General features: G+C 40.4%; 4 protein-coding genes and 1 long non-coding RNA gene across 5 annotated transcripts; 3 read left to right on the top strand and 2 right to left on the bottom strand.

Moving 5' to 3' along the window:
* Positions 1-16515: 16515 nt before the first annotated feature.
* Positions 16516-20902, top strand: LOC147855325 (KH domain-containing protein SPIN1-like). The gene is made up of 7 exons (XM_087330378.1): positions 16516-16705; positions 16816-16901; positions 18496-18635; positions 18744-18872; positions 18981-19097; positions 20016-20159; positions 20240-20902. Exons 1-7 carry the CDS (start codon positions 16584-16586, stop codon positions 20375-20377), a joined length of 876 nt encoding a protein of 291 aa, XP_087186504.1. The 5' UTR covers positions 16516-16583; the 3' UTR covers positions 20378-20902.
* A 293-nt stretch (positions 20903-21195) lies between these two features.
* On the top strand, positions 21196-24560 carry LOC147855324 (uncharacterized). The gene is made up of 3 exons (XR_015530827.1): positions 21196-21612; positions 21753-21793; positions 24534-24560. It is a non-coding gene; the product is annotated as an uncharacterized LOC147855324 (long non-coding RNA).
* Positions 24561-31570: 7010 nt separating this feature from the next.
* On the top strand, positions 31571-35763 carry LOC147855323 (putative 1-acylglycerol-3-phosphate O-acyltransferase). Its single transcript, XM_087330454.1, has 9 exons — positions 31571-31900; positions 33078-33317; positions 33419-33465; positions 33742-33860; positions 33953-34113; positions 34473-34582; positions 34688-34787; positions 34978-35101; positions 35216-35763. The coding sequence occupies exons 1-9, from the start codon at positions 31695-31697 to the stop codon at positions 35333-35335; spliced, it is 1227 nt and encodes a 408-aa protein (XP_087186580.1). The 5' UTR covers positions 31571-31694; the 3' UTR covers positions 35336-35763.
* Positions 35764-38589: 2826 nt separating this feature from the next.
* On the bottom strand, positions 38590-39938 carry LOC147855322 (uncharacterized). The gene has a single exon (XM_087329959.1). It carries the CDS (start codon positions 39574-39576, stop codon positions 39049-39051), a length of 528 nt encoding a protein of 175 aa, XP_087186085.1. The 5' UTR covers positions 39577-39938; the 3' UTR covers positions 38590-39048.
* A 4695-nt stretch (positions 39939-44633) lies between these two features.
* Positions 44634-47126, bottom strand: LOC147855321 (uncharacterized). Its single transcript, XM_087329983.1, has 2 exons — positions 46279-47126; positions 44634-45979 (listed from the first exon to the last, which is right to left on the bottom strand). Exon 1 carries the CDS (start codon positions 46854-46856, stop codon positions 46317-46319), a length of 540 nt encoding a protein of 179 aa, XP_087186109.1. The 5' UTR covers positions 46857-47126; the 3' UTR covers positions 44634-45979; positions 46279-46316.
* Positions 47127-72089: the final 24963 nt, after the last annotated feature.

Here is a 72089-nt window from a genome sequence, read left to right as displayed (position 1 = left end):
AGAGAGCCCTGGATTTGAATACTGGGCGTGGCGGAATGAAGAGGCTGATGGAAGAGGCTGTCGCATGTCACGTTGACGCCGTGAATTACGCGGCGTCGGCAGGAATCTGGGTAGGGGGCAACGAAGGACAGAAAGCAAGCCACTCCGGGTTCTGGCCACTAGTGCTGGAAGGCCTCTCCGGAGTCCGGTTAAAGAAGGAAGAAGCGGACCACGTGGAGGATCGGATCCGAGAGGTCACCGAGTGGGACGACCCAGTCGAAGAAAAGTCTGGCTTCGTAGAAGCTGCATACCAGAACTACGAGGTTCTAGTAGAAGACAAGCGCGTGGGAAAAGCTGGAGGGGCCGGTCCCTTGCAACGGTGCGACACCCGGTTTGGCCCGAAAAGGAGTGACGCTGGCAATTCCGGCATACCGGACAAGGCCAAGCCCGCCGGGTACCATCTGAGCACCAAGATAGAAAGAACGACGGACCTGCGGAAGGTCCTCGAAGAGCGGATCCTCGACAACAAGGTGGAGCTATCGCTGAGGGAGGTGCTTGGAATCGCCAAGAAGGAGTTCCACGACTCCATTGTCGACTTGGTGAAGCGCAAATGGCTCTCTGCGGAACCGGAACCGGAGAAGCCTGTAGAGATGCGGACTACGCACTTAGAGGATGCGGCCCTGGAGGACGAGTTGGCGGAAAGCCATTATTCTAAGTTACACTAGGCCAGAGCCACTACCGAGACCCCCGTCCGGGTTGGGAATGTGCAAGAGCTGGTAGTGGCGCTAATAGACCATGGATCCGAGATCAATCTGATGTCCATGGACTTTTACAAAAAGGGGAAATGGCCGATCAACACCAAACACAGCTGGAAGATACATGGGGCGACGCTACGGAGGAGCTACACGGGGCGTGCCCGACCGTACGCATGAAGATCGGCGACGTTGAGATATACCAACACTTTTTTGTGCAAGAGACGTCCTCACACCCAGTGATACTCAGCGAACCGTACATCACAGCAGCATGCATGGAGACAAAGGTGCTCGACAACGGTTCAGCATACGCGCGTGTGAAAAGTCAAGACAGACGACACTCTGTCCAATTCCTAACCGTGAGACCGAATCATGAGCGTAACCACGAGACTCTCGGCGGCGATAGCCGAGGGGATTTTTAGATAGGGCTATCAAGGTGTGGGACCGCGATAGTCCAGACACGCCGAAGGAACCCCACACCTGTACCATAGGTAGAAAATACTAGCTCTCCGAGAACGAAGGATGTACATTAACCGTCATCGGCGGCAAGGAGAAGAAGAAGGTGGAAGAGTGGCTCAGGTCATGCGGGGCTCTCCACCCTGATGAGGAAATTAGTGGCGTCATGGAGGCGGTCTCGTTTGACGACACCTTGGGAGAGCTATGCGGTGTAGTCGATGAGGGCCTTAGCGAAGACTGGACGATTCCGGTTAGCTCGGTGGAGATGTACGAAGTCATCGCGAACTTCAGGGAAAAGATCAGGCCGGGTCAGACAGCCTACATAAATACGAAGTACAAGACTATGGACCGGAAGGTGAGGCCCGTTGCGGCACCCTTGCTAGAGGGCAGCGAAGAACGGATGAGAGGGGTCGCGTCGGACCCTAGCTTACGGAATCTGGCCGGCATAGGACACCGGTTCACCGACATAACGCTACGGGAGCTCAAGGTTGGTGGGGGTGGGTTTCTACTGCCGGCGGAGGAGGACCGGTTTCGGAGGATGCTCGGAAAGCACGGGAAGGCCTTCGCGTTCTCGCCGGAGGAGATCGGGTGCGTAGACCCGACGATCGTAGAACCAATGGTGATCTTCACAAGACCGCATGTACCGTGGAATCTCAAACCAATTCTGGTGCCTAGAGCTCACATTCTGGAGCTGATGGGGCTGCTGAAACAGAAGGTAGAGATGGGCATCCTCGAACCATCGAGTGCCCCATATTCAAATCGGTGGTTTATCGTGCCAAAGAAGAACGGCACACTGCGCTTCATACAGGACCTAAAATCCTGCTAACTCATGACACTTATGCTCAACTGCACATACTACATCCCATTCTCTACTTAACAAAGTTTCCCATAGTATATACTTCTTATGAGGAGAACATGCCCCTCTCACATTCCATGTTACCACTTTCATTCAATCAACAATGTTATGGGAGCACTTGCTCCTTTAGAGCAACTGATGTCATGAAACTAGTGAAAGCATGCTCCAATGCTGCATATGGATTTTCATGCACCACATCCTTAGGGTTGTCTATCGAAATCTTTTTTTTAGGTCCTCCCGCTTGACGAAAACCTCGAGAATTTGATGAATTTACAACTCGTCCCATGAATCAAATTGAACGTGAAGGGGTAATCCCTTATCCCTAGATTGTCGTTGCCAAGGAACTTTTCGAGGGCCCTCCCAAGTTCCTGAATTACCTTGCCAAGTAGGCACACGAGTAGTCGGCAAGCTACTACTGCATATTCATTGATTTCCCTTTCGACTTGCCCTTAACCTCATGTCAATCTTTGTCAACAACATCACTACTAGCTCTATCCAATGGTTTTTTCCCCTTATCTTTAATCACTAAAGTTTGTTTTTCCATATCCATAGATTCAATTCCCTTATTCTTAGGGCCCAAACCTTGAAGTGGGACCTATTTATAACCTGCTCTAGGTGATGTTCCTTCATTCACAAAATCTAACACACCAACATCTCTCCCAACTCCTTCCTTATTGTTCCCTTCAATAGGAACCTCTGTAGTTGAAGGACAATGATCGTGGCATTCCGCCATAAAGTGACCCCATTCACCACATCCAAAACAACAACCTGCAAATGTCTCCCATTTCAGTTTAAAACAAAGACTTCTCATACCAAGAGCATTCATACGCACCCATCCTGGCCTCTTGTGACTTGTATCCCATAACACACAAAATTTGCACTTATTTGTAGCATTTGCATGTGGAGATACCAACACTTTACCCATTTGACTCATCAACTCTGTAAAAGTGGCCATAAAAAAGCATGCTTACAATCCACTGTAACCCAAACAGGACATTCTTGTTTTAACAAAGCATGATAGTCCACTATGGGGGACCATTGCATAACATGCACCAATTGTTTATCAAAAAACACAGGAACTTTACCCAACAATGCACTTCGATGCTCCGGTGAACGAAATACCACATCATAAAACCCTCGTGGTTCCGCATATATATTTTCAACACAATTTGGTGACACGATTGTGTTCAACCATTGTTTAATCCAATTAACATATGGGAGTTTTCCGGTAAAAAATAATATAACAACACAATCATAGAATACATCAAATGATTGCAAAACTGCCTTAGCATCAACTTCCACGTCATGCACATCCTCTTCAATGCATTCTTTCGTTGCATTTTCATTTTCTTCCACAATATCCAACAATAAGGTATTGGCAATTCCCCATAAATTATCCCAATTATAGTGATCCTTGTCAACTTCATCTACATGTATTATTTTGGCATATGTTAATTTTTTCTCATTAATTTCTTCAATTCCCTTAAACCTCTTAGAGCTTCCAATGTCTTCCCTTTCACGATTACATTCAACCATCACACTACTCTTTTTTGGATCGATTGTTTCCATATCAATATCCCCCACAATTTGTGAGGAATTCATGTTTATGCCCATCATTATATCGATCCGGGATAAAAACAATTTTCCATGAACAAGAGAGAAAATCAGAACTCGCCCGATTGAAGCGGTCGAAGATTTTGAAAGCAATCGAAGACCCACAATGAGTTTTGAGTATGTGGATGCCGACAACACAAGATTCCTTATTGCTATCGCTGCTTCAACTTGCTATATCTCGTTGGGAAGCTCTACTCGAGGGCTTTCCAACGCTTGTCTTTGTGCTCAATTCCGTTACCGATAGAGAGCGCAGCAATAAAAACAAAATCGCTTCTTCTTCCCTTCTCCACTCTAGTGTTTTTTCCTCCCTCTCTCTCTCTCTCTCTCCCGTGTATGTACTTTGTGTGTGTGTGTGTGTTAAGTTTTTCCTTCTCATCTTCTGTTGCTATCCGGCTAAGCCGGTTTGTCGAACGCTTCCGCACGTTTACTTTCACATGGTATCAGAGCAGGAGGGTTGAGAATACCGGGGCTCTACCATTGCTACCTGTGAAGCCATCTGGCTTCGACGACTGTTGCGAGACCTCTAGATCGTGGTGCCAACCCCGATCCTGATTTATTGTGACAACGTAAGTAGCATACAACTCACCAAGAACCCTGTATTCCATGCTCGGACGAAGCACATAGAAGTGCACTATCACTTTGTGCGTGAGCAGGTTTTGAGCGATGAAGTTGAACTTCGGTATGTTCACATGGATCGGCAGGTTGCCGACATCTTCACAAAGCCACTCGGATCGGACAAGTTGCAGCATTTTTCGGAGATGCTCGACATTTAGCATCTCGATGTGCCACACTTGAGGGGGAGAACAAGAACGGGAATGGATGGCACTGGACAAGGAGACGGAGAAGAAGAAAGAACCAAGGGGGGAGATGAGCAGACAAAGAAAGCCGAGCCGACCGAAGGAGTCAACACATCCGAACAAGTCGGAGCAAGCGGCAGCAGCGGCAGAGTCAAGAAGGACAGAGCCGACCGGAAGAAGGCCAAGACCCGAACGTGGTCTGATGTGGTGAAGGGCCTAAAAACAGAAGATGAGTTGGAGACTACCAACTCGGACAAGAGTTGGAACGAATCGGAGGAAGACGATTCGGTTCAATAGTTGGATTCGGAAGAGCCGGATCAACTAAAGGCCAAGTGGACAAGAAGGTAGCGGAAGTCGACATCGACACGGAGGAACCGATGGGTCGATAAGCGCCGGAGTCATAGCGGCGAAGGAGCTAAGATAGGCCTGCTGAGTAGACAAGCCAACCAAGGAGGATGAGGTGCGCAGAACCAGATGGGTCGTGGGAAGCAGAACCGGACCGGACGAGGAGCGCAAGCAAGGCGAGAAGACATTAGAAGGAATCGGAGGAAAGGACCGGCTATTACAGACACTAACACCACAATCCGACCTCAAATTGAGCTTGAGGGGGAGTGTTGAGCGAGCAAGCTCAACCGGATCCAGATCGACTGAATAAGCCAGAGTTGGATCGGTACCTGGAAAGGAGAACTGGATCGGTGTCTGGATGAAACCGGTTGGCCGTTAGAGGCCTACGGATCCAGCCTAGTATGTTGTCGTGTTACTACGCTTTCGCGTGTGAAACGAGACGGAACCCCGGGGGCCCTGAACCAAGGAACGTGAGAGAGAGAAAAAGAGCGATTGCTGAAACACAAAGCAAGAGAGAGACAAACAGAAGATTCGATTATAATGCCAAATGATTACAACCGGCAAGCCGGCGACAGACCCAGCTCGGGGTTCCACGCACACACACAGATGGCACACGCCAAACACAGAAACGCAAAGAGAGAGCCTCTGTTGGAAGCACACCGGTTGTCCACGAAACAGAGGCGACGATCTCTAAAACCCGCAGAGAATGACAACCGAAGGAGGAGAGAGAGAGAGCTCGGTACACGGCCCGGCAGCACTTCGTCCTCGCTCACGCCTCCCCCCCTATTCTTCCTTCTTTTCTTTCTTACATAGGTCGTTGGGGAGAGACCCCTCTCCTTCAGTCATAGTCACCTTACTTTATTCTCTGTCCCTTCGGACAGAGATACGCATTGATTTCCTAATAAATATGTCACACCTAGTATATGCACATCAGCCGCCCTACACATAATTATGTACAAGTTATCAATTCACACGCCCACACATGAAAGGGCCTGTTCGTGCACGGTTTCTCTCGTTTCCTACTAGGGATGGTTTTCTCCACGACATCCACCCCCACCAAACCGCGCGTCCACCGGTATGCGCCAGATACAACACTGGTCGGAGAAAACCGGCCCGCCTTCACCCGTCGCTACCTAGATCCTCGTAAGTTTTGAGCTGGTCGTCGTCGTCGGTTGCGTGTTCCGGGTCTGGCTCGCCTTCTTGCCGTTTCTTGAATACCTTGACCCTTTTTCCTACCACTGGCACTGCCATCTGTGTCCCGTCGAGCTCCGCGAGATGATACGTGCCGTTGTCATTTGCCCTTGTTACCATGTAGGGCCCGAACCACCTCCTCGCAAACTTACGCACCGCCTTGTGCTAATTGTCGAGGTTGTTGTCGTACACCAGCACCCAATCACCTTCCTCGATCCTCCTCGGCCTTAGTCGGTGAACACGGTTGAACCGACCTTTGTTCTTTTCTCGTGATGCGCAGAACCTTTCCTTCGCCCGCTCCACGTCTTCCGGTCTTCGCTCGAGTTGCCGGATCCTTGCTGCCAACAACTCTTCCCGGCTCATCTCGTCCTTCCAGTTCAGCGAGGCCCACGAAGCGATCGTTTTCTCCGCCGGCATGATTGGCTTCTGCCCGTACATCAGCTCCGTTGGCATGAACCCCGTCACCAAACTGTGCGTAGTTCGATCCGCCCATAGTGCGTAAGGAAGGAGCCACGACCAACTCCCGACCTATCATTCGCATGCACGTACTAATGCCTTGACAATAGGCCTGTGGCCGCGTTCCACTTTCCCGTTTGCCTCCGGATTGTACGTCGTGGTGAGGGAGAGTTTGACCCCCAATCAGTCAAACAACTCCTCAACTTCCCGCACGTCTAGCTCCCCACGATCCGCTATGATCTTCCCAACGCACCCGTACCGGCATATCACATCTTCTATAAGAAACCGGCACATGGCCGCAATCGTCTTGTTCTATAGTGCGCAACCTTCCACTTGATTCGTCAGGTCCTCTCGGGCCAGCACCAGATACCGCATCTGTCGTACCCCCATTGGCATAGTCACTAAATCCACCATCCATTTGAAGTGGATGGTTGGTGGGTAGGTTGGATGAAGCTCGTCTCAATGTCAGACTGTAGAGTGCAATTGGCAACTCTCACAAGTCGTCACAAAATGATGCACGTCTCGGTATAGCCCCGGCCACCAATACTTACCCTTGAGCTTCTCGAACGTAGCCCATGTCCCACGGTGCTTTGCCCAAGGACTGTCGTGATACACCATAAGCAACGCTTTCTGCTCGTCTTCCCTCGCCACTACGTGGAGTGGGGTGCCACTACGCTTCTTTGGATGCCTCCATATGCACCCTCCTCGTAGGAAGAATCGGTACGCCTTCTTTTGCACCCGGTTGGCCTCTTCTCTAGTCCACGTCGTGTCCGGTGTCATTGCCCGCAGGAACCTTCCTATTTGGAGCCACTCCCCGTCGTATCCGCTCTCGTCGAACTCGTTAAGCGCCGGAGTGCTCCTCGCCCTAGTTGCCACGTTAGCTGACCCGAAGAAGTCCTCGCCAACATCTTCGTCATCCGAAACCATGCCGTCCTCATCGCTGAACCGCGCCCTTGAAGGCATATCGGCCATGGCATTATCCTTTCCGGAGATGTGCCGTATCTCCGGGTTCAGGGACTTGATGTACGCGATCCACCTGAGCATTGCCAGGTCCAGAGTCGCGCATCCGGAAACCATACCCAGAATCGGTAGGCAGTCCGTCTCAATGATCACTTCCGTCCCGATCAAATAGTCCTTGTCGGCCTTGACTGCCAAAACGATACCCCACAGCTTGCGCTTAATTTGGGTGTATCCTCGCTGCCGCTCGCTCAATACCTTTGCCCCGAACCGGATCGGGAACCGTACGCCGTCCTTGTCTTCCTGATTGATCACCCACCCGATCCCGGTCGGGCTCGTGTCCACCCTCATGTAAATGGGGACTTCCTTGCCGTAAACCGCTTTCCGGAGAGCCGGTGCCACGGCGAGCGCCTCCTTCAATCTCCAGACCGACTCCGTGTGTTCCGTCCTCCATTCGAACCAGCACCCTTTCTTCAATAACCCGTAAAGTGGTTCCGCGACATGCGCGTAGTGCGGAATCCAGATGTGATAGAATGCACATGCCCCCAGGAACCTTCGGACCTCCGTAACCGACCCGCAATCATCCTTCATCGTGGAGATGGCTTCTACCTTTGTCGGGGACAGCTTCCATCCGTAAGGCCCGCATAGTGGTTGGGATTTATGCCCCTAACCAAGCCACTCAACGTATTGCATTATGGGGACCACTCCTTCAAACCCTATCTATTGGACGTCCAGGATTACTTATGGGCGATTTTAACAAGTGTGTTGATGCATTTCAATCCACGTATGAACATTCAATCATGGATGATCCTGAGTAACTTGCTTGGGACTCATTGGCTATGGAGGTTCTGAAGTTGGATGTTTGGACATGGTTGCAAGGGAATGATCCAGGTTTTACCTTCCAATCTGCTCAACATAGACAAACATGGAGTCAATTAGATAAAATGTATGTGATTCATGATGATTCTTTTTTACCGACATCACTTCGTATGAACATTCTACAAGATGTTGGAACTTCAGATCACTTTCCTATTTGCTTGGAGGTGTGTAATCATGCAATTGACATGTATAAATCTTTACTTGGAAAGCCTCCACTACGCTTTAACTCTTCTCTTTTGCTTCAACCTCACTTTGATTCTCTCATGGAGCAAATTTTGGTAAATTTTTCTCAACAAGTGAATCTTAAAGGAGTTAAAGCATGGGATATCACATTACGAAACATTAACATCATTCATCGTATGTATGGAGTAACCAATGCTCAACGAAAAAGAGGTCTTATTCGACAATTCTCACAAGTTCTCTCTAGGTGTAATGCATTATTGATACATACACCATTAGATGAGGAGCTTTTGGATATTCAGAGTCAATTGCATGTTATTATTTCTCAGTTGCAACGCCAAAGTTATCGTTATGCTAAGATGCAACAACTCAGGGAAGGACTCATTGATAATCAATGTCAATCTCATTTGTTTTTCCAAGCATTACATCCTACTTATGCTCGATCTAATGTGGTACATGTGAAGCAAGGGGATGAATTGATAGTGGATCCTACAACAATAATTGACATGTCTTCATTACTTTAAGGAGTTGATTGGTCCACAATTGTTAATGACATATGAGGTGAGTAGAGCACATCATGAGTTTTATGATGTGGTTGGATGTATTGTGCATGATCTCATTAGTCATGAATTGGATGCGGATTTCACTGAGGATGAGGTGGATGTAGTTTTAAGGCATCTTCCTAGTGGTAAGAGCCCTGGTTGGGATGGCTTGACAAATGAAGTTTTTAAGAGATATTCCAACATTTTAAAGGGGCCCTTGACTTTGATGTTTCAACAGTCTTGGGATTCTAGTTGTATGCCTCAAGCTTGGAAGATTGGTCTAATTAAACTAGTTCCAAAGGTGGCATCTCCTGAGTCATTTCATCAATGGAGACCTATTTCTTTGATGGGGGGGTTGTACAAGATATTTATGAAGGTCTTGGCAAATAGATTACAAAAGTATCTGCCAAAGTTGATACACCCTGCCCAATATGGTTTTATTGCAAGTAGAAATATATTGCATAATGTGTTGAATGTTCAAATGGCCATGGATTATGCTCGGAACACTCATCAAGAATTGATTATGGTGTAATTAGATTTGGAGAAAGCTTATGATCATGTTAATTGGTCTTTTGTTTCTAGGTTAATGCATACAATGGACTTTGTACCCCGTATGTCTCGCCTCATATTTTTATTAGGACAAGATGCAGTGTCTCGAGTAATGCTTAATGGGGGAGTTACATCAGATATTGCCCTCACAAGATCCATTCGTCAAGGATGCCCTCTTAGCCCATTGTTGTTTGCTATTGTTACTCATCCTTTGTTAGTGATGTTATCAAGACTTGCAATAAATGGTGACATTGTGAGTTTACACCTTCCGTCCGGAGGGCAAATAGTAGCACAAGCTTTGGCGGATGATTCTTTCATGTTTTTACAAGCCTCACGGGAGAATCTTGAGAAGGGGATGCTTGTATGGAATCAGTTTGCATTGGCTTCCGGATTACATATTAATTGGAGGAAGTCTAGTCTCATATCATGCACTGAAAAGGATTTGGAATGTTTAGGATGGCAAGGATCCGTGGTGAAGAAAGGCTCTATTTTTCGACACTTGGGCTATCCATTAGGAATGAATGTTACAAATGGTCAATTGATTGAATGGATGTCTAGTAAGTTGAGGGATACATTCATGTATTGGAAGTCACAATCTTGGCCATTTCATGTTCGCTTGAAGGTTGTACAATGTATTATGGAACCCATTATATTATATTACTTGCCATTATTGCCATGGACAAAGAAGGCGTTGAATTCTATTTTGCAACCTCTTTGATATTTGTTGTGGAAGAAGAGGGATAAGATGGGAATCACATGGATTGCTTGGAATCATCTAGCAACCCCTAAGCGATTGGGGGGGTTGGAATATTGAACTTATCTATGCATATGATGGCTCGTAGATTTTCATTATTACAAGACATGTGTTCAAACTCACAACCATGGATATCTATTGTTCGATATTTCATTGAGAACAAGGGTTTAACACATGGGAGGACAACGATTAAGGCTTCATGGTGGCAATTACTGAATGGATGTATTTCACTTAGGATTCTGGGTTCTTCATGTGTTCAACACTTAGTTACCTCATGGCAAGAAGCACTCTTGTTATGTGTATGGAAACCATCATCTATTGTAACTCTTTGCAAAAAGAGTTACTTGTGTCTTCTCGGTTATTATGTTGGCCAGGAAAGGAGAGATTGTGTTCTCAATTTAATCGTTTGTTTCGTTTGGGGGTCAAAGAGGTGGGAGATATAGTTGAGGTTCCATCTCAAAGAATTTTGGAGTTTACTAAAGCACGACAATTATTACGCATCCCGCCTAATTATGGGTTTATTTGGCAACAACTACAGAATATTGCATTGATGCAAGGTCCCTTACCTCTACAAACAGGAGAACAACCGTGGATTGATTGGAGTTTAAGGGGTCAAACACCATTGTTACAAGTGACTACTAATCTTTTGTATCATTGTTCCGTTGAGTCTCTTGGATGGTTATCATCTAAGGCTGAAGAAGAATAGAAAATACACAAATCTGATCATGGGTGGTGGCAGATCTTACAACGTAGTTGGCATTCTAAATTGCCACTTGTTGCAAAGGTATTCATTTGGAGAGTTTTGATCAAAGGATTGCCTTTGGGATTAGCTTTAAAGCGTCGTGGACTAGCAACGGGTACCTGTTTCTTTTGCACAGTTCAGATAGAAGATAGTAGTCATTGATTTATACAATGTCCAATTGCTTGTCAAATTTGGAGTTACATTTCTCAAATTTGGCAAGTTTTATCACGGAGTTATTTGACACCTAGACAATGGGTGTTTGCACAATTTACACAGGCTGACCCAAAATCAGAGATGGAGATTGTTTTCCTATTTCTGAGATATTGGGGATTGCGTCATAATTGGAACAAGTGCAACACTTTTGTATTCGATGGTAGACATGGAGTGAAAGCATATCTACGAAAGTTGAAGGGAGTACTAATGTAGCAATTTTCTTTATTGGAACAAGTGGAAATTTTTTCCTTAGTGGAGTGTTCGTCTTGCCTATTGGCAATTCAACATGTTCCACTACCCATGTAGTGTAGTGTGGTTAGTGTGTGACCATACTCCATTGTCACACGTATTGTATGTAGTGTTTTTCACACACATTTATTAATATAATTGTGTGTTTTCACCAAGAGAGAGAGAGAGAGAGAGAGAGCAGAACATAAACTCTATTAAAAAAATAACACTTTGTAACTCTGTACATAGAATGTGCTCAGAGAGCACTTTTATACAAGTCCATAAAGGACTGACAGAAGTACTGACAGGTACTTCAATGCTCATACAAGCGAGTGTCACTAACTCCCAAAAATATGCCTACGTACTAGGCTGGATCCTACCGGTTTCATTCCTATCCGGCTCCTGGTTCCAGACACCGATCCGGTTCTCCATTCTAGGTACTGATTCGGCTCTAGCTTATTCAGCCGATCCGGATCTGGTTAAGCTTGCTCGCTCAACAATCTTGTATAATCTTCTTGAGTGGAGGGAAAGAGAGTGAGAGAGATTGATTCTCGGCTTCCATGAAAAGCACGGGCCTCAAAGTGATTGCATGAAGTAATTGCTTGAAGGCCTTGCTCAAATCAATTCCTCAAACCACATTTCCTCTAGCCAAGGGTTCCTCAAACCACGTTTCCTCAAACTTGGTTTCCTCAAACATAGTTTCCTCAAGCTAGGTTTCCTCAAGCCAGGTTTCCTCGAACTACATTTCATAGAACAAGGATTCCTCAAAAGAGATAATTCTCAAAATGGGGATTACATGAGGGTTTGCCACAATGGATTCTAAGTCTTCTTTCATGGCATCGTATCGTACATAGTCTAGGTTCCCACATTTATGCAACAACGTGAACAATTCCAATAAAATGACTAACCATTTGATGCTCATCTCTTGAAAGAGATGCGTAGGGATCAAGAGATCTTTGGCCTTTGACACCACTCATGAATTTCAAGAAAGATAAATCACCAACGTGGAGTGCATGGTGTAGTCCATGCTTCTTGCTAAAATCTAGTCAAAACAATGGCATGACCTTAATCGTGACCATCAAGAGGTCATCCTCATTAAGGATCTTGCACCCTCATGGAAGATGGCACCCACATGTCATCCAATAGATAAACATCATGTAGTTCTGCATCTTCGAACTTGCTATCTTCGAACTTGCTATCAATAGGTACCACCCAAGCACCAATGGTGGATGTGGATGCCTCCTTGTTCATGAAGGAACTTCTCATTCTACACTACACCTCTAGAACCATCCTCGAGAAAGCCAAGAAAACCTTTTGAAGCTCACATTTACCTATGAAAGGGATGTTCTACGAGAATATCTCATCACCAACAAATCATTCAAGATTTGTCACGGTCATCTCAAGAACCAACCACCAACTTGCCTTATTCATGCTTTATCCTGTAGATGCACCTTGTTAAGCATTGACTTTAACACGAGAAGGATAGAGTGGAAGACAACTTTGAGGCATTGAGATGGGGAGCCCTTCCGTTGTTGGATGCAATAACTAATGTAAAGAGAACTAACCAAACCTTTGAGTCTCAACTAGAAGCCTGGCAAGCTTGCTTGCAATCGCAACAAGTATTCTTGTTATCAATGTACTAAGAGGTGAGGTAATGACTGTGTCGTTTGCTACAAAAGAACAACTCAAGGTGTAGACAAAGGTGGCCATGGACCTCAAGGACGACATCACACAATTATGCAAGGGGATCTTCTCATTATGCCCTACACCCCTAGAGTAAACTTAGAGGAAACTAAGAAAACCTTGCAAAGCTTGTTAGCTATGAAACAAATGTTCTACAAGAATGATATCTCCTTGCCAACTAAGCATTCATTGTGGTAGTCCAGGAATGAACCAACAACTCCTTGTTTTATGCTTTATCCTAGAGATGCACTTGATGAACTACCTAAAGTAGAGGGCCTATTCATCCATTACTTTTCCTTGTCATGATGACGTACTGCACGTAGGTGTACCATGAGATAACAAAGGAATACAACACAATGTCTTTCAAAGAAGTGAATGCTTGGGCCCTTCAACTCTATATGCCACCATCTCCATGTACACACCCTTCTCCCAGTCCCAAGGGGTATGATGACAATGAAAATGACAACAATGATTCCTTCCAATCTCCATCATCATCTTAGAACTCATAACTTGCACCCCAACACACTCACCACCCTCTAGCCCCTACAACCTACAACATGCACACCTCTCCACTTTGTATTGGAACCCAATTGGTTCCAATGATGCAAGTTGGTTCCTCTCAATCAACTTTCTTCCTATAGCTACCACAATCCCACCGTAAAACTTCCCATGTGACACCTCACCTTATCTAATTGCCCTCCATGGCCCAATCATTTTTTGCTTCGTCACTAATGAGACTATATTAGTGAGACAAAGCTCTCATATCTTGGATATGTTGATTGTTTGACTTGCAAGGTATAATGTAAGGCCATGTTTAATGGTATGGGTTTGTCTCTTGTCCTTTTTTAGATAATAGTCGGCGTGGTTGAGCATCCTTATACCATTATTTATACAATATTATAATAGGGATGCACATTGGCCTAACTCTCATCTTCTCTAAACACTTTTATTTTCTCAAATCTCCTCTTGTGTGTGTGCTTTGATTCCGTGTGAGCACCACTGGATCTTCTAACCTTTTGCTTCTTTGTTTACTTTTGATTAATATACCACTCCTGATACCACTTGTTGGAGATGGTTGACACATTTTTCTATAGTTCAACTAAATGCTTTGATCCTACAACATGACCGAGAAAAGAACTATTGTCAATAGCAAGATCATGGCACTCAAAGAAAGAGAATCAAAGCAAAATGTTAGAGACCTCAATTCACTAGTAACAAGTGGACACAATTCAATGTACAAGAGTTCTTTATCTCACCTCTCCAAAATTTACCAATACACTAAGTTTATCTTATATATATTTTGACTTGGAGGGTTTATACTAGTGGAGTGGAGATAAATTAACCTTTCTCTATAGTGTTATATATATAGCATTGGTTACACCTTTTAGAGTTCAAGATATTTGGTTTGTGCATCATTAGAATATATGGAGCAAATAGTGGTTACACATTTTAGAGTTCAAGATATTTGGTTTGTGCATCGTTAGAATATATGGAGCAAATAATGTTCATAATGTTGAAAGAATGCATTGCTCAAGACTTGAACCCACGACATTAAGGTTTGTGAAAAACATGACTTACCTCTCTAACATCACATTTAGAGCAATCATAATAATCTACAAGATAATGAATTTACATTGTGAACATTTAATAAAGATGTTATATTACTTAAATGCAGAAATGAACTTTGGTGCATGGCTAATTATGGTAGTGCATTTAGAGTTGTAGCATGACTAGATGATTACACATGCATTTGATAATAATTGCTTGGACGTGTTCGAGTTATAAATGGTGGAGACAATTTTACTGTCCATTAGGTAGAGGACTTCGCCACTCATTGACTGTGGGGCACATATATGTCTACGTCTTTGTAAGTTACATTCAATATGATCTCGTATCTTTGTGATTTCTTACCTAAATATATAAAAGACCTAAAACTTGGACTCTTATATATGATATACCCACATGTCCTCATAAGGTCACGTCTCACATGATGTTGTACCCTTACGCTTTCATACCCTAAATATTCAAGACCTAAAATGACATATTTTCTTATTTTTGGGCATCAATCCCATCACACACACACACACACACACACACACACACATTCATCCATAAATATACAAGACCACATAAGCCATGCCCATTTGTTTAGGAACTTCCTTTACAATATTTCTCGACACACTTAGACAAATGTGGAATCACAAACATAAGTAGTGGCATGCATAAACACAATCATAGACGTACGTGCACACACATGCATCATAGAAGCCAGAAATCACATATCATCACAAAACCCAAACACATACACACACGAACATAAAAGCATAAAGCACCAAACATCGGCACAAAAAGCCCAGAAGCAAAGACAGACCTAGGCAGAAGCACATGAGCAGGGAGAGACCCAGGCAAAAAGAAAGTCTTGTTTTTGGACATCTCACCGAGGTTACAATGCACTAAGAACAGAAAAACGCGAGTAGGGGTAGATGACAAACCCAGATGAATATAGACACACACACACACACACACACACACACACACACACACACACACACACACACACACACATAGATAGACAGACATACATAATGTAAACACAAGCGTACAAGCAAATGTGCATGGGTGGACATATACACAGATGTACAAGTACCAGTTGGTCCGACACAAACACTGAGACATAAAGTGCGGACAGAACACATTGTATGTCTGTGAGTGTCTCTATGGTATCTATCTATCTATCTATTTGTATGTGTCTAGGAGTCTCTATATCTCTATGTCTCTCTCTCTCTCTCTCTCTCTCTCTCTCTCTCTCTCTATACATCCAAAGAAGAGATGAGCAAAGGCTCCTTTCTAGCCCATTTTAACTCCATCATGCTTGTAGCCATATTTATATTTATATATATATATATATATAGTAGGAAATGGTAGAAGAAGAAGAAGGAGAAGAGGAGGAGGAGTGGTGTGGTTACTATGTATATACTAAGGATGGATTGTCACTCCAAAATGGTGAAATTCAAATAGAAATAAGAAAGAAACAAAAGGAATAAAAAGGAGAAGATAAATAAGTGCAGACAGACAAGAGATACAGACAACACAACACAAGATAAACAGACAGACAGACAGACAGAGAGACAGAAGAAGAAGAAATAAGGAGCAAAAGCCCACTTTGAAGAAGGAGAAGGAGAAGGAGAAGGAGAAGGTGGAGGAGGAGATGGAGATGGAGATGGAGATGGAGATGGAGATGGAGTAGAAGAAGAAGAAAAGGTGCCCAAAACCCAGTTTGATTTCTCTGCACTTTCTCTCCAAATTTGGTGCCCCCCCCCCCCCTCAAATAACTCTCCTTCTCCTTCTCCTTCTCCTTTCTCTTCATTCTCAATCCAAATATTTCACCTCTCCTTTCTAAATCTTGGATCATGATTTCTTCAAGGCAATCTCCTCAACCCATGAATTCTCTCTCACCTTACACTATGCAATATTCTCCTAGCCCTAGCCCTTCTCCTCATCACCATCGCACTACTGTCTCGGACCTCGAGAAGTACTGCATCTATCCCTATCTTATTGTTTTAACTTACATTTTTTCTTTTGTATACACGTTTTTCAATCCGATTCTGAACTTGTTTTTGATCGGACATCTCTTTTCTCTAGGTACCTTTCAGAGCTTCTCATAGAGAGACAAAATCTGGGTCCTTTCCTTCAAGTGCTTCCTAACTGTGGAAGGCTCCTTAATCAAGGTTTGGCTATTCTGGAGCTGCATAATGCTACTTTAAAAAAAAATAAAGATACGAAAGACAATCTTCAATCCTTTAAATAGAGTATCATTGGAAATAGGTAGGGGTTGATCGCCTTTGGAAGTATGCAGGGATCAATTACCTTTGGGAAAAACGTAGGGATCGATCTTATATGCGAACATGTATGTAAGCTTGTTTTAGAATGGGTTGTATCTTTGGAAGTATGTACATGGAAGCCAATCATCTTTAGGAATGTATATGTAAGCTAGCTTCATAATTACTAGTATCATTGATCGTCTTTGGGAATATATATGGATCATTCATCTTTAGACATACGTAAGATGATCATCTTTGGGAATATATATATATATATATGTAAGATATTTTCGTAATCTGTATTATAAATAGGGTCATTATCTGTCTTGTGGAAACATATAAATCCGCAGCTTTGGAAATATATTAGGCACTTCCATTGGTAGTTAGTTATAGAAACATATGTGATCGTCCATTTGGAAACATGTTGAGTGACAAATGAGACATGCTAGTGGTAGCATTGGGACATGTTGGATCATCACTCTTTAATACATGTAAGCTATTTTCTCTAGCATTATCTTATCTTTGGAAATATGTAGGATCATCATTGTTCGATATATTTAAACTTCTTCCATTGGTACTATCTATGCAAATATATAGGATCATCATATTTGGAAATACTTCTCATCTGTAGAAACTATTATGTAGGATGGCTTAGTATATGAATTATCTTTTGGCAGCTTGAATTTGATACAATGGTTTAAAATGTGAGCGATGGAGTCATCATCATGCATGAGGGTTTAACACTGATGCTTTATCTTAATGCAGGTTCGCGTCCGATTTTGCTATGAGAATATGCCCTAGAGAGTTAAATCATCCCTCAATCTTAGTCCAGAATTGCTAAAATATTATATTCATTGTTAATAATTGCAAGTACATGCGGCTTTCAAATAATTTTAGCTGCGAAGCCATTGAGACCTATACTGTTGTTTCATATGGTGCATCAGAACACTGGAAGTTTCAAGAAAAGCTTGCCCTATAAATCATGGTTAATGGAAGTGGTACAGTTCTATACGAAGGCTAATCATAGAAATTAGTTTTGATTCCTTTTAGCAATGCTTTGATGCACACCAAATGCTTGATGAAGGCTTTAAAATCTGAGATAAAGCTTCCAATGTGTAGACCATGGACTTCTGATGCGGCTTAATGCTGCCTAAATCCGTGAGACTTGTAGAAAAATAAACATGTGGACCCTTTCTGTCACGATGCTGTGGGCATGAATATAATTAGTGTGCAATTTGCCAATATATACTGGATTTTTTTGAGCAATTATGATGATAGTTTCTTTAAATTAAAAACGAGCTATTCAATGATGCCCATATATTCAGTATTCATGTGAAGCACTAGTAAACCAAATTTTCTGTTGAGAATTTTGATCATTATGATGCTGAAGGATAGTTGAGTGAACAAACGATTGCATTCAAAACAACCAAATCAGTGTTTGTTGAGATGGTGTGTCATGGAATGTCTTAATAGTTTTAAACTATCAATGGTTTTGGTACAGAGATTTTGAGATTATCCAAGCTGGTTGGAACTTATGGTGATCATGATAGTATTGAGCATGGAAGCCCACTTTCATCTGGAAGTGTCATGTCAAACGGACGTGGACTAGATTCGAGTGGCTGGTCTGCTTTTCAATCAGAGGTAAAATTTAATACTATAAAAGCCAATGATTTTTGCTAACAATGTGCATTATTGAGCCACCTCAATACGCTTTACTGAGTTTGTATTACATCATCTATTTGAAAAAAGCTGATTCAGCAAGCATCTTCCATTGGATGGCGAAGCCTACCTGGAGGTGGTGGCATTTCTGTAAATTCTCCGAGTCATGTTGTTAAAAAGGTTTTGCGGATCGAAGTTCCTGTAGATACTTATCCAAATGTAGGTTTACAACATGTGATGCAATAGCTTGTATCCTCTATGATGTTGATGGAACTTTTCTTGTTTGTACATCACTATTAAATTTACTGTTCTTGTTGATTGTCCCAGTTCAATTTTGTTGGCCGATTGCTAGGTCCAAGAGGTAATTCATTGAAGCGTCTGGAAAGCAATACAGGTTGTCGCATCTTCATCAGAGGAAGGGGTTCAATTCGAGATGCTGTTAAGGTAGAATAGCCTTGTCCTGGCTTACATAATTTTCTTTGGAAACATTTCATGAGACTGTTTGGATATGGCATGCGCATAATTGATTGCTCAATATGTGCCGGGTATGAATATAAGAAATTCTTGCCTACATTTTTCTAAGGTTAAGATTTGGAATCTATCATCGAATAATGTCGTGGCTATACCATTTTTACAAGTGTATGGTATTTGGGCTGAGAGTGATTATCCCAAATTTATAGCTGAGATGGAGTTCAGAATCAGTAACTTATAATTTCTGAAATGATTTTGAAAAAAAGAATATGCAAAAATAACTTTAGTTATTTGCATGATTAACATAGTTAATTCGTGATAGCGAATCGAGATTATTAAATTTCATATGAACACTAAGGATACTGGCAATTGAAAAATAGGAGAGCTTGGTTGCAAGAGGGTTCTTCCTCCATGCGCATTGGGTTACCTTGTTTCTGAGGAGGGTTCTCTTGAGCATTGACAGGTCTTGAACCCGCCAAACTACAAACACATTATGTAAACATTAATGCCTGAAACCATGGTGTATCCATCTTAGACCCACAGCATAGGTTATGTATGAAGCCCAAGCTTTCTCTAAATTCATAGACATTAAATTGTGTTAGTCGGAAAAATTACAGTTGAAATCATTGAGGTCACTCCAATATAGTTTAAGACGTAAAAACCAGCTAAAGTTGAAGTAGCTAATGTAAACTTAGTGCTCAAGTTTCGCTTGTAGAGTGGATATTTTATATACAATTTGTTTGTATCCCCATGAGCATATGTACATGGTGTTTCTAGACAATTAATGCATGTTAAAAGAGCACGCTCATGTTATTTGCTTCTTCTTTTTATCTAAAGGAAATATAGTGCATTTAGACAATCGTTGACTGTTATTCTGGAAATCCTCTCCAGGAGGAGAATCTAAGAGATAAGCCTGGCTATGAGCATCTTAGTGAACCTCTCCACGTTCTTATTGAAGCAGAGCAACCTGCTAATATTATTGATATGCAATTGAACTATGCTCGAGAGATGATTGAAGACCTTTTGAAACCTGTGGTACGTTATTGATAATAAGATTGAAGTGTGATAAGAAAACTTTTAGTTCATATTAATACAGTTCTTCTTGATTTGTCTAGGATGAGACACATGATTTCTTCAAAAAACAGCAACTTCGTGAGCTTGCAATGCTGAATGGTACGTTGAGGGAGGACTGGAATGGGAGTGTCTCTCCTTTTAGCAACTCAGGGTTGAAACGTGCTAAAACAAGGGGATAGTTCGAGCAGTTGGCATTATTTATTATCATAACCTTGCAATAAAGCAAAATGGTGGTTCTGGTCTTGATTCTGGGGGTATAATTGGGTGTTGCCAATTTGTCCCCCTTCACCCAGCCTGTAAGAAGCAGGTGCATTATTTTACACTCAGAAAGATTCGGTTTTCCATCCTAAGTGAGGCATGAATTTAGAGTTGAGATATGTAGACTGACAGTGTGTATTCTCAGATACTGAGCTAAATAAGATGCTAAATATGGTGTGAATTTACCGTACATATTAATTGAGTTAAAAAATTTCTATCATGTACACATGAAATCCTCAACATCTTACCTGATGTATTTGGCATATATATCAATCAAGCTAAAATATTCTGTCATGCATACGTGAGCATCTTATTTGATGCAGCGTTATCAATTTCCATCTTGATAGCATGGATTACTATTATGGAATTTGACAATTTTGTTAATATTCCAGTGTTTATTAATGTATAAACAATTAATTATTATATTCAACGCTTTAAGGTGACCATTTTGTAGTCTTTATTCAGTGTATATATCATTACCTATTGTTTTAAGTTAATGGGGCATATTATTATATGCCATGCTTTGAAAGGGATAAATGTTCTTCACATGTAGCAATCATATTTTATATTTGCTGATGTGGGGTTATAACTAATGCTACGGTAAAAGTGAAATTCCGAATAGAACCTGTTGTGATTGACCGTTGAGATGATGGTGACTGCCCCTCTCAGAGTGCATGGGACAAAATGCAAGTGTTGGTTGAATGAGTTGACATGGTAAAGTACTACCTGTATATGAAACAAAAAACTTGTGGTGATTTGCACAGTATATTTATGTCAACAGTTGTATGCTTCATATGATATGCAATTGAAAGTTTCAGGAGTTTGTAATAGCAAATTACTGCAAACTTCTGATAGTAGAACTTGTACGCTCTCGAAATTATGCAAATATGCTTCAAGAGGTCAGTTTTGCTTTTATGCTGGACTATTGTAGATTGCATGTGAAGTTTATTGTGCCGATACAATGATTATCTCCCATAAATCAAGTAGACGTCTGGTTCCTGTGCTGCTGACAGCTTTCTTACTCTTACCTAAACTATAGTATGAAGCAGCTGCTGACATCAATTGTGACACTGATGCTGACAATTTCGCCGAGGAAAAGTAATGTAACATAATCGAAGAATATGCTGCCCATTTTCTAAATATAAGAACTATGATGGTAATTATGGTTCTTCTGAATTTACATATATGTTTTCGTTTATGTAATCCTGGTTACTGTTGAAGTTGGTTATTTTCTTTCTCCAACATCCCAAAGAAGATTTGAAGTGTAGACTTGAGTGACTTCCTTTATTGTTACAGGTGAGCCAGACAGTCTGGGCATATAACAGCTTTATGTTCAGGTACCCTTTTTTCATTAAAGTGTTTGTAAACATGCTGTTGAATATCAGTACAGTGATTATAATCTATTGCAATGATTGTTAGGTTTTGAATTATTCATTAATTATATCAACAACCATTGTATATTTACTGGTCTGTATGTACAAGGTTTTGAAATGACGTCCAATTTGTTCAAAGATTCATTCACTCGTGTGCGTGTCTGCACACACATGCACCCCTTCTTGTTAAGAGGGTGTGGACACACGCACACACACATACTACAGTAGGTTTTATAAAGGTATTATTGATATCACTCTAATTGTGCCTGGGTCCTAAGACTGTCTAAATGTTTTCTACTTGTGGAATATTTATACTTTGTTTACTTTGCTGAGGTTATATTGTGAGCAGAGCTATCCCATTTTCTTATACCTGAATACTAAGATTTGTTATTTGTATATAAGATTGACTAGCATTTAATTTCTAAACAAAGAGCTGGTAGTAAGCCAGTGGTTTAGTAATGCGTGTCAATCTGATATATTCCGTGAAACATTTCATCAAAACAAATTTTTCTGTTGGATAGGTATCCTAAAATAGAGAGAGGGTCACAACAATAAAAAAAGGAATGTGCATTCCTGTTCGAGGAACATTGCCTCAATCATAGTCACATGTGTTGAAATAGGATTGTTGTCTGGGAACAACAAAATTCAAAGAAGATAGAGTCGGGACTTACAGCTGGGATGACTTTAGACTGTGCAACTTTAATTGAAACCATCTCAGCGTTTTATGCTTTTAAGCTTTTGTGTTTTGATTTCCAATTAAATCCAAGAGCTGTAAACAAAATAAAAAAGTTCAAAGTCATTAGACCAGTGACTTGGGCCTTGAGAGTTAGAGACCTGAAGACTTGTCACTTGTCACTTCAGTATGTTCCTAGGTTATGAGAGAGGAAGAATGAAAGATATATTATGTGTATTAGAGGCCAAGATCAGCCCATGAGGCAAATCATGATTACAAATATGGTGCATTCATGTCATCAATACTAAAAACAAAAATAAAAGCTATAGGCTTCCTTATCCTCCGTGATCATTACCTGAATGCATGTGGTGGGATGATTTTCGAGATAGTTTACGAGCATGAACTTCATATCGAGTATGTATGACAGTAGTGGAGATTGGACTCGGTGTCCAAGGTTGGTCGGTGTGTTAAAATGATGCTATGACTAAATTTAACAAGTCTATCTGTGTGTCCTCATGCAGATCAAACATGGTGAACAGTTATCTGTGGTGATGGTATCGTCCATGTGCATTATATTCTGGTACTTTTTGTATCCTTTGTTGTCAGTCCACTGCATGCTCTATGGTGACAGCTTGGCACATTGTTAGTGGATTTAAAGAGCTATAGAAGAAATCAGTGACGTGTGATTGTCATTGCATCACACATGCTATTGTAATGTTTGATTCCCAATGCTTTTGAAACTCGAGCAACATTTGGGCAAGTTGTCGCTGGTCAGCTGTCTCATCATTTTTTTAATGAAATCCAGGTTTCATACTTCTTTCTGATGTGGTTGAAAGCCACCTATGCACAAAATGTTCCTTGATCTCTCCTTCACATAATTTGCGAATTTTTCAGTGCTAGGTTTGCAAAATGCTCATCTTGCCTCAGTCTCTAGTTGGTGGGAGGAAACTCTGAGTTGGTTTATTCCTTTACGAACACAATGGGGCATGTAGATGTCTATGCACCTCTTTCTTTGTATGAATCCATCCTCTGAAAAGTTTGTGAAAAGATCTTTATAGTAGGTCATCTTTGGGGCAAGTGGCTCCCTCGGCGTGAGCCAAATCTTTTGGATATAGGGTTGCCATAGATCTTTATGCGATACCTTGTTCCTTCTGTTATTTGAATAGGTGTACAATATCGAAACGATGGCAAGTTCTCAATGTTGAGGCCATTGTTGTTGAACCACTTCATCGCTTGTGCGTACCATGATTCTTCTATGTTTTATTGACATCATTGGCATTGATGTTTCAAACAGCTTACATATAATTCTTTCAGGGGCCATAGTTTGAATCTGGTCGATGAGAATTACTGTTTAGAATAATGCTTCTACCATCGTGGAGGTTGCTGCCAATTTAGCAGGGATGACCTTGTGTAGGGTGGATGCTTTGCTATGTATCATCTGTGCTGACAACATCATCACTAGTAGACGCTCTATTTGTGTCCACATGTACATGGGGAGGCCTAGAGCCCAGCACCGTGCATGAGGACAGGGATAATCGTGGTGTCAAATAACCATACGTTGGTATGGGGCTCTTGGTGGGGTGCCTGGTAGCACTACTGTTCTAGCATATGGCTAGAGCCATGTATCTGTAAGTGAGTCGATCTTTGGCAGTTTGGGTCAGAGAGAAGTGCTAGAGAATTTGACATGGGTTGCTCCTACGAGTTAAATGCTCAGAGAGAGGTCAATTAAATACCCAGAATTTGACATGCTACATTTTGTCTATTTGGATTTGGAATGCTCTCTCTTGCTTTTGAGAGGGGATGCTTGGTATCCATCTTGATAGGGTTTTCTGAAATGGTGGTTATCAATTGTAATACCCTAAAATAGAGGATCCCTAAAATAATGTCAATATGTTTATCATGTAGTGTCTTAGAATTTTTTCTTTCATTAGATCTATAACAATGTCAAAAGATTAGGCAAACAGAGGATGTCTTTTGTAAGGGTGCTAATTTTTATACTATTATATGCAGATGATATTATGTTGATGTCAGGCACTCAAAAAGGATTGCAGATGCATTTACATGCTTCACATACATTTTGTTGTACTGAGAGAGACATGTTAGTCAACCTTGGGAAAAATCAATGTCTTGTTCCTTAACCAGTCAAGCTTGCAACTAGATTAGACTATGAATCCTAAATACTAAGGGAACATGTAGAATACACACAAGCATCGCTGGTGTATCTAGGCTTATGAGAAGTTGTCTTTGCATTATTCTCCTGAGGGAGGTACAAGATTTGAAGATGCAATCTCTCGTTCAGTCTCATAGGCCACATTGGTCTCTTAAAAGATGCTAATATATTTTTCATTCATTCTTCTTTCTTTATTTATTCCATGCTTGAAAGATTTGATGGTTTAGGAACATGCTTGGTAAGGATAATTACATCAATATATCTGCATGCTTATGGTATTATGTTGATATTTAGCTCTCTAACAGAAATTGCAAAGACATCATACGGCATTACAGTGATGGCATATAACACCATTCAAGCAAGATCACAACCAGAAAATTTACGGGAACTTAGTTTTCTTAGAGCAAAGCTCTGTATGCACAACTTTCTCAAGAATATATAGCTCTTGGTGCTTGTGGAGGACAACAGTTCCATGAACCATCAACTAAATTGTGGTGGTTTAATACACTTGTAAGGACTCTTTTCTAAGAAACTTGGGGTTCAAGTTTTCATGGAGCAAATAATTGGATAGGTTTAGAGTAGAGATGGGAGCAAGTCCAATAGTGATCAAGGCATTATTCAAAGATTGGTATTCAATTGATTTTGAGAACTCTCAAAGAGAAAATATTCAAGATTGGCACTAGTTTCATTAAAGCGGCTACATGAACATGGAGATAATCATTATTTGTATTTTGAAATGCAAGAGTTGCATTGTATAAATATAAATGCACTACTCCAATTTCAATATATCTTGCATTTACCTCTCACCTAAACATGACAAATGTGGAAGAGAATAAGTTATCCAAATTGATGCAATTAAATTGAGTTATGAAAGAACATGAGTGGGAAAGTGAAGGCCCTCTATCTAAATCATCTCACAATAAATTCATCATCATCATGCCTCCTTTAATGGATATGTACCTTTCTCATGTGCTTGATAGTATGATGGGGCAAATCAAAACCTCTTTATACCAATTAGAGATTTGAACATGCACATAAATCTAAGGAAGAATGAATGTACCAATCAAGGTTGTTAGGTATGGTATGGATACCATACGTATATGACGTATTAATACGCGTATAGTACCTCCCAATTTAAAAATATGTTAAATATTTATAAAATACGTAATTTACATATAGTACGTTAAATACTTCTAGAATTTGAAATTATTTACCTTGCTAAAAATATCTATAATATTGTAAAAAACATCTATGTTTACACAATTTTGTGATATACATACAATATAGTTCTACATCCTATGATGCATATAAGACATTTGAACATTTCATATCCTAAAATACTTGTAGTAATATGGATGTCGACATTCCCTTATTCTATAAATCAATGTCAATATGTATCATGATGTTCTACTTCAAATTGTAATTATTTACAATTATGCCTTCATAGATTGAGGAATCGTCTACGATCATCACACTCATGATAGGTTTCTCGTTTCTTCGTTTTCTTCTTCTTCTTCTTCTTCTATCTTCTATGATTATCACACTTAGAGTCAGGACATGTTTATATCTTCTTTTCTCTCTCTCTTCTTCTTCTTCTTCTTCTATCTTCTATGATTATCACACTTAGAGTCAGGACATGTTTATATCTTCTTTTCTCTCTCTCTTCTTCTTCTTCTTCTTCTTCTTCTTTATCGTTGTCCTTCCTTCCTTCCTTTGGCTTCTTTTTCACTAAAATCTTTTTTTTCTTTTAGTTTTTGTTGGGGTTTTACTTACATTTTCTTTATAAATACGTATTGTACCTGTTTTTTTATAAATACATTAAATACTGTATTGGAAAAATGTACATGATATTTGACTGAACAACATTGAGGTATAGTACGTACTATACAAATGATGAGGTACTATACGTATTTAAATGTTAAATACGGGTACGTAAACAACCATGGTACCAATTGTACCATCATAAGATGGAGTTCTTTGGTGGTGAAGGTCATTATAATTCGCAAACTCGCTTGTTAGATGATATTAGTCTTAGTGCTTGAGTTCTACATCTTTAACAGTCTTGGTAAACAATACATGATTGTTGATTACATGTCACCATAGCTATCATTGACGAGTTTTTTGATAGCCCCTTCACTCTCATTGTAGCCCAAACAGGAAATCACTAGGTTCTTGTAGAGATGGGTTGAACCAAGTGGGCAAAGGCTAAGGCATTCCTTGAGAACATGATGACATGGTTCCTTTATGAATAAATCTAGTGCCAATTTGATTTAGTAATCGATCTTGTTAGTGAGCAAGATAGACACTACATCAACCAGGTTACCATGAATCTCATTAACCATTATGTTTGTGCAAAAATAAAACACAACATACTACTTGCAAGCAAAAGGAATGGTTGACTCAATAAACAAAACACTTCAATACATCCATGATTTTAGCTTTCCAAACAAGCCATTTAGGTAACCCCATTTCAAGTCATATTTGGCTTCGAAGCGATGATGTTGCGCAAATATTAGATTGTTCAATTTTCGTCTCTATGAGGATTATCTTGACATGAGTGTGAAGATCAATTGCTTGAACTTGCCAAAGATTGCATCGATAGTATGCTTCACCTCAACATTTTGCAAAAGTAATCCAATGCATATATTGAGCATCACTCTCACCGTAGTGAAATTTATTTTAAAACCAACAAATCAACTATTGTCTTTTAGACACGATCTGATCTCATGCTTGACAAAATCTTCACATAGTGGACTTGTCCATTTTGGATGATGATACGTTTTACTTCAGCGCGCTTAACAATTGCCATTTTCACCCATGTTGGCTAGCACTCTCATAACCTTGATGATGGTTCAAAATTGGATTGACGAGTCAACTCATCACCACTACATCAAGTGATTTTGATCAATTTGACATTCCAATTGGTTTTGTTAAAGCATTTCATCTTGAGAGGATTTGGGAGAATTAATGGGTAAATATCATTAGGTATTAGTGACCCCATAAATCTGATTAACAAAATTAATATATTTTTGTTGAGAGAGCAAGCTCAACTTAGTTTAGTTAGTTAGTCAACCATGTAACTTCGTAGTTACCTAGATAGAATCTAGTTAGAAGTATTGACACTAATGCCTTAAATAGGACCTTGTACTTAAGTGGGATATTCTAGATCCTCCACTCCCAATTACATTTAATATAGGACTTACACCCTTGTACCTATATTCTCCTCACATATGTGCATCGTTGCACATGAGATCTATATATACCTCATTGTGGGTTTTTTTGTATTTGATGATAATAATGCTAATTTAATATAGAGTTAATCATCCCTCATCTTGTGTTGTTCATAAGTGTTAACTTCCTCTCTCTTTCTCTCTCTCTCTCTCTCTCTCTCTCTCGCACACATATCACTTAATCTTTTGCTTATGAACTTATCACATAAATAGGTACTAATTAACCCTTGCTTAATTACCTAATTCTAAACACTTTTTAACGCTAAACCCATTCCTCAAACACCATTTCTACCCACATTTTGGGGAAAAGGCCACAAAGTTTTGTTCCATGAAAGAGTCTAATTGGGCGTATGGGCCATTTAAAGCATTAATCCATGCATGTCTTTCGATTACTCATAAACTTAAAGCAAAAGAGGTAAGTGGTGAAAACATGTCTTTCAATTGCTCATAAAACTTAGAGCAAAAGAGGTAGGTGGTGAAAAGACTCCACATCTCGTGCAACTATCATAAGAAGTAATTCATCATTGTGCATTAGACATTCTATCCAACTGCCCATAAACAATCTTGCAACACCCATGCATTAATTTTGATGTATGGAAGACCATAACTCAATATGTTGAGTAACATTATTAGGGACATAAATCCCCACCGACTTGAACACCAAAAAATTGACCAGGAGGATTATTACACACAAGTCGTGGACAATGCTTGTCATCCACCATCATTACTACACCTAAATAATTATGAGGAACTTGTCTTGCATAAAATGAAGAATATTTGCACAAATGAAGTACAGATCTTGCAATGGCATGAGACTTGCGCTCAAGAACACACAATATATTTCTACACAAGAAGATTGACATAGTATATAATTCTTATGGGGGGAACATGCCCCAATTACATTCCATGACACAACTTTCATGCAATTACCCGTATTTAAGCCCTTGTTCTTTCGAAGTAACTACTTGCATAAAATTACTCAATGCATTTTCAAATACTACATAAAGATTTGCATGCACGACCTCCAAAGCCATTTATAGAGACCATTTGTCTAGGCCCTCGAGGATGAGACACCCTTGAGCATTGGGTGGACATACAACCCAACCCAAAGAATCAAATTGCAATTCAAAGGTAAACCCTATACCTTGATATTTGTTTTCCCCGAGGATCCTTCCTAAGACATTCTCTTAGGCTTCAACCAAGAGGAGTATATGATTCCTTAGTATGCTTTCCCTTTCATCTCTCCTTTTGCATGATGTCATTATTTTCTCCACAATTGGTTGTTTCTCTTCATTATTAGGACCATGACTTTGAACTTAATTATCCTCATCATACATCTAATTCAATGTTCCTTCATCCATAACCATATCAAGAACTAACAATCAATCTCTCTCTTTTTTCTTCCCTCCTAGCCTCTCGAGAGGATTCTTCATGATGGTGATACATAATGTAGGCATTCCCCAATTCACAACCGGAAAATGTCTCCCACGTCAATTTAAGACAAAGTCACTCCAACCTAGGTGTGTTCATACAAGACCATAATGACAACGTTTGACTTTGTTCCATAACATGCAAGTCCATAACCATATCAAGAACTAACAATCAACCTCTCTCTTTTTTCTTCCCTCCTAGCCTCTCGAGAGGATTCTTCATGATGGTGGTACATAATGTAGGCATTCCCCAATTCACAACCGGAAAATGTCTCCCACGTCAATTTAACACAAAGTCACTCCAACCTAGGTGTGTTCATACAAGACCATAATGACAACGTTTGACTTTGTTCCATAACATGCAAGTCTACATTTATTTGTAGAATTAGCATGAAGTGAATAAAGATTTTACTTGTTTGAACCATAAGATCCAGTAAAAGTAGCCACAAAAATGAGTCCTTCATATATAATTGATTGTCACTCAAACAAGGGGTTCTTATTTAACCATTGGCGACCATTGCATCACATTAGCAATGCTTTATCAAAGAAAATTGGAATTTTTTCTAGCACCACACTTTGATGTTCAAAAGAATAAAATACAACATTGTCAAAGCCTCGTTGGCCCACATACAGTAGCTCCACACAATTAGGCATTATGATCGTATTGAACCATCACTTAATCCAAGGTATTAAAAGGCAGAAGTTGAATATCCCTTTGTCCTCGGTGGAAGAAATCCAAATACAAGGTGGCGAGCTATGTGTGAGATGATGCAAAGCGATTGAGTAAGCTCTGAACATAAAATCAAACTTAGTATTGTGCAATAATTGAAGTTGCATTGTTATTGCAAAGAAATGGGATGTTGGAAAATTCATATCAAGATCCACATGGCTACATTTGAGGGCTCATTTCGGATGAAAAATGTGAAGTTGGAGCATTATCCATTGGTGGAGAACAAATGTGTATGCCCTTAAGAAGGCCTTGATACTTGAGCTAGTAAAGAAGCTAGTGTAAAGCATCCCGGGCAGTAGCAAACATGCATTAAAAGAAGAAGAAATGAATGATCATGTAGGAGCACATGCCGGAGCATTGACTATTGTGATCAATGGAGTGGGAAACCACGGAGCTAAATGTGCATGTTGAGCCAGTTGCAAAAGCTAATAACCTTTTGTATTAAAGCGATGCGAATTGAGAGAACTAAGGTTGTTGAACTTGTTCAAGGTATCGTGTCACATCTCTTTATCAACTTGTGTGTGAGATTACGCTTATGTTGTTATACCAATCTTAGTTGTAAATTGTAATTGTCGCATGTGGTGCCCTCTTTCTAGTGTAATTTTCTGGTTGCCTCAGACGTTGTCATTGTGTTGATTAGTCTCATTGTGCATGTCCAATTCTTTGGAAAAGTGGATGGAACCGATTATCACGTTCCCGTAGATGATTGTATTGACCGATGCATGATTGGTGGTAGGTAGGTCATGGCGGACACTTTCAAAGAAGCACCGGGGTTTTGAGAGAAAAATTGAACGATCAACCAACATCCATCTAAATAGAATGTATGCGAGCAAGATACATGGTCTTAGGAAGCAAGCATGCATATGGACAAGAACGGGACAGGATTGTGAATCGCAAACACACAATAATAAAAGATCAGGTTGGCAATGTCGGTTGTCGAGTGGTGGCCCCCCGTTGCCCGTTCACCCATCCACCCAACCCCATGCCATGCCATGAATGCTCTGCTCTTAAGTAACAATCGGTAACGGTTCGGTTCGAGAGTGTCAAACTCGAGCTGTTCAAAAAAATTGAAACTTAAACCAAACCAAACCATGAAACCGTTTAAACCGAATAGTTACAAAAAATTCAAGCTCAAGCCAAACGGTTTTAAAGACTTTCAAACCTTTAAACCGTAAAAACTGTTGTTTCACGGTTCAGTTCTGGTTCTCAAGTTTGGTCAAATTTCAAAAATTTCACATTTAAAATTTGAAAACTGTTTGAACCGTTCAAACCGAAAACTGTTACACTGATAAAGAACCAAAGTGAACCGAACAAGTAAATCCCAAACCGCAACGGGACCGTTAACAACGGGACCGCCTCGGTTTCTCGGTTCGGTTCGGTTCGGTTCGGCTGCAGATTGCTACTAAGAGTCCTGAGAGTCAGAGATTCATGCTTCTTCCTTGGAGAAGAAGAAAACATCTGACGCACGCACGCACGCACGCACGCACGCGCAGACAGACAGACAGAGAGCTTGGTCTTCACAGATGAGAGGAAGACTGACAGAAGGAAAGAGAAGAAGTGGAAATCAAAGGAAGAAGATTTAAAGGAAGGAAGGGCATTCGCTTCTCTTTCTTCTCTTTCTTTCTTCTTCGTATGCGCTCCATCAGAGGCGTTGCAGCCGGTCGAAAGTCTTCAAAGAAGCTCTGGGATCGCATGGCTTCTTCTTCGTCTTCTTCTTCTTCTTCAGCACCTTCTTCTTTTTCATCGTGGCACAAGACATTGCAGCAACGCATCCGATGGGTTCCCACCTCCAAAGAAGAAATCATCGCATCAGAGCAAAGATTACTCTCTCGAATCAAGTAATTCTCTCTCTCTCTCTCTCTCTCTCTCTCTCTCTCTCTCTCTCTCAGATCTTGTTCCCAAAGGGATATGTTTACTCACATATTTGTCTCTCCCTCGGAATCCTAGCTTAAATCCTATTCTTGTTGCCATTCCTGTGAATCCATGCGCCTGGTTTGTTTAACATCATCCTCACTTATTGCTTTGAAATTGTAAAATTTTGCCTTTTTTTCTGTAAATCCTGACATTTCATATACACTTGTCATTGCTTTTTATGTCTGCACTTCGTTAGGGATTTGTATTGTAGATTATTTCTTCGCAGTTTGAGATCGAAATTCATGGCATAAGCGTGGAAATGCACTGCATTCTCGGTAGTTGTGCTCATAAGAATGAATGTCTGAACTTTGATATAAGGACTTGGATTACATTATATATTCTCAGTTTAAGGTCAAAAGTCCTGTACTTTGTAACAGGGCTTGAAATAGATATTCCTTTCGTGTTTAGATGTGTATATATGTCTGCAAATGGATACTCTTCATTCAAGATCGGATTCTGGCACTGCATGTAATTGTACTGTTTTTCATATTCACAGATGATTGTGCAATTAGCGACACATCTTTTATTTGTTCTTGTCTGTGCTTTGATGATGATTTTCAATTTGACTGTAACTTCTTGCATATTAAGATCCAAATCCCTAGCATAAGGTTTGAAATACAGATTACAAATTTCTAGTGTAAGCTTTGCAGTTTCACTGTATCTCCAATGCTTACTGTTTTGTAGCTCTTCATAAATTTTGAGATTGCAACTTTATCGTCCAATGTTTGGCTGTTTTTTGTGGCACATCCTAGGGTTTGCTATTGCAACGACACCTTCCAATATTTGACAGTTCTTTATGACAGTTTATAGGGTTTGCAATTGCAACTATATCTATTGATGTTTGGCTGTTTTCTTTGGCACTTCATAGGGTTTGAAATGACACCGTATATTGTAACCTTTAATGTTTTTCGGTATGGTACCAACTTGTGTGACACACTGTGTCTTTGATGTGCACTCTTCTTTTGTGGCAGCTCTGAGGGTTCTGGATTGGATTTTATCATTCAATATTCATTGTTCTTTTGTGGCACTTTCATAGGTTTAAAATTGCACGATATGTTACTTATTTCATGTGACACTTCCTCATCATGTTTGAACTTACAGGACTCCATACCTTCAAGAACAGGTGGATATTGGTTCAGGACCTCCTGGAACAGGACTAAACTGGTTCAGATCGGTTAGTTCTGAGACGAGATACATCAACACGGTCACTTTTGAAAAGAAGTCAGAGAAATCCCCTACACTTGTTATGGTGCATGGCTATGGAGCATCACAAGGATTTTTCTTTCGAAACTTTGATGCTCTTGCCAATCATTTCAATGTGATCGCGATAGATCAGCTTGGGTGAGCACTTTATATGTTTAATCTGGAAAAATCCAATTGTTTGGACATGGTTCTACGATCACACATGCGTCTTGTTGATTAAAATACTCTTAGGTTTGTAGGTGGGGTGCCTCAAGTCGACCAGATTTTACTTGCAAGACGACTGAAGGTTAGCTAGTGTCTCGATGAATTGTGCTGTGAATATGGATTGGATTTTATCATAGAATCTAATATTTGATGTGATATGGTTATTCTGAATTGACTTCTGGGAGAGTATCCATTATACATATACATATGTATGTGTACATGAAGTTTCTGCCTGCCCTTCAGACCCTGAGGACATTAATATATCATCATTATCATCATCATCTGTATAATATGGAGAGTTTCCTTCCTCTAAGAAGGTGTAGATATACTATTCTGAGCATTGATTTTCTGTTTACAGAAACAGAAGCATGGTTCATTGATTCATTTGAAGCATGGCGGGAAGCCAAAAAATTAGAAAATTTCATTCTATTGGGTCACTCTTTTGGAGGCTATGTTGCTGCGAAATATGCGCTGAAGGTGAGAATAATATGGAAGAATTTATACATTTTTTGGATGTTTTAACTATTGATATAAGCATTGGGGTATTTCTATCATATTCCTTTTCCCAGCATCCAGAGCGTGTACAACATTTAATATTGGTTGGTCCAGCTGGGTTCTCTGCAGAGACAGATGAAAAGTCAGAGTGGATTCTCAGGTTCAAAGCCACATGGAAAGGAGCTATACTAAGCCATCTATGGGAATCAAACTTCACTCCACAGAAGGTTGTTAGGTATGGTTATGTACTCATTATTAGGTATGGTTAATGTATTTCTGAAGTACCCATGAGTTTGTCTTTCTTTCCCCCACTTATTGTGATCAATCCACTGTCATACATGTATTCGTGGTATTTGACAAATGATATGGTATTTGTCCCCTTCTCAATTAGATGTGCTGTTAGAGCAATTATATTCTCAATTCATGCTCTTTTATTTCTACTGGGGAAGAAATGAAAATTTCCAAGTGTTTTGAGGAATGAACAAAAACTCGGGGGTATTTTGAAGTTCTTTCCCCACATTCTTTCTTTGTGAATAAGAGATGTGTACTCCTTTATATTATGAGTTAACGTTGTTGGCTTTTCATTTCTCACAGAACTGCAGGTCGTTGGGGTCCTGATTTAGTACGAAATTACACAAGTAGACGATTTGGTTCGACATCCGTTGGTACTATGTTGAGCGAAGAGGAGTCTGATTTGCTATCAGGTTGGTTATGGCTAATGTAGCAGGAAAAACACGATAATCTTCAAAGGTAAAAAACTTTGGATTTATGAGATTAAAGTTGATTCATTATCCAAATACATTTCGCAGATTATGTATATCACACGTTAGCTGGCAAGGCTAGTGGAGAGTTGTGCCTCAAATACATCTTTGCTTTCGGAGCTTTTGCAAAGAAGCCACTCTTAGAAAGGTTGGTTGGTACCTTGATGGCTCTCCTTTCTATTTGAAGCATATTTCAGTGTTTTTTTCATGATTCTAATTATCATATTGTCTGCTTTGCATTTTGATGTTAAGCTTCTTTCACCTCATAATTCTGCTCTTTAACTGCAATAATTAGATGTTAGTATTCTTTAAATAAATACATTCTACACATATACTAGGGCGGCTGAGTGGAAGGTTCCAACATCTTTCATCTACGGTAAAGAAGATTGGATGGATTATAGAGGAGCTCAGGATGCTTGCAGTAAAATGACAGTTCCTAGAGACATAGTGAGGATCGAGAAGGTACTTTCAGTTTTTTTAATTTTTAGTAGTCGCTCATAATATCTCTTTTGATTGAAGTTATTATGAACGCATTGTTTTTCTTAAGAATCATGATTGAGTATTTCTTTTGTGCAGGGTGGGCATTTTGTTTTCCTAGATAATGCAAGTGCTTTTCATGTGGCTGTCCTGAATAGCTGTCGTAAATTTCTGGATGGAATAGAGAGATTTCATGAGGACATAAAGAAGGTTTTATGAGAGAGATTGACATGCTTCTTGTATTAGTATATATGGCTTCTTTTCGTGGTGTTAAGGTCATCGCAGAAAGCTACTTGGGCATTTTCAGCATCAATGATTCTCATCATGAAGAACATAAAAGATCAAAGTTCAAACTGTACAAAAACTTTCTTCCATTCGTCTAGCTATCTGGTCATATAAATTATGAGCCCAGACCATCTTGGTCTCATAAAGGCATCATTCCATGATTTCTTGGTCCATATCTATGTATCTGCTGGGATCGTCATTGTGATATTTTCCACAAGGCGCTGCCGCACACAGATTTAGAGCCTCTTATGGCATGGCATGGTACTCGCTAGATTTCTGCCATCCTGTTGTATTTTTCAATCTTTGAAGATTATATGAACTGAACTCTTAAAGAATAATGGCAAGTCTGCCTTTTCTTGTCACGTGATTTATGTTCTCATGTTTTATTTGTAGTGCTTCAATGGTTACATGCTTGTAACACTAAAGAATGCAATAGATCCCTCTTTCCTTGCCTTGTGCATCTTCAGCTTACCTGCTTAAGAGGACTGCCTCATATTCTCATCAAAGATAAGTCAAAAAGTCTGTTTTAGGACAAGATAATAGGGGTCGTCATACATACTGCCAGGTTAGAATCACCAAGAAAAGAAGTTTGGGTTAGTAGCACCAAGAAGGGAAGTTTAGGTTACAAGCTCCAAGAAAGGAAGTTTAGGTTAAGAAAGACGGAAGAAGCGTGGGTAAATGAAGAAGTATTCTCCATAGAGAGCCATGTTGTTGCTTCTTCCTCCTAATGCATGCACTATCGTCTCAAGGAAAAGTTGCTTAAGACCTTCGAAAACATAAATGTCTAGAAACTCAACATTGACATCAACTAACATTCAAAAGTAGGTTAAGCTTTACAAGAGCATCGTGGTAGGCATAGAAGGAGTTCCTTTGGCATCTCATAATTGATTGCTTGGTGAGCCCAATGATGGGAAAAGCAAAAAATAACGCATCAATCAACTTTGTTCAGAAGGAGAATGTTACAAGAACATGCACATGTGCCTAAGATTGTAGCTCACAACTTACTGTACACTTCACAATAGGATGATATGAGATTTGATTCTTGTGCTCTTGATGAGGATGAAGCTCCTACAAGGTAGCTCCTTGATGACATGCCCTTCTTTAGCAAAGGTGTTGTCTTGAGGCACTATCCAATAGGTCATTCTCTCCCATGAGATAGTCTCTGTTACTCATTTTTGTCATGAGTTCTTATTGATCACTCCTTGAGGAATGTTGAGAATTTGTTTTGTTGAGGCACATACTGCATCTATAATGATATAATGTAGACGGCAACCTAGAGCCTTTTGAAAAAGCTCCTCCGAATGCATACAATGGTGGAGGAATAGCTTGAAACAAACTTACAACCGTAGTATGAACCATATGTACCATACATGCAATCACATTTGAGAATGTTTCAATCATTCGAGTATGGTAAACACCCTTGAAGTATGGTAAATACCATACTTTTGTATTCATTATTTATTATAAGGTAAAAAAAAATTCAAGGTAAAAAGTGTTTAAAAAAAACGTAAGAATCTTTTGGTAACATACGCATATGTTTTGCATTTGTATGGAAAAGAATGTTTGCCAATGCATTCGAGTATATTACGTACTATGCTTACAACAATATGCCGATTTTCTCATTCACGTTGTGCTTTCCGTTTACGATTACAAATGTTTTATGGATAGAGTAAAATCAGATTCTTCATTATCAATTGATGTTTGGGCTAAAGTCACTCTCTTCTATTCATAGTATATGCATTATTCGAAGGATTTCAACGTGGAAAAAATATACGTTTATATGTTTATTTAAATGTGCTTGCTTATTATATATTTTTTCACAAATTTGGAAGCATGTGTGCTAATTTGCATGAAAGGTTTACATGATAAAACATATTGATTATACCGCAAGTAACGGAATTGGAATTAACTATGATGTCTTCGAGCTTGTCCAAAACTAAACTTGTGGGGGTCTTTGTCAAAGAAGACTCCGTCCAAGAAGACAAAAAAGAGGAAGTGTTCAATACAAATGACTTTCGGGGTTGGGAAGTGAAAAGGAAGGAAAGTTCTGGATGCTCGCATCCGACGGCTTGCTTGTTTAGAGCCGACAAAAGAAAGGAACCAAAGCGAGTTGTTTGACTTTCAGAGTCTTAAGGAAAGATCGGACACGTTCACACCACGACACCATCTCCCAAGAAGAACCTCTATATAAAAAAAAATTGTTCGTGTCGGGTCCCATCCTTACCAAACCATTTCATGGTCTCGATCGAAGAGCATTTCTTCGTACTTCCAAGAGGCAAGAGAGGTATCAATCAAAACATTGTGTCGAACATTTCTCTCATGGAAGAAAGAATGTATTGTCAATGTTTCCAATCCACTAAAAGTGCAAAAACCCCTCCTTATTTGTATATGTTGATCTCAAACTATAAACAAAATCTATGGCTTTTCACTTTATGATGACTTTTGTTCATATTGTAACATGCACACAAGATTCAAATTCCTTCTTGGGGTCCAATGTCTTGTCCAACAAACAATTCACAATACTGGGTTTCGCCCTTTTTAAATATCATAATTATTAGTTACCCATTGTAACTCCTTTTTATTTGTAGACTGACTTAGATATATAGTGGACATCTCTAAATTCATCGGTGGTGGGATCATCATTCGTACATGAAATGGTGAAAAACATTCTTATCGGATCATCATTCTTACATGAAATGGTGAAAAACAGACTTTACTTTTCCACATCCATGAATGATTCAATCTCTAAGCATGTGCCCAAAGTATGGGGAGGTATAGCATTAGCTTCCACATAACAAGGATTTGTCTTGATGAAATGTTTTTAAGGATCATTAGCCTTTCCATCCAACATTGAGATCTCATTAGCTTCTCATGGAAGGAACAATCACTTCAAAGTGAAAAGGATGCCCAAATTTTGAGAAATTGGGGGTGTCATTAGTTAATTCAGGGTGTCATTAGCTAATTCGGGGTGTCATTAGCTCCCCATAGGAAGATGATTTCTTTCGAAAGTTGAAAACAATGCTAGAAAACTAGGAAGGATTTCTCTCATTGCAATACAATTATATATGTGTATATACACAGTCCCGATCACGATTATTCGATGAATTACATAGGCCGATCAGATCATATCCTATCCGCAAACATGGAATTGCATGTATTTAGTTCATTTTGTATCATAATATTCAAGGGGGCAAAAAACTCTGATTAATTTCATTTGATTTTCATTTGTGTTATGAAAATGTATTGTCCATATGCTTCAAAACTATAATAATTTAACATTAGCAACCAGAAAACCTCAGATTTCCCTTTCAAAAAAAAGGATCCTAATGCTCCTAAGTTTCCTATTGATCTCCTCCTCCTCCTGATCTAGGGCAATAATGTGAGCTACTTGTGGAAATAATCGTGAGCTTGATTTGTTCATCATCCCCATTTTCTCTCGATTGTAAATGTGTGATTCAGTCATTCCGGTTGATTTTTGATTCAATTCGATTCATCCTCTAGGAAGGGGACCTTCATCGGGCTTGAGAGCAATTGTATGTGTTCTTTGTAAGCAGATTATACAGTCGATTTCCCGATTCAGAACAACTAGGGTAAGGGTAAGGGTTAGGGTTAGGGTTAGGGTTAGGGTTAGGATCAGAGTTGGGTTCTCAGAAGCCTATTTGCCGTCTGCTTCTTAGCTGACCTCTGTACAGATCCATCCTGTTGGAGGGAATAGACCTTCTTCTCTTCTCAAGCTTAGGGTTTGCAGCAACGCCATCTTCATCTTCATCACCATCCTCATCTCTGACAGTTTCCATGGATGATGATGTGGAGCTATGGAGCTCTTCGTTGAGCTTCATGGCAGCGATTTGCGCGCATCTGTTCCTGTATTCTTGGCCATCAGAAGAAGGGTCCACCACATCGGGCGCGAATCTGACCTTCTTCTTCTTCTGCTTCGGCTTCGGCTTCGGCTTCTGCGGAGGGTTCATATCTGCGTGGCTCGGTGAGGCGAGGTCGTCATGGAAGACATAGCTCCATAGCCTGTCTTTGGTGAGAGAGAGGATGGCGACGCTGCCAGAGACGGCCAGGACGGAGACGAGGGCAAGGAGATGGTGGCTAGGTTTGATGGCGGAGGATGCAGAGGCGCGACCGATCATGGAAGAAGAAGCAGCAGCAGCGTGGAGGATGTCCATCATAGGAGGATAGACAGAGACAGAAGGGGCTATGGCGGGAAGTGCTGGTAATGCAGAGAATGGTAATGCAGAGAAAAGAGGTGAAGAGGAAGAAAGGATCGATGGAGATGGAGAGGGAGAGGGAGAGGGAGAGGGGGTAGAAATATGGAAGTGTTTGTGGGTCTGCAAACAAGGAGGAGAAGAAGAAGAAGAAGAAAAAGAAGAAGAAGAAGAAGAAGAAGATGGAGAAGGAAGGAGGTAAGGTAGAGCTTTAATGGAGAGCTTGGAGGGGAAGACAGAGGAGAAGGAGAAGGAGAAGGAGGTAATGTAGAGCTTTAATGGAGAGCTTGGATGGAAAGACAGACAGATTAGATAGATGAAATGGGGATGGGGCTAGATGTATATATATATACATAATACTACACATACATACATATATGAAAGTAACTAGTAGTAGTAGTAGTAGTAGTAGATGTTTTGCTTTCTAGGGTTGCTTTTTGGAGAGAGAGAGAGAGAGAGAGAGATGTGTGTTTTGATTTTTAGGCTTTTTTGGAGAGAGACATAGATGTGTTTTGCTTTTTAGGGTTGCTTTTTTGGAGGAGAGGCATAGATGTGTTTTTGCTTTTTAGGGTTGCTTTGTTTGGAGACTTGGGCCCAAAGGAACCAAGACATAGAGTGTTTAATGAATGGGGTGGTGTTTTGTTGGGTAACAAGTCTTCTCATTCCTATTTTCGTATTCCTTGGCGAATGAGAAACAGAACGGAAAGACTCGTTCCGTTGCGTCATGTTACGAGGGCCAAGTGGCCAGATGTCTTTCCCAACTGGAAAAAAAACGTTTTCCCTCCATTTCCTCGTAATGCCACCATTTGACAATTGGGGGGGGCGGAGAAAGAGTTATAGTTATTGTACGTCTCGCCAACAACCCCCCTTGGCTAGTTGCTTGGTTCTATCGAGGTACAGAAGAAAAGAAAAAGAAAAAGAAAAAGCAGAAGCCCCTCGTTTTCGCCCATGACAACAAACCCAACCAACCCAAAAGAAGAAGAAGGAGAAAAAGAAAAGAAAAAAACCTTGTGAGTCACCAAGAGGCGAATGGGTTAGCTAGGAAAAAAAGAAAAGAAAAGGTTATGTACTCCTCCTTCGTGATGTTTCGTGGTATTTGCTTTTCCTTTTGTCTCGGAGTGTGCTTCGCGTCGTCATGGTGATGCTTATATTTGTGATGTCCATGTCTATGGTTTTTGTCCTTGTCTATGGTTTCCGTCCTGCATCTCTCGAGACCGAGTAAAAGAGGAGAAAGTGTGTATAGAATGCCTTTTAGGAGGAGTATCCCAAGACAACGAGCGTGCTTGTATAAGGTGAGTGAGGCGTAAGGTAGTCCCAACATGGCACGTGTATGTTATGTGACACCAAAGAGAGGTTTATTATATCACCGCCCCCCATGTGGGAAATTTAGTAAGGAGTAAGGTAGTCCAAAAACATGACATCTGTATGTTATGTGAAAGCAAGCAAGGAGAAGTCAATATGTATATGGCCAGCCTCCCATTTGTGAAACTTGGGGAAGAAGCTAAATTGGCCCTACAATAGAATGATTGACCATATACTGACCCGATGGTTTAGGTGATGTTGCTATTTTTTTTCCGTCATTTGTCTAATAATACCCTTGGTATTCAAAGAGCACCCTCATATTGTCGTCCTTCATATGTGGTCAAAGCAAAGAGTAAGAGTTTCTTTTTGCAAAGAATTTAAAGGATTGCTTTATTTTTAATGTGGCAAATTGCCCTCGTTTAAAAGTTTTTATTGATTGCTCATTGATTTTGAACCGAACTGAACGCGAAACCACGGTTCATGTTCACATTTTTGTAAAACGGTTCAGCTTCGGTTTAAACGGTTTGAAACCGTGGTTTAAACTATATCAAACGGTTTGATGGTTTAGGGTTGGCATTTGATAATTTCTTAAATATTTTTTTGAACATTTTAAGCCTGATATTTTAAGAAAAATCTTAAAAATATTGAAATATTGAAAAAAATTTAAAATTTAAAATAAAAATGTGAAAATTTGAATTTTGACCTAATTTGAAACTAAAACTGAACCATGAAACCGTGGTTTTAATAGTTTAAAGGTTTGAAAGTATCTAAAACCATTTGGTTTGGGCTTGAGTTTTTGTAATGGTTTGGTTTAAATGATTTCGTGGTTTAGTTCAATTCGGTCCAAGTTTTAGTTTTTTCAAATGGTCCAGTTTTAAACGATTTGAGTTTGACACTCTCCAAGTAAACCGAACCGTTGCCGATTGCGATATACATGCATCTTGAGGTTTTTAGTTGGGGTGATGATGGAGAAATAGAAAAGAATTATCGTAGTTAATGGAAGAAAAATCACGCGATGGATTGACAGGAACTCAAGATTAATTCCCAAGAAATTAATAAAAAGATAATCTTTTATTATAGTGCCGATAACTTGTTTACAATGAATAGAGTCTACCAATAAGAGAGGTTTACAATAATAACGTCGCATAGAAGCTTTGAAAAGCTTGATTACACTTGACCCCCAAATCCCCTTCCTCCTTGAACCCCCTCCATTTTTTATGCATGATTTTAATTAGGTTCATGAAAGTGGTTATTGCTTCGCACTCCCTTTAGCAAGCTTTTAGCCCATACTACCCGTTGCACATGCACTTCCACAATATATGTACATTTGGTTTGATTTAGCCACAATGCACACTATGTGTTGAAAGCATCATAACATCTTTGTCTTATGCTAACGGTTGGTTTCTTCTCGTCACTGTCTCTATGGTGATTCAATGCTAGAACTGGTCATGAGCTTTCTTAGATGTCATTTGTTAATGTACCCATAACTTTTAATTATTGAGAATCATGAACGTGGCATTGGCACTTCTATGGAAAGCCTCAATGTATCTACTCTTAAGTGTTTCCTTAAGTTTCATTTTAGAACAATAAAATTGATAACAAATCTAGTATTACTCGATTGCGATAGAGCCCAAAGAAGCCGAAACACGATTGGTAGGAGCAAATGCACAATTTTGGTATCATGAAAATTTATTATATGATTTATATATGTCGCAATTATCTGAGTTAGTTATGTTCCCATTAAGCAACAAATAGTTTGTGTCTCACGTACAAAGTATTTGGTCAACTCCAATGCGCACCACGCCTTTGCGAAATCAGCCTCCATTTTGGATATCATCGTTCGGCCTCGCTAATTCTCTAGCTATTTTAATCATGAAATTGGTGAATATTGTGTGCAAACCACACATAGAGAAGGTTGTGGTTGTGGTTATCTTCATGGTCAATGTCCTAGGGTATAATTCAATGGCTGAGTTCCATCAAGAGTACTTCAAAAAGCTTTTGTTTTGCTCAAACCATGCGTGGCGTACACAAAAATTCTAATCTAAAAATTCTCCAAAAAGAAAACCCTTAGCCAATATTGTATCATCGTGAATGCTATCCACTTGAATGTAGTAGAGTGTCAATCTTCGTGTAATTAGGAAGAGTGGGACATGTTTAGGGGATTGGAAGATATTACCAAAAGTTTGCTCTTAATTAAGCTAAGATAAATGTCCAAATGGATAACCTTTATATTCCAATAGGATATGGTGTTATCATATATTATGGAAAATATATCTCCAACATATTGATGAAGCCTTAGATACTATCTATCCAATGAGACATATCCAATCATAGCATAAAAGATATTGGATCTTTTTTTTTCACAAGAGTATGTTCTCACATCAACATGAATCTTGGATGAGCCTAAAGACATGCGTTTGTCAAGACACCAATTATTATATTATGACGTATCAATGAAGAAGCATAATGGGGATTCGATGTTTGTGGTTATCATTCCAAGAATTTCCTAGATTAGATATCGGCAAAGGGTATCTCAAAAGGTTGTCGAAACTATCAATAATTGTTTAATGGGAATCTTCCCTTGGAATTTTAATATTTGGTGTTAATAATCATACTCACTGTTTGTCCAAAAATAACTGGATGCCAGAAGTCGTTATTGAATCTTTAGTATGATTATTGTGATGAGTCAAGCTAGGCTCCAAAATCAATGGTGATATCTATTGAGAACAAAGTTCCTATACAATGTAAGCAAATAAACTATCTCATAACAATCATTAAAACTTAACTTGAGAAAAGTATAGATAATGTTATCATGTTGGAAGTATGTACTTATAAATAAATGGCAAGGACGGTTGGATACCCTATATAACCAAATGTAGAAGCACTACAAGAAGCCATTGGTTCTAGTACAAAATAAAAACTTGATCCAAAACTTGTGTTGATGATCACAAATCCATCTCTTGAAGAGAGACGGTTGGATACCCTATATAACCAAATGTAGAAACATTACAACAAGCCATTGGTTATAGTAGAGAATAAAAACTTGATCCAAAACTTGTGTTGATGATCACAAATCCATCTCTTGAAGAGAGACGGTTGGATACCCTATATAACCAAATGTAGAAACACTACAACAAGCCATTGGTTATAGTAGAGAATAAAAACTTGATCCAAAACTTGTGTTGATGATCACAAATCCATCTCTTGAAGAGAGACGGTTGGATACCCTATATAACCAAATGTAGAAACACTACAACAAGCCATTGGTTATAGTAGAGAATAAAAACTTGATCCAAAACTTGTGTTGATGATCACAAATCCATCTCTTGAAGAGAGATATGCAACTATAATCTTTCCCTACACACTCAAGAGGGTGTATGGTGTTCTAACATTACCAACTTTGTAATAACCAATTGCTTATTCCACAAATACAAGAACGTGTGCAAACCTTTAACATCAAGGTTTAGAAAATGATTCCATAAACCTCACAATAACACTTAAGTAGAAAGCAAATCACTGAATGGAGAAAGCCGATTTGAGTAAAGGCAATAACGTGTGCCAATAAGAATGACATGTTGAAAATGGTGCATGTTGTTCTAACATTACCAACTTTGTAATAACCAATTGCTTATTCCACAAATAATGATTCCATAAACCTCACAATAACAGTTAAGTAGAAAGCAAATCACTGAATGGAGAAAGCCGATTTGAGTAACGGCAATAACGTGTGGCAATAAGAATGACATGTTGAAAATGGTGCAAGTGTAATGTATTTGCACCTACATATGGAGAACAATGAATAAGCAAAACGAGTAAACATGCATTGGAGAGCAATTTCAAGCTCAATACTTGCAAAGGAGACATATCCAAGAATGAAGCTACGCAACATTGACAATTTAAGTCGTGTATACGATCAAGTTTTACTAGAATGAGGCCGGAAAAATGTCCTCTATAGTGTGAGAAACAAACAACAAAAATACGCCAACATTACAAAATGAAATCACCTTTGATGTAATTCACTATCGATCTCAAAAGCACATCTCCAACGATTTGTTTCATGCTTGCCAATGACTCCTAAATGCATGATTGTACAACCCCCTCGTGCCTCTGGGTTCACGCAAATGAGAGCTTAGGATTGCGAGTAGTTTTCCGTGGCATCTTTCATGTTACATACATAAGAGATAGACATGGATTTATTGCTTCATTTTGGAGGTGATGGAACCATGTGAAATTGCTATAGAAAGAAAACCCAATGACCTTTCACTATATACCTCCCCAGCATATGAAAAAGCAAACAACTAACAGAATGAAATGTACAATCTATGTTGCAAAGTGGATGTGATAATATCATTGTCTATTAAGTCATCACAATGGTCATATTATATGCAAAATATGCATTTTGTGGTCACATGAGCCTTCCGAGAGTTTTATTAGAGGCCATGCCATCGTAGGAATTGGCAATGGTTCGGTTTCGGCTTAACCAGTTTGGGAGTTTTCAAACTTGAACTGGACAGACTCCTAAACCGGTAAGGCTTAACCTCGGTTTCAGCTTAACCAGTTTGGAGGTTTTTGAACTTGAACCGGACAGACTCCTAAACCGGTAAGGCTTAACTGCTTTGGGAACATGTCTAGCCCAAAACGGTTGGGTTCAGCTTGAGCCATCAAAAACCAATCTCAAGCCTGAACCCAACCTAACCGCTAAACCATTTAAAAACGGTTTATCTGGCTCGGTTCAGGCTTGCGCAGAGCTGATGCTAACTCCTAGTAGAGTGGTGGTGTACACGCCTCAAATCTATGTGGAGGCTAAAATTCGAATGCAATAGATTCTTGAATTCTATTGGAATGCAGGAGATTCTTTGAATTGTATGCGACGATTCTTGCTTGAATTGTATTCGAAATGCAGTTGATCCTTTGAATTATATGTGATTCTTTGAACTGTATGTCCATGCTTTGACCGATTTCTTGGACAATCCTAGGAGGAGATTCGATATGGAATGTGGAACCAAACCACCACACATCCGATCCGATCAGAAATACAGAAAAAAATCAAATGGCCTCTGATTGTCTGGGCTTGAGAGAATTCCTATGAATTTCATATGGTTGGTTCCGATTCGATTCCTTTTTTCCCCGGAAAGAGAATCGATGAAGAGGCATCCAAGGAGAGATCGGTGGAAAAGAACCAAAGATCTCAATACCTGTGGGCAATCACTCGAATTAAGCAATCGAATGGCTCCTCGGATGGATTCTGAGAGGGATTGTATCTAATTTTTAAAGCAATTTCAAGGGTTGATTTCCTATGCATCAGCTCCCTCAGGCCCCAAGAAACTCGGGGAAACCAGAGGGGTGTTTTTACACCAATTCAACTAGGGTTAGGGTTAGAGTTAGGGTTAGGGTTAGGGATCTCAGAAGCCCATTTGCCGTCTGCTTCTTAGCTGACCTCTGTACAGATCCATCCTGTTGGAGGGAATAGACCTTCTTCTCTTCTCAAGCTTAGGGTTTGGAACAACGCCATCTTCATCTTCATCACCATCATCATCATCATCATCATCATCATCTCTGACAGTTTCCATGGATGATGATGATGATGATGTGGTGCTATGGAGCTCTTCGTTGAGCCTCATGGCAGCGATTTGCGCGCATCTGATCCTGTATTCTTGGCCATCTGAAGAAGGGTCCACCACATCGGGCGCGAATCTGACCTTCTTCTTCTGCTTCGGCTTCTGCGGAGGGTTCATATCTGCGTGGCTCGGTGAGGCGAGGTCGTCATGGAAGACATAGCTCCATAGCCTGTCTTTGGTGAGAGAGAGGATGGCGACGCTGCCAGAGACGGCCAGAACTGAGACGAGGGCAAGGATATGGTGGCTAGGTTTGATGGCGGAGGATGCAGAGGCGCGACCGATCATGGAAGAAGAAGAAGCAGCAGCGTGGAGGATGTCCATCATGGGAGGATAGACAGAGAAACAGAGACAGAAGGGGCTATGGCGGAAAGTGCTGGTAATGCAGAGAAAACAGGTGAAGAGGAAGAAAGGATCGATGGAGTTGGAGATGATGTATTATTGAGAGGGGGTTAGAGATATGGAAGGAAGTACTGTGTGGGTGGGTCTCTCTGTAAACAAGAAGGAGAAGGAGAAGGAGAAGGAGAAGGAGAAGGAGAAGGAGAAGAAGGTGAAGATGAAGAAGGAGAAGGAGGTAATGTAGAGCTTTAATGGAGAGCTTGGATGGAAAGACAGACAGATTAGATGTATATATATACATATACATACTACACATACATATATATATACTACATATTTTTGTGGTTCAATGGAGAGAGACAGAGTCAAAGAAAGAGAGAGGCTGATACATAAATACACTCATACATACATACATACATACACATACATACACATACACATACACATACACATACACATACACATACACATACACATACACATACACATACACATACACATACATACACACATACATCATACAGTTTATTTTTGCTTTTTGAAGACCAGCAATAAAAATGTGGTGGTGGTGGTGGTGGTGGTGGTGTTTTGTTTTGGGGAAGGAGGGTTGGTCTCCACAAATACTAACCACATTTTCTCACATGTATCACATGTTTTGTTTTCTCGGACTTACTCTCTTCTCGTACTCAAATGCGATATACTCGATATAACGTGAATTAGGAGTAAGGTAGTCCCAACATTATATTCATGATATTTTTATGTTGTTTTGAAAGCAGGCAGGGTCAGTATACCACTTGCCATGTGTGAAACTTGCAAGACGAAGCTACTACATACTAGGCAACGGGGCAAGATGACCATATGATTTAGGTGATGTTAGTATTGTTGTCATCAATTGTCTTATACTACTCTACGTAATCGAAGTGCACACGCATAAATTGTTTTGATTGTCTTAGATACCTAGTCAACGAAAAGAGCAGGAGTTTCATTTTAGGAGAAATAATGCAGTTCAGGATTTCATTATTTTTTTGTGTGGCATTCTTACTTGTCCTTTTTGCTATGGTTTTCTACTATTATAAATTTCAAATGGTCTTATGTCAATCTCATTGTTGCTTCTAATTTATGATTTTGCTTTTACCCATTCTTGCTTAAATTTGTGCATACATGCATGGCGTGATGGATCGGATTTGTTGGGGTTTTGGGTCGGGAAAGATAATAGAAAAAATAAAAAAGAATGATCCTAGTAAACGGAAAAAAAATTATGCAACTGTTAGATAGGACTTAAAGATTAATTTGAGAGAAATTAATGAGAGGGAGAATTCTTCATCATAGTGTGTGTAACTTGATTACAATGAAAGGGGCCACTAACCATAGCAATTTACAATAACGACGATGAATTAAAACTTGGAAAAACTTTATTAACTTCGACCATAAATTCCCCTCCCTTTTCATTCATGATTTTCTTAGATGCATGCGGTGCTGAAGCTCTCTTCACAATCCCTTTAGCTAACAAACATGTTATCCCACTTTTAGCCTTAGCACACACACCCTTGCAAGCCTTTCATTTATTTGCACATTATGTGTTGAAAGAATTACGGCATATATCCTTTCAAATTGGCATGTATGTATCACAATTAATATATTGTCTTGTCACACATGGGGAAGCGAAGATTGAAAGATCAAGAAGAAGAATTAGAAAGACATAAAAATGGCGTTTACAATTATTTTACTAAGTGTTGGTCCCTTTCACAATGGGCAACAATTATAGTTCTTTGTAGGGTCATGTGAAGAAGAAGATGGAAGGAGGGAGGAAAATGTGGGAGAGAGTGGAAGATGTTGAAGGCATTGTCAATAGGTGGTGGGTAGGGTGGGGAATGATAGTTGTGAAGTGGAGTTCGTAGGTCCACATGTAGGCGCACTCTATGCACGAGGGAAAATTTGATGTAGGTTGACTTTATGTATGTGTAGGTTTATGAATGTATAGTTTATGAATGTGTGTGTATTGGATGCTTCATAAATGACACATTGTTGGTTGTCATGGGTGTCTCACCTAATGGGTGCATTACTTATTTTGAGGTTCTTGACAACAATAGATTGTAGCCTTATGCCTTTGATTGCAAATATCTACAACACGTACGGAGCGCACCAGTCAGGGTGGTTGCTAAAACTGGAAAAAAGTGGTTGCTTGATCCTTATCCTTCCATCGCTCACATGTGTGATATGATGTGGTTGTATGCAAAAGAACTTGTTGCAAGATTACTATTGGATCCGAGGGGTTGGTTCTAGTCATAGTCCTCAGGAGAATAGGTTAATGATAAGGCATGTCACCCAAAGTAAACACCTCTTGTAACACTTTGGTTACATTGTTTTCAATGTGATTCCAATAGCACAAGAAAAATTCAGGAGGGAAACCATCCATGCCAGAACATACATTCTTGCCTAAGGCCTCAATTGCAACATACACTTCATGAACATTAAAAGGTTTAACTAATTCTTTAGCCATAGAAGGGTTAACTTTCATCTTCATCACACACCTTAGTGTAGACCTTAAAGCTAATTGCTCATGCGTGAATGATTGCCTAGTTAGTAGAGATTTATAAAAGTCCGAGGCAATTTCTTCATCTTAGCATCATCCGATGTTAATTATCTATCCTCCCTCTGTAATTGCGTCATCACATTCGTAGTGCGGCCAATCTGATTTAAACGAAAAAAATCAGCATTAACCTTGTCTACAAGATGTGCCCTTTTTGCTGAGGATGCACGAAATTTGTGTTGAGCTATAACATCCTCAAATTGTTGCATTGCAACATGTGTTCCATGCAATTCAGCTCAAACCCACATTGCCCGTGGTTCTTCTCGTATAACTTTTGAAGAGAAACAATCGTCCGCCTAGAAGTCAACATCTTTTGTTTGGCCCCTTATAATTGCAACAACGCTTTACCCTTAAAAAATTCCGAAATTAAATGCAAAACCTTTTGCACCTTAGAAATGGTAGATAGTTGAGCCCCCATCTCATAGTTCCATATACCCAAAACTTGACTTCTAAAAATATCATCCGAAAAGAAGGATAATGGAATTTTAGTCAAAAACCTTCTATGTTTTTTAATCCCGACCAACTTAAAAACCACAGGAGCATAGTTGGAGAATAGAGAACCCCCAATAATACCAACTTCTCCTCCAGTATCATTAAAATAATCATTTATATATACCGTATCTAGCCGAGATAGGTTAACTCCTAATTTTGCATCTATCCGACCTAGAAAACTATAATGAACCATTAAGTCTGTGAAATGAGGGGAGGTGTCAAGAATCTTGTATCCTCAACTAGAAGCATAACCTCTTCAAAGACGCCAATTCAGAGCCTACAAGAACAACATTAGAACCACCCACTCTATCCCTTGAGGCTTCAATCATATTAAAATCACCGCCCATGCACCAATGATCAACATGTGGCAATTGTTGGACAATTTGAGTCTAGAAACCCTTACGAGCACCCCTATCATTTGGGGCATAAATATTCAAAAAACCATATACAACATCACCAAATTTAAGGAGTAAATAATGAGCCCTTCTTGACATCACTTGATGGGAATGAATAAGAAGTGGCATCCATTTATCACTAAGAATCATTCATACACCACATTTATTTTCTGATTGACCACATGCCATAATCCAATATTACCTATGGACAATCACCACTAAACATATTACCATAAGACTGTTACAATATTTTACTTGCATCTAAATGGTGTTCCTGTAACATAATTAAATCACAATTTCCAACTTGAAATTTATGATGTTTCTTACGTATTCTAGCCTTGATTCTTCTACATAGCGCACCTCCTAATCCTTAATAACACGTTCGCGTTCACAAGTGGAAGGATCGCGCACAAGTGGAAAGATAAGGAATATTCTGTCTGATTTTGGGGCTTTTTTGGCCATTTCACAAAACACCTTGACACTAGTATCCTATGTTCTCGAAAACTTGATAAAAAAGGTGAAAAATTTCACCATTTGGTAAACTTGAAAAATGCCAAAATTTGGCCAAATACAAAAAGTAACTTTGTGTAATTTTAAGGAAAAATGACAACTAATAAGTTGGTAGATCTTAAAGCAATTAGAAGCGAAAGATTTCAAAACAATCAACTTTTTGTCAAAATCTACTACATATCGTGGTGCAAAATATATATTGAGGAGTTATTTACATCCCGTGATCACTCCTTTCATGAGAATAACTACTATATAGCTAATATATGAATGTGATTCTTCCTCCTCATTTTCAAAGGTACCAATCAAAGCATTATTTTTATCTAAAACCAAATGGTGTCTCCAAATTATGTGCATTAAATCTTGTTTGCCTTTGTTAATAATTACGTAATCAAGCAAAGGTGGGTTAATTAGTACCTAATTATGTGATTAGTTGATAAGCAGAAGATTAAGTGATATATGTGTGTGAGAGGAAAAGATAGATAGATAGATAGATAGATAGATAGATAGATTATATTATCGTCTTCGGAGGTCAAATATGACCTATGAGACCAAAAATATTACATTTCACGTGATACGTGTGAAAGTGAGTAGTGACTCTCGATGTTCAAGAACTTTACCAATGAATGTTGCAATCGAGAGTGCACATTGTGGTTGTGAGAGGGATTCATGCAAAGATTGGGCTCGATCGAAGAGATGTGGAAAGCATGGTCGAATATGATCAAAGGCAGAGCATTGTATCAAAGTGTGATACTCAGACTCACGAACTTGTTTAGGGCAAAGTGTGCATAGCCGACCACTCTCATCACTTGTACCCCAACGCCCTGTTTCACATCGCAATGCATGTGAGCTAAGTCACATGGAAGCAATGGTTCGAATGGAAGATAACGGTATGGGCTCTAACATGTATGGATGTGTACAATTTCCCCGTTCCGCAAAGAATATGGTTTTGTAGTTAGGTGCAACATGTGTAGTATAATGTGTGAAGCGTGAGCCTCCACATTTGTCCCATGTCATGATACATTGGCGTTGCAAAAATGCCTCATTTACAGAGGAATCTAATGATGCATCATGAAGCAAGTGTCTCACATCCCATCTACCAAACCATTTTTCTATATCTTGCATCCAACCGGAACACAAAATTTTGCTTTTATGCGTCTTTTGGATCTTTTTGCTTGCTTCCCACACAATTCTTGGAAGTCGATGTGAGGGACTTTTTTGAACCTTAAGCATGTATTCAACAACCCTTTCCATGGCCATGATCTCAATGGGAAGCGATCCCGTCTCAAGGAGGAGGAGGGTGTAGGGCGTTTATTTCTTAACTTGTAGAAACTTGGTAAGAAAATGTTTTTGGACATTTTCAAACTCTTTCCATATAGATTTAGGGATGCTACCACCCCATACTTCCACCCCATAGAGAAGAACCGGTGTCACCAAAGTGTCGAAAAGATATTTCTTGAGGACCCAACACTTAATATCTCCAAGATTGCATGTGTTCTCAAATGCATAGTATGCTCGCTTGCCCGCCTCTAAGCGGCGTGTAGCACATTCATTCCATCTATGATTTGAAGGAACTTCAAGGCCAAGATATTTGAAGCTTTCCACACATTCAAGTGGCTCATTGTTGTACATAATTCATGGTTTATCTCTTTTTTGGCTCTTCACAAGCATACTCTTTGTTTTAGAGCTATTGAAACTTAATTTAGTATACATGCAAATTTTTTCCAATGCCTTCATAAGCTTTTGTGCATCTCCTAAAGTATTTGCAAAAAGCACTACATCATATGCATATAGCAAAAGCATAATCACAACATTCCCAATGGCAACTTCTTCAACACATTCTTCCTTTGCAAACTTGGTAACCATTTCTTCCAATTCATCAATGCATAGACCAAATAGTGTTGGTGAGAGTGGGCATCCTTGCTTAACACCAATAGTGCTTTTGAAAAAATCTAAAAGTTTATCTCTCATGTGCACACAACATATAACCTTCTCATAAATTCGGGAAATTGCAAGCATATATTCACTTGGCACCTCAAGTTCTTCCATTCGACTCCAAAGATGCTCACGAGGTACCATATCAAAAGCTTTCTTGAAGTCTACAAAGCAACAATATAAACCTTTACCTCTAAGGCGACTTTCCTCCATTAATACTCGAAGGGTGATAAGGGGATCAATGGTGCTATGGTGTTTCCAAAAGCCAGCTTGTCCATAAGCTCTCTTACCACTTTTTTCAGCCCATACAGTTATCTTTGATTCCATTATACATCCAAATAGTTTTGCCATTAATGAGCCAACCATGATGGTTCGATAGTTGTTTACATTATTTATATCTCCACCTTTATGTAAAGGTTTGATCCAATTTGTAGTCCAATCGTATGACATACCATGTTGCAATGCATCATTAAACATATCGCTTATCCATATATGTGCTTCCTTTCCCGTCCATTTGAGCATTTCAGCCTTTATACATTGAAGATCGCTTGCCTTTCGAGAGGCCAATTTCTTAAGTCCTATGCATATATCTTCAATTGTAAAGAAGGGAGGCATATGTGAAAGAGAACCATAACACATCATCTTTCCGGCAAGAGATAACTCATATAAATTCTTACAATACATAGACAAGTCGTGAAGAGTTAAGTCACCATAACTCTCAACACGTTTTCCCTTTAGATTTCCCCAAAATTTAGCACATGCATGTGCTTTCTCTTGCATTTGGATAAATTGTTGAGTAACTTCCCATATTCTTCTCTTTCTTTGAATAAGACTTTTATACTCATGCAAATGCTTTTGGTAATTCTCTTTATCCTTAACTACATCCAAAACCATAAGGCACTTTTGAGCTTCACGACATTCTTTATCAAACCATTTTTTCCTAAGTTTCTTGGTGCATTTCCAAGATGTGCGGTTGGTCGAAAAACATTTGTTTGTACATGAGAGAATGACTTTCTTGAAAGCTTCCCATTTGCATTCTAGTGTGGCACCATGTTGTATCTTTGTCATTTGTAACATATCCTCAACCATCTTGGAATACATGGGTGCTCGCTTAAGGTTCATGCTCAAGTGCGGTTGTTTATTATCTTAAATAGCCTTCTCACAATCAAACCTACGCATACATTTGAGATCAATATATAAAGTCCTATGATCGGATTTCGGTGTCCATTCACCAAGTGAGAATTTATGTAGACGATCCAAAATACCTTCGGAAAGTAGCACATAGTCAATCACACTATTTCCGTTGTGTTTTCTACATGTAAAACCATTAGTGTTGGGCCATAAGGAAATACCATTTGCAATAAGCAATCCAGTACTATTGCACATTTGTAGGAGTAACTTCCCAAATTGGTCTGGATCTTTTTCATCAATAGAAGAGCGGTTATACATTTGCATATCCTCTTGCATCCTTGAGATATGTGGCATGAAAGATTCTTGTGAATCAAGTTGGAAACTTCTTATACGAGCATTCATGTCACCAAAGACAATAGCTTCCCCTTTGGATTTGAAATAAGCAATATCATCTTCTAGATTGGCAAATGGTTGATCTTTATCCAAACAAGCATAAAAGTTAGAATCTTGATGAGGAATGTAACATCCAACTACAAAAGAGGGCAAATCATTAGGTGTTTCTATTTTGAGCCATATGTAGCATTTATTTTCATCATTTTTTATGATTGACACATATTTCTCTATTTCCTTCTTAATCAAACATGCCACCCCTCCTTGTCCTCTTCTTTGTCTTGGATTTTTCTTCCATATCAAAGAGTGTACATTATAGTTTCCTAAACCTTGAATCCTTTGAGTATCATGCTCCCATGTTTCAACAAGAAGTGTGATATCCGAGTCATTGGTGAACTCCTCTATGCCAAATCCCGCATTCCATGGGTATCCATTGCAATTCCAAAAGCATAGTCGTAAAAGGCGTGGGTTAGTCTCATAGATCACGTGTCCCTATTTGCCTACATTTCCATCTTTAGGCACATCCTTAACCTTGTTTTTCAATCTTTCTTCATATGCTTTACAATGAGCATTTTGTTGTGAGATAGTACGATCTTCACTCACAAAGCATTGTGTACCTTTGAGGTATACCCAACTATTTTCGAGTATGATCCGTCGCTTTGTATCATCTGTCATTGTGCATACAATAGGCCTTTCTCCGGAGCGAGTAACACCATGTTTCCCAACTCGGTGTGCCCCATATACATTCACATTTGACATCCCATAGTGCATGCTAAAAAATTCACCAATGGCCTTTCCAAGGGATGCGGGTGTTTCAATACTCTCTTCTTTAATCCCACGGACGACAATGTTCTTTGATCGTCGTTCACGTTCTTTCAATTCTCGGACATCTATGCTTTCTATATTCTTCTCTTGATGCATCACATGCATATTAGATGAGTTTGATAGCACATCCCCACCACATATATCGGCCCATGACTTCATTGTACATACATTTTTCATCTCACTTACATCCCGCCTCATCGTTGTCGTGCCTTTCGGCTCCGGATCGTTGCGTGAGTCGGGTGGGAACCGCCGAGGTTTTGGACTAGGAGAAAGAAGAATATGAGATGAGGCTAGTAATGAATAGATTATTAGAAAGAGAAATTTCGTGAATCCCACGAGTGTATTTTATTCGATTATTCAATATTTAGATAAGAATATGTATTTAGATTGAAAGAAAGACTTGTGAATCCCACAAGTATAGATTATATTATTTTCGTGAATCCCACGATTATATTAATCGGTTGGTGTTTTCGGAAATATATCCAATTTCCAAATATTTCACACACCTATTACATTGTGCTCCCCATCCTTATGTAGTGATGGGAGAGACTAAGCATAACTACATGCTTTTTCTAATATGTTCATGCACACTAAATGTGCATGTGATGCTTTTCTAATCCTTGCTTTTATTTGCTAAATATAGTGCTCATGCACGCTAGATGTGCATGAGTCACTTTTTAGTTGCTTGCGTTTTTCTATAAAATATTCACGCACTCTAAAAATGCACGATTTACCTTTTAATAAAGGTAGGCGCAAATAAAGCAGTTATAGTTATTAAATCTATTTATAGAACACTAAAGATAAGGTAGCATAATGGTAAAGTTGAGGTTTGGCTATGTGGAGGTACAGGGTTCGAATCCTGCCCTATGCACGTGATAAATATCTTGATATTCATATTTTATTTATTGGTGAATATATCTTGATATTCTTATTTTATTTATTTATATGTAATTAAATCGGTTATATTATTTTTACTTTTTCACGTAGTGTACGAGATACACTACGACACTCGCCCCCTCCGAACCCGCACATCCTCCGGTATGTGCCGAAGTTGTCGATGCTCGTTGTCTCCCCTTCATCCTCCGTTTGTCCCGCTATGTCAACTTTGTCTCTCCATTTTGAGTAGACCCATTCTTTCCACCCGAACCATTGTCGCCATCCGATCCACCATATTCTTTGTTCTCTCTCGTCATATTCTTGGCCCTTGTCATTCGTGGTAGTGTCTTTTACTGGCCTCTTTCTTGTCTTCATCAACCTTGACTTTTTTCCGGATCGCTCTCGTCCGATCAACTTTCGGTTTGATCGGCTTCCGATCGGATTCGTATTCGGCCGAATCGGAATCGGTTGTTCGGTTTTGATTGAGTCGGTCTCCTTCCGCCCCGGTTTCGATCTATCGGTTTCGGTTTCGGTTGGCTTTCTTTTCCTCGTTTTCACCAGCCTCGACCGGTCCAACCTTCGGTTGAGTCGGATTAGCTTCTTTCCGGATCGGTCTCGTCCGATCGGCTTTCGGCTAGGTCGGCTTCCATCCATATTCGCGTTCGGCCAAGTCAGACTCAGTCGATCGGTTTTGACCAAGTCGACCCCTTTTCGGGTCGGCTTTCTTTCGGGTCGTCTTTCGGTCGAATCCTCTTTTACCCGGTTTGGCTTTCTTTCGGTTCTTCTTTCGGCCGAATTCTCTTTTACCCGGTTCGACTTTCTTTCGGATCGGAATCCCGTCCGGATCACCTTCCATCCGAACCGGCTTCCGACTTTACCTTTCTTGCCGCCACCTCCCGTCTCTCCGGTCTCACGTTGCTTCTCAGACACAACCGCCGAAGTCTCTAGGATTAGTGGGTAGGAATCCTCGGTATTATCATCCTCCATTGTTCCACCCATAGCCATATTCTCGGCTATCTCTCCGTCGTATGCATCGACTTCGACCTTTGTTTTCTCTCCGCCACCTTCCGTCTCTTCGGTCTCACGTTGCCTTTCGATCGCAACCGCCGGAGTCTCTGGAATCAGTGGTGGAGAAATCTCGATATGGCCATCCGCCATTGATTCGTCCATAGCCACCTTCGATTCGATGTCATCTTTCTTGGTGACCTCCTCAATCAAGTCCTCCTTGCTCTCTTTCACTGCATCAATTATGGAAACATCAATTATGCTTACCCCTTTTTCACCTGATGTTTCGGACACTTGTATTCCGAAATCTTCTTCTACACTTGGGTTATCGGCCTTATCCTTCGTCGTCGTTCTTTCGCAAGACAAGAGGGTAGCTTATTTTACACCCTCTTCCGTCGGACCATCATGTTGTATTTCGGCCTTCATATCGGCTCCATCGTTTGTCTTCAATCGACCATCCTTCATCGGCCATGTCGTTGACAAGATTCTCATCTTCCTCTCATCATGTCTCCGGCATACCCTTTGGACTTCGGCCCAATTTTCGGTAAGACCATTCGTACCGTTATCGTCTTCGAGTTCAATCCCGATGTCCTTCCTTTCTTTCCGATCAATCGATCTTACGAACATTAGGACTTTGTCCTCCCCCACCAATCTTTGTTCTTGCTCCGAGAGTCGCGCAAAACGATGCTCGAACTCTAGGAATGCTTGTGTTGCACTTTGGTGGGTCTTCTCCGATGCCACCCATTCGTCGAATTTTCGCCGATCTTTTCCCTTCGATCTCTTGTAATCATATGCCTCTCGTAAAGCTTCTTCGAATGACCCCCATGTCGAGTTTTGTTGCCGTATCTTGTGGATTCTCTCTTGTAGCTCATCCGTGGCCACCCGATTGAAGGATGTCACTTGCAATCCTTCCGGTATCCCACATCGTATCATCTCCGCCTTGTAGTCACGTAGATAGCGTGACACATCATTTCCGTTGAATTCCCCATTTCGTCGCACAAGCCGCTCTACTGCCGCCGTGATCTCCGACATCACTCATTGTTCTTGTAGCATCTGCTCGAACATCATCATCATCGTTATACTCATTGCCTCTTGTTGATTCTCCATCTCCTTGCCACCCGCCTTCACGTCGGGTTCACCAACTGTGTCGTGCCTTTCGGCTCCGGATCGTTGCGTGAGTCGGGTGGGAACCGCCGAGGTTTTGGACTAGGAGAAAGAAGAATATGAGATGAGGCTAGTAATGAATAGATTATTAGAAAGAGAAATTTCGTGAATCCCACGAGTGTATTTTATTCGATTATTCAATATTTAGATAAGAATATGTATTTAGATTGAAAGAAAGACTTGTGAATCCCACAAGTATAGATTATATTATTTTCGTGAATCCCACGATTATATTAATCGGTTGGTGTTTTCGGAAATATATCCAATTTCCAAATATTTCACACACCTATTACATTGTGCTCCCCATCCTTATGTAGTGATGGGAGAGACTAAGCATAACTACATGCTTTTTCTAATATGTTCATGCACACTAAATGTGCATGTGATGCTTTTCTAATCCTTGCTTTTATTTGCTAAATATAGTGCTCATGCACGCTAGATGTGCATGAGTCACTTTTTAGTTGCTTGCGTTTTTCTATAAAATATTCACGCACTCTAAAAATGCACGATTTACCTTTTAATAAAGGTAGGCGCAAATAAAGCAGTTATAGTTATTAAATCTATTTATAGAACACTAAAGATAAGGTAGCATAATGGTAAAGTTGAGGTTTGGCTATGTGGAGGTACAGGGTTCGAATCCTGCCCTATGCACGTGATAAATATCTTGATATTCATATTTTATTTATTGGTGAATATATCTTGATATTCTTATTTTATTTATTTATATGTAATTAAATCGGTTATATTATTTTTACTTTTTCACGTAGTGTACGAGATACACTACGACATCGTGTCCAATTTTTCTTCTTTTAATGCTTCCTTTAACTCAATCTTGTTAAGGCGCTCATTTGTTTCAAAAGAAGCTCTTTTACATTCTTGAATCTCTTCTTGAAGTTTTGCAACCACTTGTTTAAGACTTTCATTCTCAATGACAACACTTTGGAGCTTAGTATTCTCTTTCATTAACGTCCTAATTTCTTCACCTTGCTTGTTTATGGTTTCTTGAAGAGAAATCAAGTGACTCATAAGAATTTTGTCCATTGCATTAGAATCGAGATTTGTTGGTGATCTCGGCTCATTATCAATCATACTGTGAAAGTGTTTTTAGAATTCAAGGTATTGAAGTCTACAAAAATATAAGGTATGGAGCATTCAAACCCGAAGGCCAAGAACACGAGCTAAGGTTTCAAGTATAAGTCAAACTAAAAGCAAGAGAGATGGAGAAAAGTAAAAGAAGGAAAAAGCAGACCACCAAAAAGCAGTAAAAAACAAACGCTCATAACTCTCTCGTTTGACACCCAAATATCACGTGTAAATATGGGTTAGAAAGCTTATGACGAGAGCTATCCGTAGCTTTTTAAAACTCTAAATTTGGAACCTGGATGAGGGAGATATAACGATTAGAAGATCGTTGTGTCATAGCTAAGAATAGGAGATGGAAAAGCTCTAAAAAAAGCGTGGAAAAGAAAGCAAGCGAAACTTATCTACTAGAGGAGAACTTCATATAAAGCAAGAAGAGTGAGGTGGTGAGGGGAGTTTTTTTTTTATGGTGTTTTTCTTGCCTATTCATGTAGTGCGTTTTTCTAGTGATCAATTCATCCTTGTAGGCTTGAGTTTATGTATCTTCTTTCTCTTGTTTTCTATGATCATCACTCCTTATTAATATATCTTTGTAGATTGGGGTTTCTATATCTTCCTGCTCTCTCTTTTCTATCATCATCTCTCTTTTCACGTAGTAATCAGTGTCAACGACAACGCGACGTATCATCTTGTGAAGCTCGACAGGACTCGAATGACAACCTTGGTGGCCGGGAAGCGGATAAAGGCCTTCAAGAGGGGGAACGAGGTGTAACGAGACCTAGCAGTGGGAGCCGAAAGCAGGGGTTCAGAAGACGAGGACGAGTAGTAGATGGCCTTGGAATCCCTCACTAAATTCGCTATATGGCACATTCCGGAGGATGTGCGGTTTGGTGGGGGTGGATGTCGTGAAGATTCCGAGCCATAGGCAGAAACAATATGAAATATGCGGGAACATGGGTGTGCACGAGTGCACATCCCTACAGAATTAAACTATGTAAATACTAGGTATTGGTAGGATGAGGGGTGCTAGGTAGTTAGAGCATTAATAGGAGTTCCGCCGACGCGTAGGGGGAGAGTTACGAGGAGAGCGAATCAAGGAGAGAATCTGGGGAGGATAGTGATGGGTCTTGAAGACATTTGTAATGGTCTCTCCTTGCGCTATAAAAGGGGTGGCCTCAGACTGTTTTAAGGGGGCATCTAGACAGGAAGAAGAGAAGCAGACGAGCTTTACACTCCATCACCGGCTCTGATCCGGTTGTAATTGTTTACCGCACCGTGCGCGCGTTTTGATTAATATAACCCTATCTACTTAATACAAGTTGTTCACCGCGTCTCTGTCTGTTTGTCTGCGTGGGGTCTGTGGCTACGCACATCTCTCTCTCTCTCTCTCTCTCTCTCTTTCACTACAGTTCTCTGTCTACTTGCGGTCTCGGTGCCTACGCAGAGTGCAGACTCTGTCCCCCCCCTTCACTTCCTTGATTCCTTGGTTCGAAACCCCCGTGGTCCTACCCCATTTCTATGCATCCGCGTGGATTTCAACGACAACGTGTGAACACACCTTTTGAGAATCTATGATTAGTCAAAGGTCAAGAGTCACACCACTACTCTCTACACATTAACTAATGACACATAACTAATGAGTTACATATTCCCCATGACTATTAGTCTTCACATTCCCCAAGAGAGAGAGTAGTTGTTGTAGTTAGTTAATGAACAGAGAGGGTGACTATATATAAAGCACCCTCCTCACACTTCATACTAAGTCCAAAGTATGCTTGCACATGCTAAGTTACCAAAGATGTTCTGGGTTGAGGCGGTGATGACGGTAGTGTAAGTGATAAACCGATCAACCTCAGTACCCTTGGACGGTGATATTCTACAGAGGCTGTGGAGCGGCAAAGACATTCGTATTGACATCTGAGGGTGTTCGGCTGTCTTGCCTATGTGCACGTGGCAAAAGACCAAAGGGGAAAATTGGACCTGAAATCTCGGTCATGCATATTTCTCGGCTACGGCAATAATGACTTTGGCCATCGGCTATGGAACTTAGCCGAGAAGAAAGTGATTAGGAGCCGCGACATTGGCTTCATGGAGGAAAAGACAATAGTTGACTAGGAGATTGAGAATAAGTCTCCAACTATCGAATCTAATGGAGTCAATGCTCGGCCGAATTGAGTAGAAGCCGAATCGATCAAAATCGAATCCGAGCCATTCAGCCGAGTTAATACTTGGAAAAATCGAGAACCGACCGAAGAACGAGGGGAATTGGTCGAACAAAGAACCGAATTTGACTCGGCCGAAGAAGTCGAAGAAGAACTGACCGTGCCAAACGGAGGCCAAAGATATCCCCTAAGAGAAAGGAGGCGCCCTTGAAGATTTCCGGATGAAGAGCATGTACCGCTAACCGATGAGGGGGACCCAGAAAGCTTTGAAGAAGCCAAGGAAGGTACCCATAGCCAAAAGTGGTTGAGCGCCATGCAAGAGGAAATGGATTCCTTGCACGAGAACCACACATATGAATTGACTGAACTGCGGAGAGGAAAAAGGCACTTCAGAATAAATGGGTATACAAGTTGAAATCGGGAGATGGCGAGAATCCACCCAGGTACAAAGCACGAATCGTCATGAAAGGTCTCCAATAGAAGAAGGGTGTCGATTTTGACGAAATATTTACCCCGGTTGTAAAGATGACGTCAATCCGAACCGTGCTGAGCATGGATCTCGAAGTCGAGCAATTGGATGTCAAGACGACGTTTCTGCATGGTGATCTTGAAGAGGAGATCTATATGCACCAGCTGAAAGGATTTGTAGAGAAAGGCAAAGAGAACCTTGTATGCCGATTAAGGAAGAGCTTGTACGGGTTAAAGCAAGCACCTCGGCAAGCGGCCAACATGGATCTCGAAGTCGAGCAATTGGATGTCAAGACGATGTTTCTGCACGGTGATCTCGAAGAGGAGATCTATATGCACCGGCTAGAAGGATTTGTAGAGAAAGGCAAAGACAACCTCGTATGTCGATTAAGGAAGAACTTGTATGGGTTGAAGCAAGCGCCTCGACAATGGTACCAAAAATTCGAATCCTTCATGACCGACAACGGGTACCACAAAACGCAGGCCGATCACTGTGAAGAAAGTCGACGGAGGAGATTTCCTCATCCTCCCGCTATACGTGGATGAGATGTTGATTGTCGGACGGAACCATATGAAGATCCGAGCGTTGAAGAAGGCCTTCAGTGGGTCGTTCTCGATCAAGGATATGGGTCCGACAAAGCAAATCCTGGGTATGCATATTGCTCGGTACTGAACAAAGAAATTGATATGGCTGTCACAGGAGAAGTACGTGACAAGGTGCTCTAGAGATTCAACATGGAAGGTGCGAAATCGGTCGGCTCAACACTACCAACGAATTGCAAGCTAAGAAAAGATAGTTGTCCTAAATCGAAAACCAAAAAAACAGATATGTCGAAAGTCCCTATGCCTCAATGGTTGGACGAATGATGTCCGCGATGGTTTGTACCAGGCCAGACATTGGATACGTTGTTGAAGTAGTCAGCCGATATATGAGCAATCCAGGGAGAGAGCATTGGGCTGTCATGAAGTGGATACTACTGTACCTGAGAGGCACCGTGAGCGTATGTCTTTGATTTGGCTCAAGAAACCCCACATTAGAAGATTACATGGATTCAAACATGTCGGCTAATGCAGATACTAGTCGATCCATGTCCGGATACATAATGACTTATGCATGGGCAGCTGTCTCATGGCAATCAAGCTTGCAGAAGGCCATGGTGTTGTCAACCACGGAAGCCGAGTACATGGCCGCTGCAGAAGCTGGTATGTAAATCTTCTAGATGAAGGAGTTTATCGGTGAGTTGGGAATTCGGCAAGAAGAATTCCAACTGGACTGCAACAACCAGAGTGCCATCCACCTTGCGAAAAATGCCTCCTAGCACTCGAGGACAAAGCACATCCAACGAAGGTACCATTGGCTCTGAGAACGAGTAGAAGAAAAGGAGTTTGTCTTGGGAATTTGGTCCCTCCGGATGGGATCTGGATGAAAACTAGAGGAGCCTGATTGGATGAGCCAGATGAAGGAACCAGATCCAGAAGGGTTCCAGATAAGACCCGGAAACCGGATCGAGTGAATCCGGATGGATCCGGTACAAACCAGATCCAAGGACATATTTGTAAATATGTTAGAGTAAGCCCATTGAGGCTATATTTGTAAATAGCCCTAAAGCCATATGAGTATAAATATAACTTAGGGCAATCACATAGATATGGATGTCAATTGTTATTATTATTGTTGTACACAAAGAGAGAGAGCGAGAGAGTAGCTACGAGCACTTTCTGTTGTAACCGCCGACTGGTGAAGGTCGCGAGCACGAGGTTGTTGCCTCTGTGTTTCCACTTTGTATTTCCTCTCATACGAGCACGTGGGTTCCCGTGCTTTTTCCCGATTAGGGATTTCCACGTAAACATCCTGTGTTCTCTATCGTTGTTTTTTTTGTGTACGTGCATTCATCATACCTATTTCCCATTTCTGTGTTTGGTCCTTCATAGAGTGATTTGAGACTCGGTTGTGGCCGAGCAATACTTCTGCACTAGTTTCTCACAGTTTATTCTAGTGAAGATCCACACGGCCAAAAATGGATAAGATATGCTAATGAAGGTGTTGTCAGCTGAAAAGCTAAACGTGTGCCAACAGAGAGTTGGTTTGGTGAAGTACCCCATGCCGGAGTGAAAGGGGAGTTTGTTGGGAAACATGTCCCTCCAGATGGGAAGTGAAGTACCGTGTTGGCGAGTATCTCGGCCGAGGCCAAAACCGAAATTGAAATCGTAATCAGAAATCGAAATCGAAATCGGTTCGCAAGACTATAATTGTAAATACTCTAAGATGCCCTTGTGGGTTATACTTGTAAATAGCTAGAAATTTTCTTTTGTTTATAATCAATTAGGGAAAACTTTAGTAAGTAAGTAGTTGATCAATATTGAAAAAGTTAGAACAAGGTAGTTGCCTCTGTAACAGTGAGTGTGAGAGAGTGAGAGTGTAGCTCTATAGCTGTCTGTCAGACGAAGGAGAACTCGAGGTTGTTGCCTCCCAGTTCCGCACTTGTACTTCCTCTCTAATATAGTGATTTGTTTTTCTCGGGGTTTGTGGACCCTCGTGGTTTTCTCCCATTTTGGGTTTTCCACGTAAAACATTGGTGTCTCTGTGTCTGCACGTTTTTCTTGTCTGTGTACTAGTTCTTGATTTCTGCACACGAACACGAACGTGTAATCGGTTGTGTCCGGTCGATTCTAACACTTTATGCTTTCTTCCCATGCAATTCTAGGAAGTTGATGTGAGAGACTTTTTTAAACCTTAAGCATGTATTCAATAACCCTTTCTATGGCCATGATCTCAATGGGAAGTGATCCCGTCTCAAGGAGGAGGAAGATGTATGGTGTTTGTTTTTTAACTTGTAGAAACTTTGTAAGAAAATGGTTTTAGACATTTTCAAACTCTTTCCAAGTAGATTTTGGGATGCTATCACCCCATAGTTCCAGTCTATAGAGAAGCATTGGTGTCACCAAAGTGTCAAAAATTTATTGCTTGAGGACCCAACACTTAACATCTCCACTATTGCATGTGTTCTCAAATGCATAATATGCTTGCTTTCCTGCCTCTAAGCGGCGTGTTGTCATAGACATATGCCATGAAAGAAGGTAGGGATTAAATCCAAGACCTCATGGACTCTATTGAGCAACCCTACCACTTGAGCTACGTATGCATCCTTGTATTTAATTCAACTTCATATAGTGTAGATTGAACATTGGAAGTTCCTAGCTTGCATGTATTCTCATTTTCTAGGCTGCATGCATCCTCATGCATTCTCTATGGCATGCATCCTCATGCGTACTCTATTGCATGCATCCTCATGCATACTCTATTTCTAGTTGGCTTACATAGCTCTACCTTCTTGTATAAATACTCATGTGCACCTTGATTCTAATCAAGGTGAACAACACAAGTTACAGGTTCTATAAGTTGAGTTCTTGTTCTTTTACTCTCTCTTGTTCTCTAGTCTTATCTTTGTTCTACTCTATTATACTTGTCCGTGACAGTTTGTTCACCTTGCTTTTCTTGCTACCATGTCCGACTCCATCGACAACCTAAACCAAATCATGGCAGCCTTGCAACAACTTCAGCTAGAGAGTGAAATCCTTCGGGAATCATTACGAGAGTTGCAATCCGGCACTTCAAGAATCCGGCACTTCAAGAAATCCACTAGTTGCCAAGTCACAACCACTGTCGAGACCTACCCCGACCACGTCCTCTTCTCATCCATATGTCCTCGAACCAACCATCAGCCTACCCGACAAATTCAACGACACGAGGGCGTATCTTTGAGGCTTCATCAACCAAATTCGGCTTATCATCCGATTACAGCCCCAACAGTATGCTAACGACTTTTCTCAGGTTGGGCTTGTCAGCACGCTTCTCTCTGGGCCAGCACAAGCGTGGTTTGCACTCTTGATCGAGACCTCACCCCTCTCTTGGAGGACTTCACCACTTTCATTGAGGAGCTCGAAGCGACATTTGACGAGACAGATCAGCGACGAACACTCACAAAGCTTTATTCTGTCCAACAAGGCTCACGTCATGCCTCGCTCTATGCCTCAGAGTTTCGCCAAATTGCCTATGATATTAGTTGGGATGACCAAGCCCTATGCGACCATTTCCGTCGCGGTCTCCGAAATGATGTCAAGACTCTTCTCTTAAACTTCCCAGAACCCACATCGTTGTCTCAAGTAATCTCCCAAACTGTCCAGTGTGACAATCATCTTTTTGAATTTCGTCAAGAAGAACGGGGGACTCACAGATCTCAGGCTTCTTCGCGGAATGCAACAATCACCAGGCCCTACTTGTCGCCCATGCCAACGTTACCATCAGTTAGTGAAACCCATACCACAATGGAGGTCGATTCCCATACCCCGATGGAGATCGATCATGCTTGGTTCCAACCACTAACTGAAGCCCAACGCCAACATCGTCAGGACAATGGACTTTGTCTCTATTGTGGCAACCCCGACCATGTCATCCACCACTGTCCTGTGCGAGGCCCTCGACACCAATTCCATCGTGCACGTCTTGCGGAGGTTCCTCGACAACAGGAAAATGACCAAGTCCGGCTGCAGTAGGAGCCATGCCGTTGGACGCTTTCCGTTACTCACCTTCTCCATGCTCCTACAAGTCCGTACCGCCATTAGGAGGGTTTTCTTTGCAAGTAAGTCTTTGTTTTGGTTCGACTTTGCGGAGCATCTACTTGCTTTATCGATAAATCGTTTGTATGTGCACATAATATCCCCACCGTCCGCACATCACAACCCATATCCATTGAAGCGATTGACGGGCGGGTTCTCTCGACGTGGGTGGTTACCGAAGCCATTATCCCGTTGGTACTTCAAATCGGGGCACACCAGGAGAAACTGACTTTCTACCTCATCGCGACTCCCTGACATTCGATTGTGTTGGGGCTATCTTGGTTGGAGACACACAATCCGATGGTGGATTGGTGTAGCCGCTCCATCACTTTTCCAAGAACGCCAATTCCTACTCAGTTACGACACTCTCTTGATTCTGTTACGGTCAAGTCCAGTTTGGTCGCTACACTAGCTGTTGTGTCGGGAAACGTCACCGTTCCTATCACCAATTTACCCATTCGATATATCAACTTTTCCGACATCTTCGAAAAGCGGAATGCCGATCGGTTAACAGCTCATCGTCCCTACGATTGCCCAATTGAACTCCAACCTGGCAAGCATCCCCCATTCGGTCCTATCTATGGGTTATCCAAACCCGAACTTGAGGCTCTCCGCACATATTTGGCTGAGAATCTCGTGAAGGGCTTCATTCAACCCTCCAAATCACCGGCCGGGGCACCAATCTTAATTGTCAGAAAAAAGGATGGCTACTTATGCTTATGTTTGGATTATCGGGGTCTCAACAAAGTTACGGTACGTAATCGTTACCCCCTACCCTTAATTCCAGCGCTCCTTGATCGACTCCGAACGGGGCATATCTTTTCCAAAGTCAACCTTCGGGGCGCCTACAATTTAGTGCGCATTAAGCCTGGGGATGAGTGGAAAACAACTTTTCGGACGCGATATGGACATTTCGAGTACAAAGTGATGCCTTTCGGCCTTACCAATGCTCCGGCCGTTTTCCAGCACATGATGAATGATATTTTTCGAGAGTATCTCGATCATTTCGTGGTCATCTACCTTGATGACATCCTAGTTTTTTCTTCCAACATGGAGGAGCACACTCACCACGTTCACCTAGTTCTCACCAAACTCTGAGAATATGGGCTCTTCGCCAAAAGTGAGAAATGTGAATTTGATTGGACCTCTGTCGAATTACTAGGTTACATGATCTTACCTACCGGGATCACGATGGATGAATGCAAGGTCGCGGCAATCACTGATTGGCCTCTTCCGACTCGGCTAAAAGAGGTACAATCGTTTCTTGGTTTTGCAAATTTTTATAGACGGGTTCTCTTCCCTAGTCCAACCTCTCATCCAACTTATACGGAAAGATACTCCATGCTACCTGAACAAGTATGGATGCGTCGGAATCGGAAAGATGTTTGGAGTCGGAGTCGGAGTCAGAGTCAGATGGACAGTTCGGATCGATGACTCAGTAGATAGCCGAATAGGACATAGTTAGTTACGAAGTTTTGTAATTCTTGATAATTATAGGCAATAGGATTTCTTGATGAGAAGAAACCTTCGGGTTACCTATAAAAGGAACTGAAGGCATTGTAAAAGTCTATCGTTGTATTTAGTAATATAAAGTTTGGTTAGGAAATCTCTGTGTACGGATTGCTTCTTGCCATCTAGTTCTTTCTGTCTAAACTCTATTCCATAAGTCATGATCTCAGTGTCTGTTATCACTGATTAGTTTATAGATCATTCGTGTCTATTCGTTTAACCACAACTTCTTGATAGAATGTTCGGTATGAACGTTCTTCTTATACTGTGTCGGAAAAATAGCAATTGTCGATTGAACAACACAGTATAATTTTGGCACTCCCGGTTACATCTGCATATAGCAAAGAACAAGACGAATGGATGTCGTCTGGTCCGAATATATCAGTCGATTTTAAACGTCCTCGTACGCGTTCTGTTACGAAGACGCTAGAGACAGAATTGGCCAAGGGATTACAACCGAAAACAAGTAGAAGGTGGTCAGTACTTCCTGATTTAACTGATAGCTAGTCTTCCGATGAAAATCAGCCAGAAGAGGTATCATTTTACGTTATCTAGAGTGACGACAATATGCCTTATCCGTACTCGAAGTTCCGTGAGGGAGCTGATGCAGAAGCACATGTGAGGGATTTTCTGACAACATGGGAGATTAACCATGGAGCTTAGAGACTGTCAGCGGCAGCTGAAGATAAGTCGAAGATTGCTGAGTTTGTTTTGTCATTAGAGGGTTATTCCGCTAATTGGTTTGCGCAAAATGGTCTCTGTGGGTTCGAAACATTCAAACAATTGAACAATAAATTTCTGCAGTTATTTCATCGCCAAATACCTCAAAAAGATTTGATAGCGCAATCATATGCGTTGTATCTGGAGCAGCAAGAAACAGTGTCTCAATTTGTGATTCGTTTTCAGAATTTGCAACTGCAAATTTCTAGGCCTATTCTGGACGATGAATTGAAGGATGTATTCCTTGAAGCAATTCGTGAACCATTACGAACAACACTGAAGGTGTTCGATTTCTTGAATCAGAATATCGAGCAAGTGATTGATAAGGCAATCGCTATGGGCTGACAACCGATAAATGTACGAAGTATGGATATGTCACCACTAAACGTACACTACCAACAATAGAGGAGTTACATTTTCGACAAGCAGTTCAGTGTACTACTTGTTTAAATACCGGTCATTTGATGATCGAATGTAGTCTACATACACATTGCACAATATGTCATTCTAAACTTCATTCGGTCGAGCAATGTGAGTATAATTTGTTCAATAAGACGACGGCTCCGGTAAGACAAATTTTTCCGGAAAATGGGTACCACAATAACCAGAATTCATTCAATAATGGATACCAACATAACAGTTTTCCACAGAGTCAACAAAATAAATTGCAAACAAATCAAGCTTTTCAGCAAAATAAATTCCAACAGAATCCAACTTTTCAACAAAATAATCAGTCCTTTCAACAAAGTAATTTTCAGCATAATCAAGATTTTCAACAAAATAATTTTCAACAAAATCAAGAATTCTCGGTAACACCGAATATGAATCAGCAAAATGGAGGATAGTTTAAGCAGAACCGGTATAAAAATAAAAAATTCTACAAATTGAAAGCCTCACGACAGTTTCAGCAATCGCCGGATGATGGTCAACAGTTTATGCAAAATGATGGGACTAGTGAGTTTGAGCAAGGCGAGGGAAGTGGAACATTTGTTCCTACTTGTTATATTTGCTGTCAAACTGGTCATTATGCTAATCAGTGTCCTGCTAAAGGAAAAAGGACGAGCGGTTAATATGGTTATACCGGAAATATAGCAAGTAACCACTAGAAGCAAAAGTAAACAATCGGAGTGGGAAATTCAGGAAGCAGTTTGGAAAGCAGCCGAATGGGTAGAGGAAGCAAACAAAAATAATGTAAACTGGATGCTCCAAGACAATATAATTAACCAAGCTACCGAATTACCAGGAGTTATTGTTGTACTGGAACAAGAGGAAACTTGGAAGCTCTTGGCACATTTCCAAGTATCATTACCACTGACCAGATTACTGAAGTTGGTCCCTAGATTTACCAAAAAAGTGGTGACATTGATTGCCCAAAAGGGGCCAGAACAAGTATCGGTACACTATAGTCAGCCAAGCACCAACCCTTCAATCATGGATGAGCAAAATCCATCAATTAAAGTAATAATTCAGGGTCAGGAAATCGAAAATACGATTATCGATGGGGGCTGAGGAGTGAATGTCATTAATAAAACCACCTATGATAGGTTGGGAATTACTAAATGGGAAGCTTGTCCACTTTGGCTAAGAATGGCGGATACCACTACAGTACGACCAATTGGTTTACTCTGCCAATTAGAGGTGGTATTGGGTGGTCATAGTTTTCTGATATCAACAGTAATTCTTCATTTGGAAGCTCATGGTGCATATCCTTTGTTATTAGGGCGATCGTGGTTAAAGATTGCTAACATCAAGCAGAATTGGAATTAGAATCAACTAACATTTAGAAAAGGCAAAACGAAAATCCGGGTTTCGACACAAAACAAGGTTGCGATAAGCAAATAGTGTTTGCATGTGTATGTTGAGTCCGTCAATATGATGGAAGGATTAGACGAGGTCGAAGAAAATCAATATTTTGATGATAATCCGAAAATCATTCTGTTGTTCGAAGTAGATATTTTATGTCAAGCCTTGACGCTATATGTGGATTCCCAGGAGCAATTGCCAATAGATGAGCAAGCAATGAAGGAGATACGACTCCAACAAGAAGCTACCAATAGAGAGATGAAGGTGGCCCAACGAGTTCAAGATTCAGCAATGCAGGAAATAAATTTGGCAGAAGAAGATGGGGACAATGAGTTGAAAACAGTACTCATTGTTAAGGATATGATAGAAGTGGACAAACAAAGATTAACAGCATTATTAAAGCAATATAAGGATGTCTTTGCCTGGTCTTTTGAAGATATGAAGGGACTAGATCCAACTTTTTGTCAACATCAAATCAACCTACATAAGGATGCAAAGCCAGTTCAACAACGTAGGTACCGATTAAATCCTAATTATGCTATTAAAGTTAAAGAAGAAATAGATAAACTTTTGAAAGTAGGGTTTATTCGTCCGGTGAAAAAATCGACATGCTTAAGTCCAATTGTCGTTGTTCCGAAAAAGAATGGCAAAATTCGGGTATGTGTCGACTACCAGAAACTAAATGCGGCTACCGTTACGGATGTGTTTCCATTACCATTTACGGATGGTATATTGGATGCAGTAGCTAGCCATGAAGTATATAGTTTCCTAGATGGTTTTAGTGGTTATAATCAGGTTCGGATGAATCCGGAAGATCAAGAAAAGACAACTTTTGTCATAGAATGGGGAGTGTTTGTAGCAATAGTAATGATGTTTGGCTTGAAGACCACTTGGGCGACATTTCAAAGAGTGATACAGGAAATATTTGGGAATTACATTCCTGCCTTTATGCAAGTATTTTTGGATGATTTTGTTGTTTATAGTCGGAAAACCGAACATTTTGAGCATTTATGACTATGTTTGGAGAAATGTCGGGAAGGACGGCTTAGTTTAAATCCGGCTAAATGTGCATTCGGGGTCACTAGTGGACAAGTGTGGAATAGGATGCATATGATTGTCTGAAGAAAATGTTGTCCAAAGTTCCAATTGTTCAACCACCTGATTGGAATAAGCCATTCCATGTTTTTGTCGACGCATCAGACATCGCAATTAGAAGTGCATTAATGCAGTTAACAGAACCGAATTGGTGCAAGCCAGTTTACTATGCTAGTCGGAAACTCTCAACAACGGAAAGAAACTATTCTACCACTGAGAGAGAAAGAAATTACTCTACCACTAAGAGGGAAGCTTTAGGAATGATCTATGGTGTCAATAAGTTTCGACACTATCTTTTGGGGAAAAAGTTTACATTTCATGTTGATCATTCAGCTCTTCTTTATTTGGTCTCGAAACAAGAGTTAACTGGCAAGTTAGCAAGATGGACTCTTCTACTCCAAGAATTCGAATTCGACATTTTACATCGGCCAGGAGTACAGCATGCAATGGCGGATTA

This window comes from Azolla caroliniana, unplaced genomic scaffold (genome assembly GCF_043228905.1).
Source record: "Azolla caroliniana isolate FFs.n. ecotype wild unplaced genomic scaffold, voAzoCaro1.0.p SCAF_14, whole genome shotgun sequence".
Taxonomy (NCBI): domain Eukaryota; kingdom Viridiplantae; phylum Streptophyta; class Polypodiopsida; order Salviniales; family Salviniaceae; genus Azolla; species Azolla caroliniana.
The sequence above is the reverse complement of the archived record's forward strand: the minus strand, read 5'-3'. Positions and strand labels throughout refer to the sequence as shown.

Bases quoted from the DNA above. Each gene is read 5' to 3' on its own strand.
- LOC147855321 (XM_087329983.1), bottom strand. From the start codon at position 46,856: ATGATGGACATCCTCCACGCTGCTGCTTCTTCTTCTTCCATGATCGGT.
- LOC147855325 (XM_087330378.1), top strand. From the start codon at position 16,584: ATGATTTCTTCAAGGCAATCTCCTCAACCCATGAATTCTCTCTCACCT. The intron at 18,636-18,743 runs GTAAAATTTAAT...ATTTGAAAAAAG, and splicing joins GGTCTGCTTTTCAATCAGAG to CTGATTCAGCAAGCATCTTC. The intron at 19,098-20,015 runs GTAGAATAGCCT...AATCCTCTCCAG, and splicing joins CAATTCGAGATGCTGTTAAG to GAGGAGAATCTAAGAGATAA.
- LOC147855322 (XM_087329959.1), bottom strand. From the start codon at position 39,576: ATGATGGACATCCTCCACGCTGCTGCTGCTTCTTCTTCCATGATCGGT.
- LOC147855323 (XM_087330454.1), top strand. From the start codon at position 31,695: ATGCGCTCCATCAGAGGCGTTGCAGCCGGTCGAAAGTCTTCAAAGAAG. The intron at 31,901-33,077 runs GTAATTCTCTCT...TTGAACTTACAG, and splicing joins AGATTACTCTCTCGAATCAA to GACTCCATACCTTCAAGAAC. The intron at 34,788-34,977 runs GTTGGTTGGTAC...CACATATACTAG, and splicing joins AAGAAGCCACTCTTAGAAAG to GGCGGCTGAGTGGAAGGTTC.